General features: G+C 45.3%; 1 protein-coding gene across 3 annotated transcripts; it reads right to left on the reverse strand.

The window, feature by feature from the left end:
- Window positions 1–9511: 9511 nt before the first annotated feature.
- LOC136834463 (oocyte zinc finger protein XlCOF6-like) lies at window positions 9512–58383 on the reverse strand. Of its 3 annotated transcripts, none has more exons than XM_067097064.1 (4): window positions 58248–58383; window positions 34352–35841; window positions 33874–34002; window positions 9512–10523 (listed from the first exon to the last, which is right to left on the reverse strand). In XM_067097064.1, the coding sequence occupies exons 2-3, from the start codon at window positions 35631–35633 to the stop codon at window positions 33941–33943; spliced, it is 1344 nt and encodes a 447-aa protein (XP_066953165.1). In that variant the 5' UTR covers window positions 35634–35841; window positions 58248–58383; the 3' UTR covers window positions 9512–10523; window positions 33874–33940. The 3 variants fall into 3 exon arrangements, with proteins under 3 accessions (XP_066953165.1, XP_066953166.1, XP_066953168.1); XM_067097065.1 differs by having other exon boundaries at window positions 33865–34002; window positions 58248–58376; XM_067097067.1 differs by having other exon boundaries at window positions 10050–10523; window positions 33843–34002; window positions 58248–58376.
- Window positions 58384–60628: the final 2245 nt, after the last annotated feature.

Below are 60628 nucleotides of genomic sequence, written 5' to 3' on the forward strand. Positions count from 1 at the left end.
TTATTTTACCCATAACTTCTGACATCCTTCTCCCCAAACACTTCACACAGGAAGTTCAGATTTAGGAGGGGTGAATTGGACAGTTGTTATGCAATGAGGCCATCGAGCCGTGGGCAATTTGAGCCTCAACCAGTTCACTTGGCTGGATATTGTTTCTCTGGCCACACTAACCCAACATCCTCATTTAATGTTATAATCAGCTAACTTTAACAGTTGGTGAGATACATTCCAAATAATGATAATCTTCATGATAAAACGAATTATTTGTTAAAGTGGAAACCCACCCAGCCTCCCCACATCTTAGTGGGTGGCCATGAAGAATTCTGACAAGAATTGTAAACATTCCAATGCCACCTAGTGGGAAACAGTTGATTACAGAGACAGTCCTAATGGGTCAGCCAAGCATTGTTTTTTTTTTTTCGTATGCCGATCACACCTAATGCCGCAAAGGTATGTAATTTTTTTTTAACCTGTTGTGTGACAACAGTGCTGTATAGTATATGCTTATAAACAATTCAGAATACATTACAGTACTGTACACATAATGAAAACCAAACTGTACAATACTGTTTCTGAATAAATGTATAAAATATTAACATTGAAATTCTCTCTCTCTCTTACCCATTTGCATTGCCAGAACTGTTTACGTGGGCCATACTTGAAAAATCTTTTTTTTTTTTTATTAACCTTTAGGGAGAAAGAGAAATGTGCTGATACACAGCATCATGATGCATACATGAATGTATATGTACATGTACTATACACGTAAAGGGCATCACCGACTTATAGCGACACCAACTCACGGCACTTTTTCGGAGCGGTTGAAGCCGTTTTACAGCGCCGTAACTTGATGTTTCAAGTTACGGCGCTAACGGCAGAAATAGGCACCAAGTTAACGGTGCTTGCAGCGCTGTAACTTGATGCAACATCAAGTTATGGCGCCGTAAGCCCCAGTAACGGAGAAACAAACACTGACTTAGGGCGGGAAATCAACTTAGAGCGCAGCGCTGGAACGGATCCCCCATTGTAAGTCGAGGGCCTATTGTACATGTACGTCAACACATGCTTTTTTGGATACTGAAAGTAGCTACTATTTTGTACTGGATTTTGTTACCTGCACATTAAAATCTAATAAACATTTCATTCAAATCTTATTCAAGATGTAATACAGCAATATTGTTATTCGGTGTGGCATAAGAGATTCACGCCTTCCAAAACACCTCTGAAATATGTATTGCACCTTATTTACTGAAAATACTGATTGATGCAATTATTGTATATTACATTACACATTTATTGAAAATACTGATTGATGCAGTTATTGTATATTACATTCCATTAAAGGATAATAACTTTATTATGTACTGTATATCAAGTTTTCACTCTTTGAATGTGAGCAATTTACAGAAACAAGGTGACACATGCTGTGTTCTCTGAAGTATGAAAATCAGTCCGTGAGTGCTGGCAAAAAGTGAGAGAGATGCAAAACTGCAATTGGCATCACCTTTGAAGGCTAAAGAGAGAGATTACACTTCACATTTGCCAAAATTGATAAGCTTTTAAAACCTGCAGAGTGAAAGAGAGAGAGAGAGAGACTTGCAGATATCACGTACAGTAGCTTTTAAACGGTTACAACTGAATGAGCAGCACGCAAGATCTAAATGTAATGCCTAATCATTTTGTTGTCTCTTTGACTTACATGGGTATGAAGTAACGGTTGTCCCAACGCATGTAATTTAATGGTTAGAAATGAATGAAAGTGAACAGGAACTAAAGCAATACCTAGTCTTCTCTTTGTGTTGTATGTACGGGCAATATCTTTTAAGTACTTTACTATGCAATTAAATTTACATTGTAATGATTTCAGTTGATTTGTTGATCACAAGTAAATTACTCTTGTGCAACCAGTGATATCAGTACTGTAGTATCTGGTTGCTACCTTTCTATTGCATTGTGCATGATCATACAATTACAAGTTAATGTCCCATAATAAAGTGTGATTGATATAATTGTGTTTAAAATTAAACATATTGCATCAAGTGTTTACCCCCAACAACCAGTGATATATGATTGCTTAAGTTGAAGGTGATTATAAGGGGTTTTGATCAGTGAAGGATTCATAAAGTTTTGTATGCCGTACCAAATAAGCAGCAATAAAGAATAACCCAGAGCAAGTGTTTACTGTAACTGACTTCAGTATGATGCATGTGTGTACTTAAACACATACATGATGTATATATACACATGCAAAAACACACACACATAAAAAGTTTTGATGCAACACGACTGGACAGTTTATACTCGCGTTATTTCGTAATGCGTTCAACTTTTTTAGTTCACTGGCATTGCAACTTGAGAAAAGCTTGTACTTAATACTAAATAAATAATTTTGTTCATAAATTTAAGTCATAAATTCATTGTAACTTTTGAGTCATCCATCAGAGGGGGAAATGGAAGAGTGTCTCAATGGGAGGACAGACACAGGCAGCCAACAAGAGATCAAAACTTCTATGACGCAGTCATGACACTCGGCCACTCAAAAGTAATAAAAGAAATGACGTGTACAGTAATGACATTTTTTATTTTTAGCCAACAACAGTCGTGAAAGGTCCCGAAGAGATAGTCTCGCCCAGCCCTCCCCACTGGCTCTCTGGCCCCCACCCCACCCCCACCCCCACCCCATAAGCACATAGTTACAAAAGCTCCCATGCAGGCGAGGGGGCCCCAACCAAGCAACCCCAAAGTGCTTACCCCAACCCCCAAGTGCTTACCCCAGACTAACACCCTAACAATACCCCTTTCTCATTAATGTTGCATTTCTTGGCCTGCTTAGGGTTCCCAACTATACAGGAGGCTTTCTACTCATTGTTATTTATTGTATATATATATATATATATACATACAGTTAAACCCCTGTATTCGCGTTCTCATGGTTTGTGGACTCACGCATTTATGGTTTCTCTGTGGAACATATCTAGCCATTTTCTCAGAAAATGCGCCCATTCGCTGCATTTTTCACTGAGAAATATTCACTAATTACTGTATTTTCATATAATTTTCATGAATAAATGCACTTTTTGTGATAAAACTCTAAAATGCTTAGGTATAAGCATTTTTACAGGGTTTTTCTTAGTTTAAGCTATCAAAATGGGCAGTTCTAAGTGTTTTTAGAGGGGTTTTAAGCATTCATGATTTGACCTATTCATGGGTGTGGGGGACTCATTCCCCGTGAATACGGGGTTCACTGTATATATATATATATATTATTATATATATATATATATATATATATATATATATATATATATATATATATATATATATATATATATATATATATATATATATATATATAGGTGCTCAGTCCTTGCAAATGTGGATTAATGAGGGATTACTCATGTGCTAGGAATGTGAGAAAGCATTTATGTATAAAAATAATTTTAGGGTACATCCACAATACAACTTAACTAATATCACAAACTGGTTGAAAACAAGTTAACAACTGTAAGTAAAGAATGAATCTGTGGTAAATGCCAAACCATGAAATATGCAGTAATTAAAAATCTATATGACTTCCAGAAGCAATACAAGTCTTGCAGGATAGTTCAACATAGTAGGAAGTCTCTCTCTCTCAAAAAAAAAAAAAAAGTCAGCCCTCACTAAATACAGGTTAAATATAAACTGCAGTCAAAACTACCATACACCACAAAGTCCTTTCTTGGACATTTATTTCATAAGTCCCCACTTAGCCCCATTAACTATAGAAGCCAGTGACTTATGCATGTCTCGACATACGTCGGTTCGATCTTGGGATGCTAAGAATTCTTAACTTTTCTTTCATTTTTATAATTTTGTTAATGTTAAGTGCTGTGTTTATAGCAATTACCATTTTTATCAGTTTATCTTGTGCATTTAGATTGTGTGTAAGTGGACCCCCCACCTTTTTTTGCACTCACTTTTTCACACTTCACTTAGTTGTGGATTTTTGTGGAACATCTCTTCCAATTTTATGCAGGAACTTGCACCAATTCACAAATTTTTCTGCGGACTGCATTCCTAAAATTAAAACATTCACTTTTTTCATAGAGTAACACTTGTGTATTCACTAATTACAGTATTTTTTCATTGAAGGATATGCATCTGAAAGAGAGAGAGGACTGAGGTGTTTACATCGAAGTCCAAGCACAATATTAATGGATTCTGTAAGTGAAAAAACATTTGTTCCTATATAAAAACCATCATTCTTTACAATAGGAAATGTGCTTCAGCGCAGCTGGTGACCGGTTGTTTTAACTTTAAACAGGGTGGTTAAGTCCCGCCCACCCAGTTAGTGCTCATTCACTCGTTTTGGCCGTTGGCTATATTTCAGCATATTGTTGATAATGCTATATGTATGTAACGTGTTATATATGCAAATAAAACTCCTTGTTTTACTTTTGAGTTTACGCATTCAGTATTCTTACATAGTCGTTCAGGCTGATATACGCAAACTTGACTACTATTATAGCGTATGGTGTGTCAAACTGGTTTTAGCTTAAACTGGTTTCTCACCTTGCTTTCGTGTTTTGCTGTGTGACATTCGTAAGTTCTCTTGGGGAGAATTTCATTCCTTCGCTGCATGAAGGAAGGTATGTATGCTGAAAATTTCTTTGACATTTGTAATGTTTTAGTTTTTTCAGATGTTGCAAAGCTTGAGTGCATGAGTGTAAGGGTTCTCTCGCCGGCAGTATTGCCCTGTATGTTGCCGATCGCCCATTTTGATTCGTCTACAGGCAGGAAGCAGCTGTTGCTCAGGTTCCCACGGGACCTGTGCTCGACTCTGGGAGAGTTGAGAGAGTTCACTGTGTGTGCGCGCACGCGCTCACTCCTCCTTCCCATTCCCGCTCAGGAATAGTGCAAGTGTCTCTGGACAGCAATGGTCTTGTTTAGAAGTCGAAGAAGAGAAACGATATTGTCATGTTGGCTTTCATTTACTTGGTGCTCTCCCACTTCTTTGGACTTGGGAACCATGTCGCGGGCCTCTCCAAGACCCTGCAACACGGGAGCACCAGGTGTGCGAGTCTCGAGTGGGACTCACATCACCTGGTGCTCCTGTGTTGCAGGGTCTTGGAGAGGCCCGTGACATCTCTCAAAACCTCAAGTTACCTTTAGGAGCATCATGGAGTTACCCCCAACGGACATGTGTAATCATCCTTCTGCTTGAATGTAGTTTGGTGGGACCACACTCCTGCTCGTAATACCTGCGTAGCCGACAGGTTCTTCCAGAATTCAGGGATGGGGCGATGCCCTAACTTTGTGAGCTCTCACTTGGACCGAACTTCCATCTACCTCGATAGACGAAGAGTATGCCTGCTTGACTATATCATGGAGCCAGAAAGAAATCATATTTTTGGACACCTCTTTCTTGGTCGAGTTGGTGCTAACGAGGAGGCGTCGACACTCAGGTCTGAGCTGCCAAGTTCTCTTAAGGTAGTACCACAGAAATCTAACTGGATTTATTAGTGTCTCGTCCTGATCATTACCTACAAAGTTCTCTAGGTAGGGGATCACAAAAGACTCAAATTTGACGCCAGGGACCGATGGATTCTGAGTCTTCACTACATATTCTGGAACAAACAAGCATAACAGATCCCCATCCCCTCGAGAGCTTAACATGAAGCTTGCCTATTCTCTTTGTTGAAGCCAGGACAAGCCAGAAAGGTCTTGAAGGTGAGATCCCTATTTGACAGCTATCTCAGCAGCTTGTGCACATGAGTCAGGCTTCTCAGGGTGAGAGTCACGTCTCGCTCAGGGGGCCTGAGTTCTCTGGGTGGGCAAAACTGTGTGAAGCTTCTCAGAACCATGGAGATCTCCTACGAAGATGACAGATCTAACCCCCATCAACCGAAGGACTTTGCCAAGAGTAGCTCTATAACCCTTAATGACCAAAATCGAGAGAAGCTTCTCTCATTGAAGAAGACGAAAAAGTCCACTACCTGCTGAAGAAAAGCTCTGACCCGAGAGATAGCCCATCAACAACACCAACTATGTAAGACGGGCCAGTTTCCTTGGTACACAGCCGCTGAGGATTTTCGCAGGTATCCAGACATCTCCCTCACTGTGCGTCGAGAAAACCCTCTTTCTTGCAGGAGACGCTGGATGGTCTCCAGGCATGAAGTGCCAGTGCTTGCACTGCCTAGTGATACCTCTCAACATGGACCTGGCACAGAAGGTCATGCCACAGGCGCAGTAGTAGAAGGTGAAAAAGTCCATGATGAACAATCGAGACCGGGAACCAGGGAGTCCAAATCCAAAAGACGTTCCCTGTCGAAGATATCCAGAAAATCCAGGAGAAAAACCGTTAAATACAATCCAGGTCTTCACCAGAAGTCCAAAACACAGAGAGAAGTCAGGCAACAGGATGAAAACCTCGCACTGCAGAAGGAAACAACCTTCCAGCAGCGCGACCAAAAAGCAACTGACGAAAATGGGACGTGTCGGCGCACACCTGTGTCAGCGGTGCCAACCGTTTGTTATGGTAGCTCAAGTGACAAGATTTTACCTGCAGCGTTGCTAACGCTGGCAGTTAAAATTCCCACTAGTGAGATGGGTAATTGAAAGTTGTTCGGGCTAGGGGATTAAGGGCGAATTCAGGTGTTCAGGGAGTGTATTGCAATATATATATATATTTACGTCAGTGCACCTCATGCGGTGCACTGTAGGCATTACCTTAGGTTCTTTGCAGCATGCCCTTGGCCCCTAGTTGCAACCCCTTTCATTCCTTTTACTGTACCTCTCTTCATATTCTCTTTCTTCCATCTTACTTTCCACTCTCTCCTTACAGTTGATTCATAGTGCAACTGCTTTGAGGTTTTCCTCCTGTTACACCTTTCAAACCTTTTACTGTCAGTTTCCGTTTCGACTGAATGACCTCTCAGGTCCCAGTGCTTGGCTTCTGGCCTAAATTCTGTATTCAATTCAGACAGTCATGTACAGTATATACCTCTTCATCAGCCTCCTGAATTTTGTTTTGTAACGAAGGAGAAAAACTGTGGGTTTCCTGACTTGACCTTAATGGTGCTAAATACAGTGAAAATGTATAAAAAAAACTTTCTCATTACTAATCACTTTCCCAATGTAATGATGTTCTAATGTATAATGTCCTAAAAGGTTTAACTGGGATTAAAATAAAGTTTTCATGGAATGGCATATACAACTTAGGCCAAAGACCAAGCACTGGGACCTATTATCAGGTCATCGGCACTGAAAGGGGTATTGAGGAATAAAAAGGTTTGAAAGGCGTAACAGAAAGGAAAAATAACTTTTTGCAGTTGCACTGTGAAACAGTTGTCAGGAGAGGACTGAGGAGAGCAAGATTAGAAGAAAGTGAATGTGAATGGAGGCACAGTAAAAGGAACGAAAGGGGTCACTGCAGCCGGGAGTCGTGGAAGGGACGCTGCAATGACGGCACTACCCCCTACAGTAGATACAATAGGAGGCTGGAGACAAATGAAGATTTGGGAGAGATGAAGGAATTTCACAGGGGCTCCTTGTGTCATACAGCATTAGAGGCAATGATGACAATATGTTAAATAATGATACAACAGTCACAAGTTACGTTCAAATCACACCTGTAAGAAAGTGAGTCTTGCAGATAAGTAGGCACTTATGTATTATTGATTAAGTTCACAGGTATTATATACATGATGATGACAAAAAATGTTCTAATTATATACATGTATATGTACCAGATGAAGTCTACAGTCGCCAACGTCTCGGGAAACGTGAAATGATACGTGTATTGCTTGTTTGTACGGTACGCAAATTTTGTACTCGTGTTTCTTCCAGCTATCTGAGGTTTTTAGGTTTGCTGACCTATTACGGAAGGCAAAACCTAACCCCAGGATATGCAACAATGTTGTTACAAGGGTAGGAAACAGTATATGGACATGCTTTTTGTTCTCTGTTAAACAAAGCCCCTTTTAATATGGAAACAATAATCTGATGTTACTGTGTTCATTCGCCTACAGAAAGTAAACAATTGGTATCTTTTACCTAACATGAAATAAACAGTTTCTTGCATTAACCTGCAAAAGTAAACAATTTCTTGCATTTACCTACACAAAGTACACAATTTTGCCTTCAATTTCCTGCAAGCAATGAAGAGAGGGGTCTCCACTGGCCTACAATAAACAAACAATTGCCTCCTTTCCACTACAAACACTACTTTTTTTTTTTATTTACCTAAAATTGACAAACAAACAAAATTACCATCAAAGTACCTTGATCATTTGAGGGTCCCTTGATGGCAAATGACATTGACCAAGACAAAATTCAACTCGTCAATTTGACTTTTTTTAATCTTTCTCAATTTTAAAGTATAAAAAAATTCAAAAGTATTGAGCTTCAAAATAACACAATAAACACTAAACTACTTTAATTCATTTTCAAATGTGAATTAAAAGAATATTGCTGTGACTTGATGAAAAAATATTTGTTACTCATAAGTGATCAATCTGTGCGTCTGATTTATCAGACGTTTCCAGATTCTCAAAGAACTTCAATGAAAGATTTAGGTTCTCAAATGAAGTGAAAACTGGAGAGGGTAGAGTTGTAGACAGCTAATGAGGCAGAAACTGAAAGGAAGTGACGACTCATACTGTAGCCCTCTCATACAAGTAGAGAAAAAAAGAATAATGAAAAGGTCCTCCATTTCTGTCCCCAATAAACAGAAGTGTTGAAGAAAATACTGAGCCTTCTCATGGAAAAGGGCCTAGAGAAAGAAATAAAAATAATAAACAGGTCCTCCATTTCATTCGCAAACAATAAACAGAAGTGTTGTTTTTTACCTGCTAAGACAGCCTTCCTTTAAAAGGGCCTCCCTTTTAGAGAATGGCTTTCCTTGTAAAGAAGGGCCTTCCTTTTAGAGAATGGCTTTCTTTTAAGAGAAGGATCTTCCTTTTAGAAAAAGGCCTTTGTTTAGAGAAGGGCCTTCCTTTTAGAGAAGGGCCTTCCTTTTAGAGAAGGACCTTTCTTTTAGAGAAGGGCCTTTCTTTTAGAGAAGGAACTTCCTTTTAGAGAATGGTCTTCCTTTTAGAGAAGGGCCTTTCTTTTAGAGAAGGAACTTCCTTTTAGAGAAGGGCCTTCCTTTTAGAGAATGGTCTTTCTTTTAGAGAAGGACCTTTCTTTTAGAGAAGGAACTTCCTTTTAGAGAAGGGCCTTCCTTTTAGAGAATGGTCTTTCTTTTAGAGAATGATCTTTCTTTTAGAGAAGGACCTTCCTTTCAGAGAAGGGCCTTTCTTTTAGAGAATGGTCTTTCTTTTAGAGAAGGACCTTTCTTTTAGAGAAGGACCTTCCTTTTAAAGGACTTTCCTTGTCAACACCACTTAATATCTTTCATGCAAAGAGGTCAACTAGATACAAAATACACAACAGTATATAAACAATTTTAATGTATAACTGCTTTTTCAAAGGTTCCCCTCATTGTTCCTGTACTTCCTAACCTTATTAAGATATACTGTACTTCAACTTTATTAAGATATACTGTACTCATTTGAATGCAAAAGGAACCTTCTTACTAGAACTGGCATTGTTAGAACTGTCCATCCTGTGAAGACTACTGGCGTTTGATATGTCTCCACACCGTTAGTTTCCACTTCGGCACTTAACAACAACTCGCCATTCTCCTGATTCACCCCGTTCTGAATGGTCCTCTCCTCGTTCGAACAGATGGAGGGAGCGAACAAGTCCTCCTCAACGCTGTTTGGCTCTGGCAAGGAAGCTGGCAAGAGAGGATTACTGTCTGTTTCGAATGATAATGACCCACTGTCATCAACTGATATACCGCGAATGGGTATGGCCTGGCTAACTGTGCAGATTACTTCCAAGTTACTTTCAGGCTAACCAACACTGCCATTGCTCACATTACTGACCCCAAAGTTCAAGTCCAAAACAACGCTTTCAACACTAGGTGCATCTGGAATAACACTGCATGATTCACCATCCCATCACTTGACCCATTCACTATGTTCAGCTGAGTGACCCGTTCCCCTCGATTTCCAGACGCTACTGTTAAGACTCCACCATCTCAGACGTGATCATGACGCGCTCGTTCCTCCTCCTGGCATCCTTGTGGGATTAGGAATAGGTCCCATTCTCCAGATCACAGTCACTGTTGCTCAGCTCCATATGCGAACGCTTCTCCAGCCTCTGTCTGTCATCGCTACTGGACCGGCTCCTTGCCGACCAGAGGTGCCTCTTCCTCTCACTGTTTAAGCCATTTGTCTCAACAGAGCTCTGTGGCAGAGATTAAGAGACAAAGCCTGCACCTGGCCATCCTAATCGCTGTCGTTATTAGGGTCCTGGTCATCCGACTCCAGGTCGGAATCAACCAGCATGATTGTGTCAGGTGCTATGTACCTCCTGAAGGTGTCTTCGCATCCCAATGCTGCTGTTGGACAGAGTGGCGTTTGGAAGCCTCTGCAATTCGCCATTCACCTGCCTATTCATCGCTGTTCCTCTGGCTCTTCAGGTGGTACAGGTACCTGGAATAGGCGAGAATCAGTGCCTGTCTCAGATGATGATAATAATAAAAATAATAATAATAATAATAATAATAATAATAATAATTAATAAACTTTACTAAACAAACTGGCTCTCTGGATGACACTGAGTATACATTGTAGTTTCTCAAAGAGAATAATATTCTTTGTAGCAGTAGGTAAATCATGTAATAGCTGTCCAAAGTTCATTTATTCACTGAAGTTTTGGTAGATCTCTCTACATTCATCAATAATAATAATAATTAATAATAATAATTTTATTTCAGCACAAGGCCATATACATACAAAGTAGAGACAATAATGTAGTTGCCTCAAAGTATTCCTTTACCCCCTACCCTCGCATTTTATGAAAATGGTATGGTAACACCGCAAAGTGTGTTTACATTTCCTGCGAATGAAAGCCTACGGGTATTTGTCTTGCAACGATGGACATCAATGGTCGAGCTACTGGTATGCCAGTGCTCATATTTTCTGAACACTACTGTAGACAATAATGTTAATGATATACGAATAATAGTTCACATTACACATGAAATGAGTTGTTAAATAAATAGAAAAATAGTATAGAAGAAGTCCCTGGTTATTGGGAACCTCGGTTACCGGCAATCCGGTTTTACGGCGCTTGTCTAGCGATGAATGATAACTGGATTTTCGATGCCAATGATCCCCAGTTATTGACGCCGATAACCAGGTGGTCGGTGCTATTATCGCCGATTTTCGGTTATCGTCACGCCGTCGGGGACGGAACCCACATCAATAACTGGGGACTGCCTGTAGTAACAGAGTAATAAAAATAGCAATGGTAACAATCATATTCAGTAATGATTAATCATGCATCATCAACTTGTTACATTCAGGTGTGGCAGGTGTTTGCTGAAATCCAACTGTACAGTAAACCCCCTGTATTCGCGTTCTCACGATTCGCAGACTCACGTATTCCCGAATTTCCCTGTGGAATATGTCTACCAATTATTCGCAGAAAATTCGCCCATTCATGGTATTTTTCACTGAGAAATATTCACTAATTACTGCATTTTCATCCCATTTTCATGACTAAATAAACTTTTTTGTGATAAAACTATTAAAGTACTCAGGTAAAGCTCGAGTTACGATAATTCACCTTCCGATAATTCGATTTTGCAAGGGGGTAAGCAATTAATGCTGATACGACAATATTATTTATAAACATTTTTAAACTTCGTCCAGGCACAGGCAGCAGCGTAATCAGGCAGTGAGAGAGACCAAATTACAATAGACAAACTTTCCTCCATCTATCCCATCTTCTAGTTAAAAAAGTAAAAGAGAATGATAAAAGTATTGTTTAGTAGCGTTATACTCTTGCGTAAATGCGTACAGCCATAAACAACCTACCGAGAAACTGTTGTTTTGCTTATAACCGAATTAGATAACAACAGCCGTTTACCAAGTATTTCAACCATCGTAAGGTAATAAACAATTACCGTAGGTTATAGCACAAATGACGCAAAGTAGAATAGGACTGATATATTTTTACATTATACCCTTATTTGTTATGGATAAAAGATCGTCAAGGAAATATACTACTAAATTTAGGCTGCAAGTTGTAGCTGAAGCTGAGGAAACAATGTTCGAAGCTGCTAACGACTATACTCGTACTGTAAATTATCGTGCATCGGCAACGTGGATGAAACTCGAATGTAATTAAAATTGGAGAGAAAGTATTTTAATCAAAACTACTGAGAATGAAAGAACACATTACTGTACTGTTTTTTTACGCCGATAAACGATAAATACTTAAAGCTCATATTATGATGAAATCAAGTGAAAATAGCGAACGGAATCTTGAATTTACACAAAACAAATGCCCCCAAACGGCCACCGTCATTCGTCATCTATTAACGTAATAATTTAATTTCACAACGCGAAATAATTTCCTTAAAATAACCTTGCCCAAATAAATAAAGTATCTAGAGATTCGTTTAAGCCACCTAGAAGCAAGAAAAGTGCTCTGAACTGAATTAAATACGGCGAAATAAACATAGCATAAACGATTTCCAAACCAAAACATTGAGACACTATGACCGCAATTTATAATAGGAAAGCAGTATAAGAATATGTACAATATTACTAGATACAGAAAACCCCAGTATTCGCATTCTCATGGTTCGCGGACTCACGCATTCGCGGGTTTCTCTGTGGAACATATCTAGCCATCATTCGTGGAAAATTCGCCCATTCGCGGTATTTTTCACCGAGAAATATTCACTAATTACTGTATTTTCATATAATTTTAATGAATAAATGCACTTTTTGTGATAAATCTATTAAAATACTCAGGTATAAGCATTTTTACAGGGTTTTCCTTGGTTTAAGCTATCAAAATGGGCAGTTCTAAGTGTTTTTAGAGGGGTTTTAAGCATTCGCGGATTTGACATATTCATGGGGGTGGACGGGACGCATCCCCTGCGAATATGGGGGGTTCACTGCATGTACAATATTATTGGATACAGTGAATCAAGGCATAAAGTTTTAAAAGATGTTGATGTTTGTATAATACGATATGTGAATATACTGTAGAGTACAGTATAATGTAGGCAAGGCTACTGTTTATGTGTACATTATACAGGATAAGCTAATTCTTGTTTGTTATTCAATTTCACTTTGCATGAACCTCCAGAATTAGCTATATTAATAATTACTATACCTTGCACAGTGAGCCACGTATTCGCAAGGGATGCGTACTGCACCCCCCACGAATACTTAAAACCCCTCTAAAAACACTTAGAACTGCCCATTTTGATAGTTTACACACAAGAAAAACCCTGTCAAAATTGTTATACCTGAGTATTTTAATAGCTTTATCACAAAAAGTGCATTTATTCATGAAAATTATGTGAAAATACAGTAATTAGTGAATATTTCTCTGTGAAAAATACCACGAATGGGCGAACATGTTCCACAGAGAAACCCGCAAATGCATGAGTCCGCGAATTGTGAGAACGTGAATACGGGGGATTTACTGTATGTATGGGTTTACTGTATGTACAGAGTATACTTTATAGTGTAGGCTAGGCTACCACATATGTATACATGGTACCGAACACCCTAATGTAGGCTAGGCTATGTTTGAGATACGTTTTGGTATTTCTTACACTTTTTCCAACAAAACGATGGTTTTGTATTTTTTTTTTTTTTTTTTTTTTTTTTTTTAGAACCTAACCAGCTAGTCACCATAAGTTTCAGGAATAAATAAACTTTATAAACATTTTTTATTTGTTTTGTTGTGTGTTTGAAATATAATCAAAATAGGATAGCAGTTCTAAGTGTTTTTCAGACAACCCGATGGGTTCCAGTGTATCACTCATATCTTTTATTCGCCATGTTTCACCAGAGTTGCACAACCACCCTGATGGTCACCCTGATGGTTGCACACTGATAAATTCAGTACTTAGATATGATAAGAGAGAAAGAGAGAGACTGAACTTTGGTTGGGTTTATTTTCTGTCAATTTCATTGGTTTTATTAAATAATACTATATAGACCTTTTATAATACCTTGAGAATGACAACAGACACTCGATTAAAGTTGTATAACTTAGAGAGAGAGAGAGAGAAGGGCCAGTAAGTCATGTCGTGACCACTGTCAGTCCGAATGTCATTCCCTTCAGTAGTGGTTTAGTGACTGGAGTTGACAATGGGTCGTTACCAACAAAGAATCAGCAATAAGAGCAGAATTGTAGGATGAGAGACTCTGGCATGTCTTACATATGAATTGCAAGAGAATTGGGAATTTCACTGCCAACAGTTCGACTTTGGTTTCGAAGATGGGGGGAGTCTGGAAACCTCAAGGACAGGCCAAGAGCTGGTGGGCCAGGAAAAACGACCCCAGAAGAAGATACGGCAATTATGGAAGTAGCCACGCAAACCCCACTTACAAATGCAGTTGCCATAAGGGACACTGAACTTGCATGTTTCAGCTGGAAATAAAAGAAATAGGCTCCACGCAGACGGTATCCACCATAGGGCTCCGGCAGTGAAACAAAAGCTGGAGGATCGGCATAAAGCGGCACAGTTGGAAATTGCTCAACGTCATTTGGAAGAGGGGTTAGACTTCTGGGGCAGAGCAATTTTCAGTGATGAAAAGACCTTCTCTTCTAACACTCGTAGTAGTCTGCACTGCTGGAGGCGTGATAACACCAGATACGACGGCCGGAATATTTATCAAGCAGCCATACCATCTGTAACGTTTGGGGGTGGATACACCTGCATGCCACTGGTGAATTGGCTGAGATCAGTGGAAGGCTCAACACTGTACAGCATCTTGAAAATTTGGAGGAGGAGATGGCTCCTTCGGCTCGCACTTATGCTCTTCACTATCCTGAGCAGATCATTTTCTTGCGGGTACATGCATTTTTATTTCAGTATTTCATATATGAACACCCTTTCTTGACAACTGATATGGTACCGACTCATTGCTGATATTGGTCATGAAGTAGTTTCAAATTACTTGATAAGACTTTCGCCTTAGATTTATTGGTTTTATAACTGCAAAAGGATCTTACATCAACACCACTGATCTATATTTCCTGGTGAATCTAAAGGGGCCAAATAAAGCAAGTGAAATTGTTATAAGGTCTCTTTTGTCTCTTCATGAAAAGTAGACCAAGTATTCTTATAAACACAAAACTTCCAAGTCTCCTCCTCATTTGCTACTCAAGGCCTTTTATTAATTATTATTGTGACTCCTTTTATTGGACTAAACAGCATTATTTTGTCATCATTTATATTGAAAATATAAATTTTTCTCCTTCCACCTAGTTCTAACAATATGGTTAATCAATTATATTATTTCTTTTCGGATAACTGTTCCATCCACAGCGAGGATTGTCCGAGCATGGTTTGCTGAACAGCATGACATTGTTCTCCTTCCCTGGGTGAGCAAAGCATGCGACTTGAACTGATCAAAAATGCCTGGGAGAACATTGTCAAAATGTCTGGGGGGAGCATCGTCAACAGCTGGGAGTAGGGTCAGAAACATAACCACCAGTGTCTTTTCCAGCATGTTCTCAACGATTGGGAACTGTTCCGCAGCAACCCACACGTGTATAACTACGTCTCATCAATGCAAAACAGACTGCAAGATGTTATTGAACTTGTATAATGGTGGATGGGGAAAATATTAATGTTTCAAATACAATCTTATTTTAATTATCTTCTTTTTTACAATTCAACATTGTATAAATAGAAATAAAAAGATCTATTTCCATAGTGATTTCACTAAACCTTGACCACAAATGTAAGGAATGTTATGAGAATGGAAACTGGAAAAAAAAAAAAATATAGCTTCAATCAATCCGTATCGCTTGAGTAGTAAAACAACAGGTTAATACGAAGTTGTGATTGTGATTAAACATTGAATATCACAAATGCGTAATACATAGCTTTCAGATATTTGCTATAAATTCATCAATGAATCCTGCTGACTTTAATCAAGAAAATTCAATTATAGAATTATAAAAGGCTTGGGTATTTTATTTTTACCAATGATTATGACCAAGGACCAGCTCGACTGAGGGGGAAATTTAGTAATTCAAGTTAAATGTAAAAAAAAATAAATCTAAACCTGACGACTACTGACAGCAAATCTATCCATCTCTTTATCTCTATGTATCTACCAATCTATGGTGCATCTAGTTGCAAGGTCAAACTACTAATTATTTTATCTATACAAATATTCAGTATTAAAAGTGAAATATCTTACAAAGCACTTAGTTACATTCCCTAGGGTAATTCTGTTGTCAAGTGGATCTTTGACAACCGATAAATTCCCGAACTACCACTGTCATGAACTCATACTTCAATATTCTGCAAATGACCATCACGGAATTTACTTTCATACAAATGAAAATACGACTGATGATTTCTTCCTAATGTTTTCTTAGGTAACATGTGAAGGGAAATTTTAAGTATTGAACGAGATCTAAAAGTACACTGACGAAGACACAACGTTACCGGACTTATCTTCTTATATAACCAAATGTTTATACACATGAATCGATTCCCTGTTGTCATTCTCAAGGTATTTTAAAAGGTCTATATACTATTGTTTAATAATACCAACGAAATTGACAGAAAATAAACCCACCATAGTTCAGTCTCTCTCTCTCTCTCATCATATCTGATTACTGAAGTTATCAATGTGCAACCATATCTACCACTGATATAAAGACCGTCAGGGTGGTTAAGGTGTGTTATGCTTGGATGATATCGAGTTCAGTTACCGCCCAGAGAAATTTCCATCTAGGCAACTCTGGTGAGACGTGGCCCGAATAAAAAGTAAAAAAAAATATGAGTGATACACTGGATATATTTGTTCCTTTATACATCGCGTTGTCTATTGATTTTTCCCCAAGCCTTCCGTACCATAACCTCTCAATTGGCTATCATAATTGCCTTTATGCAATTATATTTATAGGTCTTGAAATTAGCGGCTTATAATCTTGTTACTTTATAAATTGATGGATTATGTAAATCAAAAGCGTATTTCCATTCAAATAATTATGTTCTGAAATTGACCCCAAACATCTACTATGACCTACAGTTGGATTTCAGCAACCGCCTCCCACACCCAAATGTAACGAAGACGATGATGTATGATTAATCAGGACTGAATATGATCTTTACCGATGCTATTTTTATTACTCTGTTACTATACTATTTTTCTATTTATTTAACAACTCAATTCACATGTAATGTGAACTATTATCCGTATGTCATTAACATATTGTCTGCAGTAGTGTTTAGAAAATATAAGCACTGGTATACCACCAGCTTGACCGTTCACATTCCTTGTTACGTGACAAATAGGCTTTTGTTCGCAGAAAATGTAATCACCCATTGTGATGTTGCCGTAACATAAGGGTAGGGCTGGAAAGGAATACTTTGAGGCAACACAATCTAGATACATGCGATAACGTGATAAGAAACGATAATCGGCAATGTCTGCACAGTTGCTGAAGAATTAGAAAAAACAGTATTCATAATAATGGTAACGACAGTAATAATACGGAAAACAGTGAAAAAAAATATATTAAAAGCAATAACAATTAAAATGAGTAAAATTTGCACTGAAGTTTCTTCGGCGCAATCGAGTTTTCTGTGCAGCCACTATAGCTTATAATCGACGCCAAGGTCTAGAGACCTTGATCAAGGCCACCAAAAATAGATCCATCTTTCAGTGGTCTCAGTATAATGCTGTATGAGCCGCGGCCCATGAAACCTTAACCACGGCCTGCTGGTGGCCTGTCCTATATTGCTGCCTGAAGCACAATTATGGCTAAACTTTAACCTTAAATCAAATAAAAATTACTAAGGCTATTGGAGAGTGGATGATCAACATACCAATCTGCAGCCCTCTAGCCTCAGTAGCTTTAAGATCTGAGGGTGGACAGAAAAAAGTGCGGACGGACAGACAAAGCTGGCACAATAGTTTTCTTTTACAGAAAACTAAAACATTGCAGACAATTAATTTCCAGCTAGGAACCTTAGGTGGTTACAGAAGTCAGGTCCAGGAGGCTAAATACGAAAATTGAAAACAGCAAAACTCTAAAACGGTAATAATCACAGTAATAATAAAAAAAGAAAATACTAATAATAATAACAATAATGATAATCACAGATTCTGCAGATGACACTTTATAATTGCATAAATAGAGATTAAGTCATTTACAGAACAGATGCCTCATTATCTCTTCTTTTCCCACAATGGACATCTCCTTACCTCACTGCCCAGGATGCTTTGTACCGTATGAGCGAACTGCCGCTGTCGAGCGATCAGAACGAGTTTTAGATTATCCAGGTTTTCTACGAACATCTGCGTGGTGGAGTGACAGTGAGGAGTGTTTGTGGGGCGTCTCGGAATGTCACTGAGAACAATGGCAATACACCTCATGGCCTCTCGGGTATCGTTCGTCCAAAGGGAGCACCCATATATACTGTACTGTGTTGTACACTGATAAGCACATGCATATACACGTGTACTTGTGTCGATGGCCACGGTAAATGTAACGCCACTTATACCACAGACAATAAAAGTGGAATTTGCTGGCACATAGCCAACGGCAAACAGACCGATCATAGGGAATGTCTCAGCCTTACACACAACTATCGAACTGCTCGCAATGAACTACGCTGAAAATATATATTTACAAAAGGGACAACAAATTATATTACTGCTGCTGTGGCATTTCTATGAAGATGAAGACTGTGGTAGAAGGCATCTAAAGATACTACACAAAATAAGAAAAAAATCAATGATGGCTGAAAAAGTTACGTACGAGGTGATGCAAACCAGTCAGCGAGTAGCCCATGATTCATATGCTTTTGGGGGCATTCTTGTAGATTACCCTGATGGACAAAAGCATACATGAGTGTCAGTAAATTCTCTCTCTCTCTCTCTCTCTCTCTCTCTCTCTCTCTCTCTCTCTCTCTCTCTCTCTCTCTCTCTCTCTCTGTTGTTAGGAGAATATTCCGGCGTGGACTATATTCATATAGATCTTGATTACTTTTAATTAAAACAAATGACTAAATTGCAATTAACAATACTAGGCAGATAATTCTTTACACTAGTATGTTTACTCTGCAATGTTAGGTTACCATATGCAAAATTTTCAAAGACACTACACACCACAACAGCAGTAACAAAAACAAGTATAACCACACGAACCACAACAAAATGGCTGAATATAAGATAGGTCTATAATCCAAACGTCATAAGCTGCATAAACCAACAAAAAAGATAGAGGACATTATAGGTCTACATCATTTTTTATGATCCTGTTATTTCAAAAGGATAAAATGTCCTTACGAAAATTCTCGGCAAATTATATCCAATATGACTTGTACAGCCTATCATACTGTAACTTCAAGTTAAATATTCTAGTTTAGTAGAGTGCGGTCATTGCTTGTCATCCCACCAAATATGTAGACGATTGCAATGAAACTGATTTTGACAATTAAAATGTATTAAAATTTCCTAAACTACCTGCTGAACAGTAGCTCATACCAGAGAGACCTCATCAAACACCAACCACAGCTGAATTGTCTCCAGGCGTGAAGTGACCACCTTCCACAGCCTGGTGATACCTCTCTATGTGCAGCTGGCAAACCAGGTTGTGTGAAGGGGGAATCTCTCTTGGTACCTCAGAAAGTAGAGCTAGCAGGTCTGGATACCACTCGCCATGTGGCCACTTGGGAGCCACCAGGGTCATCCTTAGATTCAGGGCGGTCATGTCTCTGTTGATCACCCGACAATTCAAGCAAAACAGAGGAAAGGTGTAGGCCTCGAGATTGTCCCATGGGTGTTGGAAGGCATCTTCTATCGCTGCCCATGGTTCCGGAAAAATAGAACAGACCTATTGTTAAGAGGTCTCAAAGATTGGATAATCTTTCCACAATGACTGGTTGCAGGGGCCATGTCCCTATCACCTCTCCTTGGGGACTGAGCTTGCCTGCCACTGTGTTCCAGTTCCCTGGCACTGACAGCTCTATCAGAGTATGCTCATACACTTGCTGATGCGTGAGTTGAGGAGAGACTCTCGCTGCTGCCATGTCTATCAGCCTGCCCAGATACTCTACTCTCTGCTTGGGTATGAGACTGGACTTCTTGAAATTGATCAAGACTGTCAGATCGCGACAAAAATCGAGAAGTTGGTCTCTGTCCTGTAGCAACTGTGGGCAAATGCTCGCCAAGTAATCGTCGAGACCCAAAAGACGTATCCCGTGTGAATGCCCAAGCCGATGCCAGGCTGAACACTCAGGTGAACACCTGGGGAGCGGTTGAGAGTCCTAAACAAAGTGCTCTGAACTGGAATACCATCTCCCTGAGGGTAAATCGGAGGAACTTGCGAGAGGACTGGTAGATGGGTATTTTGAAAGTATGCATCCTTAAGTCCACTGAAAGCATGAACTCGGACTCCCTGGTGGCACTGAGTACTGACCATACTGTTTCCATCTTGAACCAAGTCTGGCGAACAAATCGGTTAAGGGGAGAAAGATCTATGACCAGTCTCCAGCCACCCGTCATCTCTACAAGAAAAAGATGGCTGTAAATTCCCGGAAGGCCGATCTGTCACAACTTCTACAGTGCCTTCTTCAGCATCGCTTTCACCTCTTCCCATAGGGCGAGGTTCGTCAGTGACCCAGGAGCGTATGTTTGGAAGTGGACTGGAACGTTGGTGGGGGGTGGTGGGAACTGGAAGGTTTCTGCTCTGTATTGCTGTCATGTTGCCCAGTGGCTCGACAGGAACAACGCCCCCCCCTCAATGGCAGTAGGTGGGGAGGAACACCAACTCTACCGTCCTCTCCCCTTCTTCCTGCCCTTGCCCCCTTTCCCAGGTCAGGCAAGGGGCTGAATGAAGGTCGGGCTGCAGTGTCACACGAAGACCTGGAGGTCTTGGCCACAGTCTGGTGAACAAGCAGATCATTATTTTCAACCCTTCACCTATCCACTGCGGCATCCACTTCTCTAGCGAAGAGGGGAGCAGAACCCAGTACCGGTCCATTCCTGAGTGCCAATTCTGACTCGGAACCGACAAACCTGGTGGCCTGAGTCAGGACAGCGTCTCTCCTCTTGAGCACAAGGTTTGCCCACAAGTTAGTTGTCTGGTGGGCTAGGCAGGAGATGGCTCTACCTCCAGACAATGTCAGCCTCCTGAACATGGCTTCCTCTTCAGAATTACGAGATTCCAAAGAGGAAGAAGTGATCCTGGCCACTGCAAGGGACCAAATATCTATCCAGGAGACCATCTGGAATGCTGCCATGGCAGTCAATTCTATTGCTGCTGCCTCCTGATGAGACAAGTAAACTCCCTCTGCACAGAGGTGGTCCAGCGACAGACCTGGACACGCACCAACCAGGTCCAGATCCGTATCCGGAACATTCGCCGTAAACATTTTTGCCGTAGGAAAACTCGCCTCAGGAATTTTCACCGTAGGAAACTTTGCCGTATAGGATTTTTGCCGTAAAACAATTTCTCCGCTTTTGTTATCAAATATATATATGGCTCGCACTATTGTTACTTCGATTTAAACATTTTAATAAGCGAAGTACCTTGTTATCGAGTACATCTGGAACCTACTACCGTTACATTTTGATTGACGAAGTACTTTGTTATATAATTAAAATACCCAAATTGAATACCTAATTTGAGTTAAACTAAATTTTTCTTTATTCATTCGACAATAATTTTTTGTGCAGCCAACCCATAACAATGGTCTATCAAGTGGAAAGTACATACAAGGGGTGGTGTGAAATTAGTTGACAATCTTATCTTTGTTTACAGAATAGAGAGAAAATACGGTGAAAAAAACATATTGGAAATGTGAAAATAAAGAATGTAAAGCTAGAGTGCATACCTTGTTGGAAACTGATAGTTTATCTTTATGTAAAACATTTGGCGAGCATTGCCATACATCTCATCCATCAAAACCAAAAATGTATGAAGCAAAAACAAAATTGAAATCACTAGCCACTAATTCACAAACTTCTGCACGGTCGTCAATTGCAGAAATTTCATCTAGTTTAGATGATAATGCATTGTCTTTGCTACCGACTTCGATATCGCATTTGTCTCGCAGTATTAGAGGTTAGAGGTATTGGAAAAGCCAAGCTCCCCCGATCCCAACCAAAGAAATGGATATACAATACCTGAAGAATATAGATTTCTTGAAAATGGTGAGAACTTTTTATTCTACGATAGTAGTGAAGATGATCCGGATAGAATTTTAGTGTTTGGCACTCAAGCTGGGGTAGAGGACCTTGCTAATAATAAAGATTGGGCTTGTGATGGCACTTTTAAATGTAGCCCAGATATATATTATCAGTTATTCACGTTACATATAATCATAAGACATACAAGCGTACCACGTCTTTTTGTTTTGCTACCTACTGTAGTAAATCACAGGTAACCTACATCAGACTTTTTAGCGCCTTGAACGTCTTACACCCATCATTAGAGCCCGAGACCTTAATGGTTGATTTCGAGAAAACAATTATCAATGCTTTCTGTGAGATATTTCCAACAGCAAATATAACAGGTTGTTTATTTCTTATGGCTAAGACTATCTATCGCCACACTGTGGATACAGGTTTGAAGTCACGCATTCTTACGGAAGCAGAATTTAACAACAAAATCAAGTGCTTCACTGCATTAGCATTTCTGCCAATGTGTGATGTTATTGATGGTTTTCTTGAACTGACTGACGATGATGATTTGCCCCAAGAATTTGTATCATGTTTTGAAACTCACTATATTGGAGGGGAACGGGGTCGCTACTGAATTGTGGAATGTCTTCGAACGAACCCAGAATGGTATGATCAGAACCAACAACAGCATAGAAGGCTTCCACAGTGCAGTACAGAGCTCCGTGAGTATAGAGACATTAGCGAAAAAGAAAAAGTGTAATTTAGATCGAGGAGATGCAGTACAAATGAAGAAAAAAAAGTTAAGTATATCTTAGCTTTAACCAGACCACTGAACTGATTAACAGCTCTCCTAGGGCTGGCCCGAAGGATTAGACTTATTTTACGTGGCTAAGAACCAATTGGTTACCTAGCAACGGGACCTACAGCTTATTGTGGAATCCGAACTACATTATTATGAGAAATGAATTTCTATCACCAGAAATAAATTCCTCTAATTCTTCATTGGCCGGACGGAGACTCGAACGCTGGGCCAACAGCATGCTAGCTGAGAGCTCTAGCCACCCCTCCAAAGAAGAACTAATACAAATGAAGAAAATATATATTGATAGCAATGCAAGACTTCAGCGGAAAATGCTTCATTACAGTCCAACGCAAAAAACACATTATTTACGAAGCACTGCTTGGAATTTGCACACATTTTAAATTATTTCTTTGTTAACTTGATATATTTTGTCTTTTATTTTTTAATTAAATGTTTACTTTTTAATTTCTTTTCTGATGTTTGTTAAAATACTTATAAAAATGAAGTCCTGTCTATACAATGCATTTACATAGCCCTTTGCTGGCCGAGTCGGTTGAGCTTCAGACTGTCACTCGATGGGCCGGAGTTCAATTCCCGCGACGGCTGATGAAGAGTTAGAGGAATTTATTTCTGGTGATAGAATTTCATTTCTCGCTATAATGTGGTTCGATTCCACAATAAGCTGTAGGTCCCGTTGCTAAGTAACCAATTGGTTCTAGCCACGTAAAATAAGCCTAATCCTTCGGGCCAGCCCTAGGAGAGCTGTTAATCAGCTCAGTGGTCTGGTAAAACTAAGGTATACATAACATCTATCCTTACAAAATAAATCAATGTTTGGAACACAATCAAATAATTCACAAATTGTAACAAATTATGATAACATTTACAAGGAACAAAAAAAAAAAAAGAAACGTGGTGCTTCGTTAATCAAAATGTAAAAATCAGATATACTTGATAACAAGGTACTTCGCTTATTAAAATGTTAAAATCGAAGGAACAATAGTGTTAGCCATATATACTTGATAATAAGATACTTCGCATATTGGACATTACTCCGAAAGGGACCGTTCAAGATAAGGGTATCGAAAAAAAAAAAAATGCGACGAAACTGTCTTATGGCAAAAATCCTATACGGCAAAGTTTCCTACGGCGAAAATTCCTGAGGCGAGTTTTCCTACAGCAAAAATGTTTACGGCGAATGTTCCTACAACCGTCCAGATCAACCTGTTTGGTCATCAAAGGACTCACTGCAGTATTGAAGTATTTCCCCTGGCTAGTGAAAGGCTGAGGAAGTGTCTTGCAAGATCGGCTAAACAGAAATGAATTGTCCTGCTCATACACTAAGAAAATTCACTTGGTCCAAGACACCTTCAGAAAGTTGCGACCATGGCAAGCCCATTGAGACTGTGGTTCCCTTTTGGGGTCTCCAAAAAGCTTCGATGGCTGATGGATGGTCCATGGGGAAAGCCATCGTCTCCCTCAAGATCATTAAACTACTGTATCTAACATACAATCTCCGACAAATTCCTCTGCAACTCAGGGGTGTCCAAGTCCTGGAGCATAGGGCCCTCGAGCCCTTCTAGGTCACGGTCTTCCAGGGTTATTCCCTTTGCAGGAGAGGGATGCTTGCCAGAGCCCTTTGGTGATCTCTCTACCACTTGAGCATACGACCATTCCGGTCCAAGGACCGAACCCAGAATGTATGCTTCCATGAGGGGGATGTGATGGGAGCGTGAATGATTCCAGTCCCAAACCCTAGGCCTGTCCGGCTCCGGGTCCCAGGAAACCTCTAAGAAGGTGGGCCTGCCGGAGGCTGAAGTCCCGGCGGGTGAGTAAGGCCATGGGTGGTCGTCAGCCCACGGTGATAACAGCAGTACAGGTCGGGGAGAGTGGTCCATTTACGCGAACATGGACGGGTGCTGTCCCGAAGATGTGCTACAGTCTTCTTAGAAGGTGGGGCCTCTACAGTAGAGAAGACAGGGTGGGGGACCTCCTCTTGTCTTCCCAGGTGAGTGGGCCAGTAGGCCACCGTCACCATTCAGGGACCCTTACACTGTTCACATAGAGGAACGGGCATGGGGTGAGTGAGCGTCTGCATGCTCTGTACTCTCTCTCTCTCTCTCTCTCTCTCTCTCTCTCTCTCTCTCTCTCTCTCTCTCTCTCTCTCTCTCTCTCTCTGGGCCGGGCCCAAGTCTGTAGACCAGGGACCCTTACCAGCCAAGGAAGGTGAATTTCTGGGACTAGTACCCAGTGCACCAGGGGTCCATGGAACCCCGGGCAGTGGCTGCTCCCTTGCCAGTGGACAGATTGGGAGTTGCTAGTACCACAAATGAGAGATCCCGTAGCCTTTTCCCCGGAAGAAGGCTGGCCGTCAGAAGCCATACAGGACTTCCTACAACGGGAGAGGCAGCCCTCTTCTTCCTCCACTTGCTAGTTTTAGAAGAAGGGAAGGAGGTGACAGCACACTACAAAGATGGAGACAAAGATGACGATGATTATCGATTCCTCTTCGGCTTCTTCTGCTGGTCGCAGCGGGCCTTTGGACATCAGGGTGTGGAGATGGACGTCAACAAGGAAGACAATGCCGAGTGTAACACTAGTAAGCACACTACTGGAGGCATGATAAACTGTATCACTGATGTAGTGATGGCCCTTGAACCAGCAGGACACCGTAACCGTAGACTGCAGCACTGCAGGTACTGTAGTCACAGTTATAGTGGCAGCAGTACAGGCAGTCCCTGGTTATTGGTGGGGTTCCATTCCGATGGCGTGGCGATAAGCAAAAATCGCCAATAACCGAAAATCAGCGACTTTCGATTTTCAGTTATCTGCGCCTCTGATAGGTATGTATCGGCACCAGTACACGATTATCAGCGCTGATAAGCAGAAATCAGCGCATATCGGCGCTGAAAATCGCCGATTTTCATCACTAGACAAGCCCCGAAAAACCAGATCGCCAATAACTGGGGACTGCCTGTACTGGAAGGTCTTTGGAGGTCTTCAAGAGGTAGATCAAACCCTCAACATATGATGCCACTGGGAGGCCTAGGGATGCCCTAAGCCCCTCTGGCTCCACAACACCTGAAAAAACAAGCCAGGTTAAGAGAGGCAATCTCCCTTCCCCCGAGAAGGATAATTTCCCCTTCCAAGCAAACGGAGACCGTCACAGAGAAGTCAAACCGGTCAACGGTTCCTCTACGTTGGCTCTCTACTGACGAAGCAGAAGGAGACATCGCTCCCTTAGGAGTAGCAACAGCAGGTGTAAGTTTGCTGGGGCGAGAAGGAATCTGGGAGAATCCTTGGTGTCATCGGCAGTGTTGCATCCTGATGGCACTGGAGAAACCTACTTGTCTCTCTTCTCCTCAGGAGCAAACTTCACCCACCGTTTGGAAGGCCAGACACGACACTAATTACACGGACTGTTGATGGCAATCGCTTCCTGCATGACACACACAAAGTATGAGGGTTTATCTCTAATGAGGAGAGGAACCAATTACAAGGCGTTTACCAGGACACTTGCCTAAAAACCAAAGGTTTCCTCTCCCCATGCTGTTGCAAGTTAGGGGTTTGCATTATAGATATAAGGTAAACAAACAAACTCATATCACAAAAATAAACACAAAAATAAAATTGGACAGCAGTTGGTCAGAGAGCGCAGCAGATGTCTTGACTCAACAGTGGCCTTACTTGAAACCTAACAGCTGTTCCAGCTCGCATCTGCAAGCATAATCCCTGTGTAAAGACCGAAGATTTGTATTTATGTAGGAACAACGTGTAACAGAAAAATGTCCCTTCCTATATAAAAAGAAAAACCTGCAATTTTAACAGAATAAAGTCCTTTCCTACATAAAAAAACTGCAATTTTAACTGAAAAATTCCCTTCACACAAAAAAAACAGCAGTTTTAACTGAAAAAGTCCCTTCTACATAAAAAAAACTTGCAATTTTAACTGAAAAAGTCCCTTCCTAATGCAAGAAAAGTTTTAACTGAAAGAAAATGAAGTTTTCATAATAAAACTAATATTGTAATACTTACCTGAACACCTGAATTAGCCCTTAATCCCACTAGCCCGAACAACTCTCAATTACCCATCCCACTATAGTGGGAATTTTAACAGCCAGCATTACCAACGCTGCAGGTAAAATCTTGTCACTTGAGCTACCATAACAAACGGTTGGCAACGCTGACACAGGTGTGCGCCGACACGCCCCATTTTTGTCAATTGCTTTATTCAAGGTCAAAATTGATGTGGGGAAGGATATGGAATATCTGTGGTACAGGGTAAGTATTACACATACTTGGTTATGAAAACTTCATATTGCACACTCCCTGAACACCTGAATTAGCCCGACATTTAGAAGAGGAGGATCAATTCTATTGCACGCCCCTCTGACAACCGCAGAGATGGTAGTCACCACCTGGTTCTGCATAAGATATCCATTTAGCCAAACACTCACCATATCAATCAATGGTTTCAATGAAGAGACCTGTTGGAGAGTACTTTGATCGAAGCCAGGTCAGTACTTCCCTGCCAGGGATGCCTATCTAGTTAAACACTCACCTTATCAATCGTGTTGCTTTTGGTGATGAGACATGATGGAAAGTACTTTGATCGCCTGTCACGTCCGCACTGCTCCCGTCCGCTCTAATTCTCCCACATGTGGTTCTTCAGAACCTCATGTATGGAGGAGTACGGTGATCTCCCATGTGGCTATTCATAGCCTCTCATGTATGGAGGGAAATGAAGCAGTGTGCCTAGGCGCTGATCCTCCGATAAGGTCCGACGATGGACGAGTGAAGAAATATCTCGGTGCCGACGAAATAGCTTCAGCCTACTAGAGTACCCTTGACTCGTAGGGAAACTATCAAATACTAAGATACTTAAAACGCATTAAACCTAAGTTCATGTAATTATATTATCACTGTTGCCTAAGAATTCTAAAGACTAAAAGGAATTCTCTATCTGGTTAACCTAAGAATCTCTTCACTATGTGAATACCGTGATCAGCTAAATAAACGCCTCAGATAATAGACTTCACGCCAACGTGGCCTAAGAGAATAACCTCTGCAATTCGCTTTACCACCTCAGCTAAATGAACGCACCTTACATAATGACTCTTGGTGCTACACGCAAAATATTCCGCATATCTCATGATCTCAGAGTCATTGCAGGCTACTGATGTTACTACTACAACTATAAACTGAAGTTTGATGCCCGGCTGCTCACATTCAAACGTTTGTGGACAATGAAGTCTCGCCACAAAGTCAGGCTCAAGAGACTTTCTTCAAAAACCGCGCTTGACAACCAAATACCTCCCATTCACACGCTCGAACATCACTTCAAACACAGGTCTGCGGACCGCGCTCGACTAACCGCTTGACCACGTAAAACCCCAAGAGAAAAACCTCCAATCCCCGCGTTAATACCCTCAGCCAAATGAACGCACTTACATAATAGACTTCGCCGCTAAACGCTGTGAGGCTTAATCTAACATCTCAAGTAAAATGAGAAACACTCGAGACGGACTTCCAAGCAGCTGCTTCCAGAATAGACGGCAGTAAATAATTCCTGGGAAAAGGAAGATGAATTGGACATACTCTGAATACTGTGCGGTCGGGAAAATAGAGAGCTGAAGACGACGAAGAACAACCCTGAGAAGCCCTCCGAACGTAACTAATCACATTCTCTGACGGTGGACGGGAAGGATTCATGGAGAGACAAGTGCAAAGGAAGGAAGGAGTTTCGCAACCCTTGATAAATAGACTTTAATGCTCCCACCGACATAAAGGTATTCCGCTGGATCACTAGTAATGAACACTTGCAGGATAAAGAACTCTAAACGAACGAGGTATGAGTTTCAACTCTCCGACTCTGTCGCCGCCGCAAATTCGAAGAGACAGACAAATATGTATCATTCTCGCACAGGAACCCAACCTAGAAACTGCCTGAAGCTCGCCCAACCCTTTAGCTGAAGCTAAAGCCATAAGAAAAGGCAACTTCTCAGTGTCTTAACGTTATAGTTTCAATAGGTTCAAAGGCAGGGGAAAGCTAGATAAATATTGAAATACTTCCAGTAAGTCCCACTATGGGCGCCCGAATGCATAAAAACAGGACGCTCAATCTTACAAGAACTTAATCAACGCATTCTCTTACTACTTGAACTTCAGAATGCAGACACTAAATATACCGCCAATTGTTGAGCTGTAGTCAGTACTTCATTTAATATGAAACACTCTTATTCGAGGAATAAAGAAAATCCGGCTATTTTGGCTATGGAAGGTCAAGAGATGGAATGACCTTCACGACACTAACTACTATACCATTTCTAGCTGAACCTGGTAAGGCTTACGGGTTGACTTAATCCAAAAGAAAACTATTTAGGCACAGTTTTAGGGAGTCCGGACTGTATAGCGGCTCTCTCTACAGTTGCCCTGCAACTAGGTCCAGCACGCGAGGGTTTGGAAAATAGTAGAAAGAATGTGGTCGTCTGAGAAGAAGAAGTTTCGCATTGGTAGGGACAACGGAACTTCCGTAGGGAGCTCTAGGAGTTCCGGAAACCAAGCGCGTGATGGAAGTAGCTATTAGAGTCCACGCCTTTGGACACTCTCCTGTAATTTCCTATTATCTGATTAATGAGACCGGGATGGAGGACAGGCGCAGACAGCTGCATGTGACTCTAACTGTAACGCCACCTGGTGACTATTGAAATGAGGATACCATTAGAGAAATAACTGAAGACGTATGGTTTAATCGTGTCGCGAATAAGCCGACAGTTGGTGGTCACTTCCGAGAACTCGACATATTACTTCCAGAGTCAAAGTCCACTCTCCCCCCAATACCTGAACGGTTATAAATCCCAGCCGAATCTGCCCGCTTCTGAGACTCGATATTAAATTGGGAAAGAAGACACTTTCGTTCTCGTGACCCTCTCAGGACTATGTGCTATAGTATAGTATTGAGTTCTGTGAGCCTGTTCCCTCCGAGTTCTTCTGATATGATGACGACAATTACTTGTCGCTTAAACATAGTCACTACTCTGTAGCGCACTAAGACTGAGAATAACTGAGGGCTTCTTTTACAGCATTGATTTTCCCGAAGATTTATTGACTATCGTTCCGAGGCCTGATTCCTCCAAGGTTGACTCCCAACCTTGATCTGGGACATCTCTGCACAGATGAATATCAGGAAGAGGGGAAAGGAGTAGACCTTTCCTCTGTCAGGATGCATTTCTGACTACCTGTAAACGATCCAACAGGCAAGCAATCCGCTTCCTGACTATAACAGCGCTTCTCAGCGCAGGGAAGTTCCAGCGATTCCTGAGACATACCTTACGAAGAGAGAACGCGATTCGACACGAGACCCTGAATTAAAAGAGAGAGAGAGAGACATTCTCCCAAGAAGCCTGCTGGTAATGGTCGTTCCCTTCGTTGGACGGAACCCTTCTATCTGTGAAGGACCTGATTGGACTCTCTCTAGGTTGTGAAACCCTCAGAGGAAGAGAGAAAATCCGCTTACCTGAATATGTTAAGAATTCCATAGAATTTCCTGCCTACTAGCTCCTTCTGGAGAGGAGGCCAGTTAAACGATCGTCTAGATACTTCAACACTCTGTATCCTCGACGATGCATAATTGCTGACACCGGAGACATGAGTTAGAAGAACCATGTCTGCCATACTGATACGCTATCATCCTTGAACAAGAATTAGCTGAGTACTAATGGTGTTCTAAGCAATCCTCCATGAACGTCCGATACCGAGGGGGAAGATGGCCATGATAGAAATTTCGACTTTCCTGCTCCAAACGCCAGAGACTAAGCCAAAGCTACTGGTGAGCCAGACCCTCGAGATAAATTCTATTAGGCTGCCAACAGCCACTAATCCGGCGGGACATAGCCGCCAATTTTAGAACCTGCATTGTAATAACTTGAACCACATCCAGAAAGAATGCACAAGAGCCTCAGTATGATTGCGCAACACATACCCCCAAGCACCTGCTTCCCTAAGAGAAGCCCCTACGAGCCGAAACGACGCCGAGACTTAAACAGAATGCCTCAACCGATTGTTGAGGGGCAACCAGACACCTGCCGGTATGATTACTTAACCGTGTAAGTCGTCCTACTTGAGAGAGAAGAGAAGAGTGCTGGTTCATTAGAAGCAACTACGATGCTAAGCTAACATCCGCCTCCTCCAAAGCCTGGCTAACTCCGGGACGAACAAACCAGCCAACACGAAAAAGAGGCAGAGCTGTTTAGTGTCATAAAACCTCAAAATCGGGAGGTCCGGAGCTCTTGTTCGAGGATATGAAGAAGTAACATACTCAAGCCTGTGTCCGTAATCGTACTGCTGGCAAGAGGACATTCTAAGTCCGCCAGAATCTCCTGCGCCTATGGATAAGAATCCTGTTCCGCACATCCGAAACGGGTCTAAGACCGGCTAAAGGAGGAGGCACTGGACGGCTCCGACAACAATGAAGAGCGTCCGCAACCGACCAACCTAACCAGAAATGCTGCACCAAGACCTAATCGGGTACCCAGAGCTGAACTGCATTGTTGGACCAGCCGGAAGAGAAGGCTGGAACCGAGCAAAAACCTGGAGCCGATTCCCCCATTATGACCAAGGGGAACAGTGAGTAGCCACACCAACATTGTTAAATCTTGGGGGAGGATGCGCAAACGAAACCGCTGTAGAGGGACGGAAGAAGATGAAGGACAGAGAATGAAAGAGGTAGAAGCCAGCCTGAGTTACCGCCGCAGAAAATGCAGACGATGAAAGCCGCGAACCACTCGAAGAAGGTACCGCACGCTCTGCCAAAACCGCGGAGCGCAAACCTGAACTGGAATCGACGGAAAACCCTGTGAAATACCTGATACTATCGACAGAGTCGCGACGGTTGAAGCAAGGTTGCGATAATTCGAAGGGATGGAACAAGAGAACCCCATGCCAAAATCATCGAAACAGGGTTTTCGCTTGTCCGGCCCTACCAGAGAAGACTGGTACTAAGGAAGGAAAAGGCGGAGGCATAGGAACACCAGACGATAAAAAGTTACCTGAGAAGAGGAAACCAAAATCGAAGGAAGAGGGAAATGGAAGATGCAGAAGCCGCAGGAAAGACCGGAGCAGAAGAAGAAAGGGTCAAGAGGAGACTGAAAAGGAGTAAATAGAGAATGTGGAGCAGGAGATGAAGGACAGATAACGAAGAGGAAAACTTAGAAATAAAAAGGAACGTAAGGTACACCGACCTGGCCCCCTCAATAATCCTGAAAACATATCCGACATGAATTCTGACACATTGTGTCACATACTCTAAATGTTAGAGAAAACATCTGGAAAAAATATAACCTCGCCATAGGTCTACACTCATTAAAAACTCCCGCCTATCCGCCTTATAACCCGCCACAGCCAAATGCAGGTCCCGCACCATTTAGAATCCGGAAGGACGCATCTATAATCCGCCTTACTAGATGGAGGAGAAAATACAGGAAGGGGGAAATTACAGTAGGAGATTTAGAAATCAGTAGGAAATGAGTTAGAAGCGAAAGCAGAAGGATTCTGCCCCACGTAACTGAAACATTGACTTGAGACTGAGCCAGGTTTCGCGAGAAAGAAGAGATGGAGAAACTCTATCGTATAATAACAAAAGCCACTCGAACCCCGAACTGAACCCGTTCAGAGAACGACACTGCACCGTTAAAACTCTCCCTTCACCAATAAACCTATCCTCTTTATCACACCGCAGATCTTGGATCCTAACATTATCAACATTACATTTATCAATATTACAAGGGGGAATCTTCACTGTTTCCGTTCGCGAGGGGGCCGCAGACCCTACCCACTGGAGGGCTTGCGTTCTGCCATTACCCTCGGCACCCGTCAGGGCTGGTTCTGGAACAGGCAGGGGAGCTGAAAGGAAGAAGAATTAGACATCCTGATACTACTATTATCCCTAACTGAGAAATGTTGAAGACGACTAACTACTGAATTTTCCTTACTAATTGCAATCCTATCCTCTATCTGTTTGACTACCATTGAACTCGCTAAATCCATCAACTGATCTGTAGCAGAAGTCTGAGACACTTGAGGCAACAAGAATCTGACCGACGTCTGCCGCCGTTACTAGCCAAAGACTTCCGATGACGAATGTAATCGTCCCTCTCTTGTGCCTTCCAATGGGAAAATTCATCGCAATGAGTCTGGACATCACATTTAACCTTCCTACATACCTGACGGAAGGTCTATTGTGTCTCAAGGTACTCATCCGTCTTTGCAGGAAGAAGCGATGAGCGCCAGAGTCCACCGTCGTAGGCAGTTGAGGCCGACGTCAAAGCCGATGGCAAGGTAGTAGAAGGTGAAAAGTCCGCGATATAATCGCGACCGGAACCAGCGTAGTCCAATCCAAAAGACGCCCACGCCGAAGATATCCAGAAAATCCAGGAGAAAAACCGCAAATACAATCCAGGCTCCTCTACCACAAGTCCAAAATACAAAGAGAAGTTGGGCAACAGGATTAGGTCCCCGCACCGCAGAAGGAAAAACAAATCCCTTCCAGCAGCAAACAAAAGCAATTGATGAAAATGGGGGTGTTTCGGCGCACACCTGTGCTTTCAAAGTACAACCAGTTTTGTTATGGTGGCAGCTCATGGAGCCAAGATTTACCTGCAGCGCTGGTAACGCTGACTGTTAAAATTCCACTATAGTGGGATGGGTAATTGAGAGTTGTTGGGCTAGTGGGATTAAGGGCTAATTCAGGTGTTCATTGAGTGTATTGCAATATACAGTAGCTTTTAGTCCCTTCATAAAAAACGACAGCAATTCTAAACCTTGATGACTCCACAGGCCTACCCCAAATACCTGTCCTCTCTCCATAGCAATGCCAATGTATTCCTTGTAAGTGTAGACCCTCCGACTCAAGAAGTTCCTACAGGACTTCTTCGTCTGAAGGCTGCCTTTGCTCCCTGGCAAGGACACTCAACTCCACGGCTGAAAAATTAGTCAAATTAATTAAATATTAGAATCAATTAGAAATCCTATACAGGGTACTAATTAAGTAGTAAAAATCCTACAATTAAATTAATTAAACATTTGAAATCCTACAATTAAATTAAATATTAGAATTGAATATTAGACATCCTACAGAGAGAACAAGGGACAAACTAGAATTAAATATCAGAAGCTACATTGCTTTTATTAAGTATTTTCTGAGCAAATCTCTGAATGTTTTCCTTAAAACTGTAAGCAGCATTGCAAGTAATGTAAGTAATGTGGACCTTCAGATGTGACTTCTGTAAGAACAAATTCCCACAGTCAGTTCATCTGAGGGGCTTCTCACCCGTGTGAATCAAGCGATGTCGTTGCAGGCTGTTCCTCGAGGGAAACGTTTTCCCACACTCTTCGCAAGCAAATGGCTTCTCCCCAAGATGGATCTTCATGTGATCCCTGAGATTTGATTCATGGGAGAACGACTTCCCACAGTCCTTGCAGGCGAAGGGCCCCTCCCCCGCGTGGATTGCCCTGTGGTACTCGAGATGTGATTTCTGGGAGAACGACTTCCCACAGTCATCGCACACGATGGGTGTCTCCCCCCTGTGGGTTGCCACATGGTACTTGAGATTTGATATCTGGGAGAACGACTTCCCACAGTCCTTGCAGGCGAAGGGCCCCTCCCCCCTGTGGATTGCCCTGTGGTACTCGAAATATGATTTCTGGGAGAACGACTTCCCACAGTCATCGCACACGATGGGCGCCTCCCCGCTGTGGGTTGCCACATGGCACTTGAGTTTCGATATCTGGGAGAACGACTTCCCACAGTCCTTGCAGGCGAAGGGCCCCTCCCCCGCGTGGATCACCACGTGGCGCTCGAGATGCCATTTCTGGGAGAACGACTTCCCACAGTCACTGCACACGAAGGGCCTCTCCCCTGTGTGGATCGCCACGTGGTGCTTCAGACTCGATATTTGGGAGAACGACTTCCCACAGTCCTTGCAGGCGAAGGGCCTCTCCCCCGTGTGAACTGACACGTGGCGCTTGAGATGCCATTTCTGGGAGAACGACTTCCCACAGTCCTTGCACACGAAGGGCCTCTCCCCCTTGTGGCTCCTCGCGTGCATCTTGAGATATGGCTTCCTGGAGAACGACTTCCCGCAGTCGTCACAAGTGTATGGCCTCTCTCCACTGTGGGCCTTCACGTGTTCTCTGGGGCTGGACTTCTGGGAGAAAGCCTCTCCACACTCGCCGCTGGCATCCGGCCTCTTTACGGTGTGGCTCCAGAAATGTCGTTCCAGGTGGGTCTTCGTGGAAAAGGCTCTCCCGCATTCCCAGCACATGAAGGGATTCTCCTCATCGCCTTCCTTTCTGACAGGCGGCGCATCATCTTCGTCTCCGATCGACGACACGCAATCCTCAGCACCAAGTTTCACACTGCCATCAGACTCATAACACACCTCCACCTCCATCTTCATTTCCGCCTTGATTTCTGCCAGTGAATCCACAGAAAGAGAGGTACAGCCGGCTGGGCCATCGCTGCCAGCTAAACCTCTATTTTCGTGCTTGGCGAGAGACATCGCCGCTGGATCCTCAGTCTTCCTTTTCAAGAGAGATTCCAAGATGCTCATTTTGGACTTTGGTCCTTTGACGTTTGTTTATGAAAACAACTTCTTTCACTTTCTTCTATTGCAATTCACTGCTTCCATCACTTTTATTCACCTATTATCTTATTTCCTCCAATTTCTCCTTTCACCGATGCACAAGTCTGATATCTAGAATTTTATATTTCCTATTTTGGGAACTTATTCGACACCTCACAGGAACTTCCCCTGAAGTCTGAAATATGAGAGGGTACAAGATTATTAGAAAACTTTACACAAAACTGAAGCTCTTAATTTATTGCTCATAACGAACCCATCAATTATACCGAGCCCATATCGCGGTCATGGTTTCCACAGACACACTGATTCCCAAGTCTTCCAGACAGACAGTTGTCCAACCGTAAGCGTCTGTAGACCAACAGTTTATTGGAGCTATTTCAATCATTCTGTCATGTGTCTCACAAGACTCTCCGTTCTGACAGAACCTTGCTGTCGTGAAACCTGCGTTCCTGAAGTACTCACTGCATTAATGTCACACCACTCATACCCGACGAGACCTCAGCCCCGTCACGAGTCTCGGACTTGTTGGCACGGCTGAAGCAGGGGGTGGGGGACAGGACTGAATGGAATATAATATCTAGGCCAAAGGCCAAGAGCTGGGACTTGTGAGGTCATTCAGTACTGAAAGAGAAACTGAGAGGAATAGAAAGGTTTGAAAGGAATAACACAGATTAAAGAGAGTGCGCAAATGACTTCAGGTTACAGAACAAACAGGACGGGAACTGACGTTAACGGATGACAACGAGAACAAAAAGAACAGCAAACTTTAGAGTAATTTGTATTTTTCCTAACATGCAAACCTGAAGGTCTTTGCATAGGATTTGGTTGCAAAGCGAGCTGGAACGGCTGTTAACTTTCAAACAAGGAACGTTAACTGCCGACAGTGGGTGGAAGCCGCGCCCACTCGTCGGTCTGCACTCCAATTTGACTTTTGGCCCAGGTACCAGAATGAGGGGTGGCTGAGGTGGGGCATCAATGTTAAGACCTTCAGGCTTGTATGTTACGAAAAATACAAATTACTTTAAAAATGACAAATTTTTATCAAAGTAATTTGTATTTTCCTAACTATACAAACCTGAGGTCTTTACTTAGGAATATACTTAGTGCATCTGGAGACCGGTTGTTTGACTGTACACAAGGCGGTTAAATATGTAGTTACCTACTGACTACGGGTGGGAGTCCCGCCCACCCAGTTGGAATGCATTCACTTTGCCTTTTGGCCCAGGAAGCAGAATGAGGGGTGGCTTGCGGCTGGCAGTAAAACTGTAAGGACCTCAGGTTTGTGTAGTTAGGAAACATACAAATTACTTTAAAAATTTGTCATTTGCTCCCACACAATATCCAAACCATCGGTCTTTATACAGGAAGACTTACTTCTTGCCCCCGATGTGTTGAACAAAAGCGTGAACAACTGCGTGTTCAACTGTCAGACTTCTGGACCTATCGAATTAATGTGTGTGTGTAGTGACGTTGCTTCGAAAAAGGCTTTGATGAACCTAGAGCATCAGAGACAATAAAACTAGAGATAACCAACAGGTTGTTTTATCGTCAGCCCTCTCCCCTTGCTGGAGAGAGGAAAGGACTTGCATCTATTAATCTACGATTATAGACAGGGTACGCAGTTATGTTAAGGCTCACCTGCACGGCCCACCCATCCAGCATGTGGCGGATGGCTACTTGTCTCTCTGCAAGAGAGGAAAGATAAAAGAGAGAAGGGAGGGGCGACCAGTTCCCCCACCCCTCCCACTCCCGCCACCGAACACCTAAGGTGAGATGCAACCTCTACACTAAGGGAGCTGGGTGAGCTACACAACTTGTTGAGCAGCCACCAAATGACCCATGGAAAAATGGTGTCCAAGGGCCTAAGGGCTATGTCCTGAAGTTAGGAAGACGTGAGTGGACAGCCCAGACCACTTTCTGTTATACCTGTCCTGTAGAACCAACAGGCTCTTCCGGAATGCGAGGACGGACTAATGTCCCTAAACTTACGAGGTACTTGGAACGGACTCCTGGCTACACGTTGGGTGTAGAGTCCACTTGTTGACAGCCTCAAGAAGCTAGAAATCATAATTTTTAAAGTAAATTGTATTTTTTTCTAACTATACAAACCCAAGGTCCTTTACATTAGGAATTACTTTCAGCGTAGGCTGGAAACGGCCGTTGAACTTTTGAACAAGGAGGTTAGGCAGTTGACGCGAGTACCGCCTGCCCGGATGTAAACATCATAATTTTTAAAAGTAAGTTGTATTTTTCTTAACTATACAAACCCGAGGTCCTTCACATTAGGAATTACTGTACTTTCAGCGTAGGCTGGAAACAGCTGTTGAACTTTCGAACAAGGTGGTTACGCAGTTAACTACCGTCCGGGAGGCGGGAGTACCACCTTCCCGGATGTAAACATTCCAATTTGCCTTTCGGCCCAGGTATCAGATTGAGGGGTGTCACGAGGTGGGCATGAAATGTGATGTAAAGGACCTCGGGTTTGTATAGTTAGGAAAAATACAACTTACTTTTAAAAATTGTGATTTGTTCCGACATGATATACAAACCGTCGGTCCTTTACATTAGGAAGACTCACTGGTTGGAGGGAGGAATCTGAGTGAGTCTCTATGAACTGACTGGAGTTCACCACACCTTGCCGTCCCTTCCTGGTCGATAGAGCGAGGAAAGAAAAACTGCCTCTGACAAAATGATCAGGTTGTAAGAAACGCGGGATCAACTGTCAGACTTCTGGGTAACTTTGCATGAAAAAGGAATCGTCAGTAGGCTAGGAAGAACTTGGAGTCAGATGACATTAAGGCAGTCACAAGCATTGGGTTTGTCTTATTGTCAAGGCCTCCTTCCCACCCTTGCAAGGGAGGGAGTGGGGTTGCTTCTACAAACCTGAACGGAAAATAGAACAGGAGCTCCTGTTGGGTGCTTACCTGCATCGACCACCAGATCCAGCATGTAACGGCACGTCCGCTCTCTGCCCATGGGAAGAGAGCCAGGATGGGGAGAAAGAAGAGAGGCCGGCCACTCCACATTCATTCTCCCAGTCACAACCGTACATCTTAGGCGAGATGCAACCTGTCCTGTTGAGCAGCCACCACAGGACCCAAGGAAAAAGTGTACAAGGACTTGTGAGCAACATCCCGGAGGTAGAAGTAGGTGAAGGTGGTCTGTTGGGACCACACACCTGCCTTCAGCACATGCAGAACCAACATGTTCTTCTGGAATGTGAGGTGACGGACCAATGCTGCGGACTTCGTGAGCTCTCGGACGAGGTGTACCGGTGTCGTCTTCTCCAGCAGCAGAATACGCCCTCCTTGTCGTCTCACGAAGCCCGAAAGAGATCGTGTTCTTGGACACTTCTTTCTTGGTCGAGCCAGTACTAACGAAGAGTCGTTGACACTCAGGCTGGAGACGTAGAGTCCTCTTCAGATAGCGCCACAGCACTCTAACAGGACACAGTAGCATCTCGTCTGGTTCATTACCTACAAAGTCCTCTAGGGAGGGGATCATGAAGGACTCGAACTGTGCGTCAGGGACCGAAGGATTCCGAGTCTTCGCCACGAAATCCGGGACGAATTCGAGCATAACTGATCCCCACCACCTCAAGTGTTTAACATCAAAGGAGAGTCCATGTAGTTCGCCAACTCTGTTCGCCGATGCCAGTGCCAGCAGGAAGACACAAGGTCAGATCCCTGTCTGATGACTCTCGTAAAGAATTGTACGGTGAACAAGTCAGGCTCCTTAGAACGAGTCACATCCCACGCAAGGGGCCTCAGATCCCTGGGTGGGCAAGACCTTTCGAAGCTTCTCATCAGTAGGGAGATCTCGAAGGAGGAAAAGATGTCTACTCCTTTCAGCTGCAAGACTAGGCCGAGTGTGGCGCGGTAGCCTTTTACAGCTGAAAGGGAGAGAAGCTTCTCTCGGCGAAGGAAGACGAGGAAGTCCGCGACTTGCTGAATAGTGGCTCTGACCGGAGAGATACCCTGTCCACGACACCAACCACAGAAGATGGACCGCTTCCCCTGGTATACCGCTGCGGAGGATCGTCTGAGGTACTCGCCATCTCTGTTGCTGCGCGATGAGAAAAGCTTCTCGCTCGCAGGCGGTGGATAACCTCCAGCCGTGAAGACAGGGACTGCGTTGCCTGGCGGTACCGCCAGGCCACGTGGGGTTGACACAGCAGGTTGGGCCGGGGGAATGTCTCTCAGCGCTCGGAGAGGAGACATAGTAGGTCGGGATACCAAACAGCCTGTGGCATTTGGGTGCCACCAAAATCATTCTGAGATTTGGGGTGATCATCGCTTGGTTGATCACTCCGTGAATCAGAAAGAACGGAGGAAAGACATTAACATCCAGGTTGTCCCACGGGTGCCGGAACGCGTCCTCCACAGCGACCCATGGGTCTGGCATGACAGCAGAAGACCTGGAGTTTTCTGTTGTGCTGGGTGGCGAACAGGTCGATGACTGGACGCCCCCCACAGGCCCAATAGCCTTTCCGTGCCTTCCGAATGAAGGGACCATTCGGTTCCTATCACCTGACTCTGGCGGCTGGCCGGGCTTGTCTGACACAGCATTCCTCTTGCCTGGAATGTACCTGGCCGACAGCTCCACTGAGTGAGCCACAGCGAAGGTCCTCTTTCACCTCCTCAGAAAGAGCGATGAGAAAGGACTGGGGGTCTCGGGACTGGGACCAATATTCCTTCCGTCTCCATTGTAGAGACCGCAGGTGCAGATGCCCATGAGGTACCAGCTTCTCCAGCGACAACAGGTGACCGATGACGACTTGCCATTGCCGTGCTGGTTGCTCTTGTCATGACAGGAACAGCTGTGCTGCCTGCCTGGACCTGCTGATACGAGAGTCTGAGGGAAAGACTTTGCTGCTACCGTGTCTATCAGCATGCCCAGGTACTTTATCCTCTGCTTGGGGGAGAGATCTGACTTCTCGAGATTCGCCACGATCCCAAGATCATGGCAAAGCTCGCGGAGTCGGTCCCCGTCCTGCAGCAACTGTGAGCAGGAGCTCGCCAGGACTAGCCAATCATCGAGATACCTCAGTAGACATATCCCGTGCGAGTGGGCCCAAGCTGACACGAGAGAGAAGACTCTCGTTAACACCTGGGGAGCGGGTGAGAGCCCGAAGCAAAGTGCCCTGAATTGGAAGACCGTCTCCCCGAGGATAAAGCAAGAGGACAGATGAATGGGTATTTGGAAATATGCATCCTTTAAGTCCACCGTAAGCATGAAGTTGTTCTCCTGATGGAGGCAAGCACGGATCGCAACTGTTTCCATCGTGAACTGAGTCTGGCGAACGAATCAGTTCAGGGGAGAGAGGTCTATGACTGGTCTCCATCCCCCTGAGGCTTTCTCTATGAGGAAGACACAGCTGTAAAAGCCTGGAGACTGGTCCGACACGACTTCCACAGCACCCTTGCTCAGCATGGCTTGTACTTCTTGCTGTAGTGCGGAGTCCTTCGGAGTTCCTTGGACGTATGTGTGGCGACGGACAGGAGACTAGGTGAGGGGAGGCCGAGACTCGAAGGGTAGTAGATATCCCTCCAGAAGGACATCCACTATCCAGGTCTCGGCTCCGTGCTGCTGCCATGTTGCCCAATGGCTCGACAGGCAGCCCCCCACCTCCGGCAGCATTTGGGGGGGAACGCCACCCCTAGCGTTTCCCCTTCTTATTCTTCCCCTTGCCCCCTTTTCCGAATTGGAAAGCAGGCTGAAAAGGGCAGGAAGGTCCACCCTTTCTCGAGGAAGAAGAATGCTGGATCCCTTCGAAGACTGGGACTTCTTAGGGGCCGAGGAAGAGCTAGCCTGACCCAAGGGCCTGGTCACAGTGGAACACAAAGACCCGGAGGTCTTGGCCACTGCCTGGTGAACAAGGCGGTCACTGTCATCGGCCCGATGCTTGTCCACGCAGCATCCACCAACTCTCTTGGGAAGAGAGAAGTAGACCCCAGCAACAGTCCGTTCCACAGGGTCATTTCAAAAACTGTGATTTGTTCCGACACGATATACAAACCCTCGGTCCCTTACGTTAGGAAGACTCACTGGTTGGAGGGAGGAATCTGAGCGAGTCTCCTGAACTGACTGGAGTTCTGCACACCTGGGCTACTCCTCCTGGTCGAAAGAGCGAGGAGGAGTACCCCAGCCTCTGAAATATTGATCGGAGTGTAGGAACTGCGAGATCAAATGTCAGATACTGGACCTTTTCGCATGAGCAGAAGGAAGGGGGAAGGAGGAGGAAGAGAGGCCAGTCACTCTCGGTATCCTTCTCACTTCCAGAACCAACACCTTAGGCGAGATGCTACTCGTCCTTTTGAAGGAGCCGGGTAAGAAAACACAACTTGTTGAGCAGCCACCACAGGGCCAAGGAAAAGTGTTGGTCTATGAGACCACGTCTTGCTTCCAGACCGACAAAAACTTCCGGAATGCAAGGGATGGACCAAGCCATCGGCTTCGTGAGCTCTCGGGTCGAAGGTACCGGTATCGTCGTCGTCAGCTGCCAAGTACCTCCTTCGATCGCTTCATGAGGTCAGGAGGAAGATGTGTCCTTAGACACTTCTTCCTTGGGAGAGACAGTACTAGCGAAAATGTCAACGACATCCAGGTTAGGAGTGTCGAGCCTTTTCAGAAAGTACCACAGCTGCCAAAAGGACAAAGTAACGAATGATCTGGATCATCAATACAAAGTCCAAGGAGGAGGGGAATAAGGACAACTCGAACCCTACAATAGATGCCGAAGGATTCGGAGTCCACCTATGACATCCGAGGAGTCGAGGTATTGATCCCCTTCACCTATTCTTCCATCTCCTACGCCAAGGCCAGAGCAAGATGAGAGATGGTCCTACGAGGGCACATCTCTATCCAACTACTCTCGTAAGGGCGCGTGCAGCGTGGGACGAGAGTCACATGCCACCCAGGGAACAGTTCCCTAGGGCAGCAGGACCGAGGAAGCTTCTCATCCTTAGCTAAATCTTGACTGAGGAGAAGGCTACTTCAGATGGAAGACTAGGTCGCAAGGGCCTACGTTCTTCACAAATGAAAGGGAGGGCCTACGTTCTTCACAAATGAAAGGGAAGGAAGCAATCCTCGGCAGAGAAGACGAGGAAGTCCAGACTTGAAGAGCGACTCTGACCCGAGAAGGAGTTCCGCAACGACACCCACCAGCGAAGACGGCTCCAGTCCCTGGGAGTGTTGCAGAGGACTTCAAGAGATATCCAGCCATAGCCGTTGCCGCTCGGCAAGAAAGCCCATGCTTGCAAGGGAAGCTGGAAGGTTTCCCAGTCCCAAACACACTGGGATGTACTGCCCTAAGAACCACTTCTTGTGTAGCTGCTACAGGAGGTTGGGTCAAGCAGAACTCTTCTCGATGCCTTGGCTATCAGGTCGGGCGAGAGGCGAAGCTTTCCGGCATCTGTCTGTAACTTGGGGTGAGCAATGCTTGAGAACCCCTAGCGAAACAGACAAATACAGACTGAAAAAAGTAGATATCAAGTTTCCCAGAAAGACAGCATGCCTCCCCGTAGCGGCCCCTGGGTCTGGTATGAAGGAGCGAGAAAAAACTACCAACTTGCGCAGGAAGGCCATAGAAAGAGAGTAGGGATTTCTCAGTCGAGCGATCTCTTCGTGAATCTTCGAGTGAGCAGCACGTTCTGTCCCAATCACTCAAACCCGAGGCCAAGCTCGCCTGCCAATACATCCCCACCGGGGATGCATCTGGCCAACTGAGATGTCGAGTGCACTATAGAACACTCGAGTACCTGCAAATGTCGACAGAAGGAAAAACGATTCCCTCTTGTCTGTCGACAAATGCCACTACGAACCATTGAGTGTCGCAAAACTCACTCTGAAATCTCGGAAGGCCAGAAGGCTCCCTTGAGCCCAGGATGGTGATGACAAGGTACTAATCGTCTCGGTCCCACACCTTCAAGACAGAGTCCTACAGGTGTGTGCCTATTCCTCAATCAGTGAATCCGCAAGTCGACACACGATGCGAGGGGAATATGCAAGCGTATTCGAAGGTTCCCTCAATCAAGCATTAGCCTAACTCCTTCCTCATACTTCGAAGAGGAAAGAAGGGCGGAGGAATGAAAGCAGACTTCCATACTCCGCCATGGGGAAGCTTCTGCAAGATGACAGGATACCAAGACATAAAGCTCTAGCCGGGCTGGCATTTCCCGAATCGGGAGCACGGGAGAGGAAGCAGGATGAAAAGAATTGCTGAGACCTAAGGGAAATAGATACTTCTCCTGAAGGAATCCATTCCCGGGTCTCGGCAATGTCGCTGGCACAGCTCCAGAGACTTGACAAGTATCATTTCATCCAGGAATCTGCAGTAGGAGAACTTCTTCCCGGTCGATACTTCTTTCTCTCTTCCCTTCTTCCCTCCTCCCTTATGGGAAAGAGGGTGGAAAGAGACGCAGTTATGCGCACTTTCCTAGAAGGGTAAGAGAGGCTATGTTCTGCAATCTTCTATCGGAGCCTGGGACTTCTTAGGAGTTGAAGGGGGCTGGCTTGAACCCAAGGTCGAGTCGAGATGACTAAGACCCCAAGGTCTCGGCCACTGCCCACAGGACAAGGCAGTGCCCTGGTACGAACCTTGATTACCGAGGCATCTGGCAAATCTCTGCAAGAGAAAGGCAGAGCCAAGTAAGGTTCGTTCCTAAGGGTCGAGCCAACTCGGGACTTATGGAACCAGAGATCCGAATTGGGACAAAGTCCTCTTAGCACCAGAATTGTCCACAGAACTGCAGGCGGCCAGACCCTTTGAGGCAAGAAGAATTTGTATTCTGTCAAGGCAGGGGAGAAGCTTGGTGTTTCGACCTGAATGAACTCCTTCTCCGAAGAAAAGAATTCATCCGGTCGAGAACCCTCTCGGAAGCAAGGACTGCGGTGGCCCCCGACACTCTTGGCCCCTCGGGAACTGCAAAGGCTGTGAGTGAAGAAGATTATTCATTGGGGGAGTCATGGTCCTGTCTTGGGGATCTCGCGGCTATGAAGGGCACGAAGTTCTCCGAAAAATGAGGGCGATTGCAACTTGAAAGACCCTTTCTGCTTTCGAAGCATGAAACTCCTGTGCCTCTGCCCTTGGAGCCATGACAGATCCCACGAAACCCTCTTCGGCTACCTGGTTGCACTATGAGAAAACCGGGGGACTGACACCCAAAGCACACCAGGAGGCCGAACTCTGAAGAGCTCTCTCTGTCCGTCTCGCGCCTCTCGGAACAACCGAGAGGAAAAGAGAACAGGTGAGGAGAAAGAGTACCCCTGCCTGTCCTGCCAGTAAAACCAGCAGGAGAGGCGGACCATGAGCGATAATCAACCGAAGGAGATTACTGCTACACGAGGGAAGAAGAGAGCTTGTACCGTGGCAAAAGCGCTTTCCTGGGAAGAAAAAAAGTTCACTCGAACAGAGCCGAGAACCCGATTCGGAAAAAACCGAGTGGGGCCGAGCTGAGCCGCACCAAGCCGAGCAGATCGCACTGCAGACTGGGAGGTATTCGGTGGACGGGAGGCAGGCAGGGCGAGAAGCGAGCGAATATGAGCCAGTCTGCTACGCAAGCGACCAAGGGCTGGGCGGGGCGAGCAAGCCGAGCCAGTCTCGTAAAAGCGACCAGGGGCCGAGCCAAGCCAAGCCGATCGCACGAACACAATCGGAACTGGACAGGGCGGAACTCGTCTGCCATGGACTATTGCTAGTTTCCCGAAATAACAATTTTTAAAAGTAAATATGATATTTTAATGATAAAATAAAGTTTGTTCATACTTACCTGGCAGATATATATATAGCTGTATTCTCCGAAGTCCGACAGAATTTCAAAAACTCGCGGCACACGCAGTGGGGCCAGGTGGTTAGTACCCATTCCCGCCGCTGGGAGGCGGGTATCAGGAACCATTCCCATATTCTATTCAGATTTTCTAGTGCCACTGTCTCCTGAGAGGAGGTGGGTGGGCACTATGATTATATATATCTGCCAGGTAAGTATGAACAAACTTTATTTTATCATTAAAATATCATTTTGTTCATGAGACTTACCTGTCAGATATATATATAGCTGAATCCCACCATTGGAGGTGGGAAGAGACAGAATAGGATTTAGGAAACAAATAAATGTAGGCGATTGACGCCTTGGTTCCTTATCTGTTAGCATAGCTGACTTCGTGATACTGTCACCCAAGCCTGCTTCTGCTTTACTAGAGTCTCCAGCAAGGTAGTGACCTATATAGCTGGTGAGTTCTAGATGATCTGTCCACAGGGGCGTGACCACAATGGGACTAGATCATAAGACCATACTGTGAGGGCAAAAGGAGCAACGACCAACCACCTGACCGAGCCTATCTAAGTCATTAAACCTAGCATAAGCTAAAGACTGGGACGTCCACCTCCGGTGGCCAACCCAACAACCAGAAAACACAAAATCACGATTAAAAAATACTTCCTAACCTCTAAAGGATAGGATGAGTATCGCTCTCTGCCCCCAACACTGTGTCTGCGGAAACGTATGGTCCTAGCGAATAGCAGTCTTCGTATGTCGTCTTCACGTCCCGCAAGTAATGTGAAGCGAACACCGAATTGTTTCGCCAGAAGGTGGTAACCAGAAGATCGCTAAGGGACATGTTCTTCTGGAAACCCACCGAGGTCGCAATGGCTCTCACTTCGTGAGCCTTGACTTTCAGCAGTCTCATGTCGCTGTCTTGGCAGGTAGAATGAGCCTCCTTGATCGTGCTTCTTAAAAAGAATGCCAGAGCATTCTTGGACATCGGCAAGTCCGGCCTTTTGACAGAACACCACAGATTGTCCGACGGGCCTCGACTTCCTTTCGTCCTGTCTAGGTAGAATTTGAGAGCCCTGACAGGGCACAGGACTCTCTCTGATTCTTGCCCAAGAATTTCTGCCATACCCTTGATCTCAAAACTCTTGGGCCAAGGTAGAAGGATTCTCGTTCTTGGCTAAGAAACATAAGGTTTAGGGAGCAAAACGGCATTATGCCCTCTAAAGCCTATGTGCTTGCTGATGGCTTGAACTTCACTAACTCTCTTCGCCGTCACCAGAGCAGTTAGGAAAATAGCCTTCCTTGTCACATTCTTGAGCGATGCCGAATGAAGAGGCTCGAATGTATCCGACTTCAAAAATTTCAGGACGACATCCAGGTTCCAGGAAGGCGTCCTCGGCTGAGGTACCTTAGCAGTCTCAAAGGACCTCAAGAGATCGTGAAGATCCTTGTTGTTGGCTAAGTCTAGACCTCTATGTCTGACGACTGCCGACAGCACACTTCTATATCCTTTAATTGTCGAGACTGCCAGCTTTTCCTTCTCCCTAAGATGAAGCAGGAAGTCTGCTATCTGCGGCACAGAGGTCGTGGTTGAGGAAATCCCCTTGCTTCTGCACCATTTCCTGAAATTGGCCCACTTAGATTGGTATACCACATTGGAGGAGGGTCTCCTGGTTTGGCGATAGCATTTGCCACTGCTCTTGAAAACCCTCGCTCTCGCCAACTTCGTGATAGTCTGAATGCAGTCAGACTCAGAGCGGGGAGGTTTTTGTGGTACCTTTCGAAGTGGGGCTGCCTGAGCAGATCGACTCTCAGGGGAAGCGTTCTTGGGAAGTCCACCAGGAAGGCCATGACCTCTGTGAACCACTCTGCCGCTGGCCAAAAGGGGGCGATCAACGTCATCCTCGTCCCTTCCGACGCTGCGAACTTCCTGATGACCTCCCTAGAATCTTGAAGGGAGGAAAGGCGTAAAGATCCATTCCTTCCAATCCCAGAGGAGGGCATCTGACTGCTACTGCTCCTGGATCTAGACAGGAGAGCAGTATAGAGGAAGCCTCCTTGTCCTGGACGTCGCAAAGAGATCCACCAAGGGACGTCCCCATAACCTCCACAGTTCCTGACACACCTCCTCGTGGAGGGTCCACTCGGTCGGCAGAAGTTGACGCTGCCGACTGAGAAGGTCCGCGCGGACATTCTCCACTCCTGCCACGAACCTCGTAAGGATCGTGATACCCCGAGCATGGGCCCAAAGCAGGATTTCCTTCGCTAGTACAAACAGGGACCGGGAGCGAGTTCCTCCCTGTTTCTTGAGGTATGCCAGGGCTGTGGTGTTGTCCAAGTTTACCTGTATCACTCGGCCTGAAACTTGGCTCTCGAAGAATTGCAGGGCCAGCAGAATCGCCCCTAACTCTTTGAGATTGATGTGCCAGGACACCTGTTCCCCTCTCCAGGTGCCTGACACTTCCTCCCCCCCTAGTGTTGCTCCCCATCCCTCCCTGGACGCGTCGGAAAACAACACTAGGTCGGGGCTCTGAAGGTGTAGAGAAACCCCTTCTGCCAACCTCGAGGGGTCGAGCCACCACCTCAGGTGATCCTTGACGACGGGAGAGATCCTCAGGGTCTCCTCTAGATCCTCCTTGTCTATCCAGTTTTCCGCCAGGAAAAACTGAGAAGCGGTCTGAGATGCAGTCTTCCCTGGGAAACAAACTTCTCCAGCGAGGAAATGGTCCCCAGCAAACTCATCCATTCCCTCACCGAGCATGTTTCCTTCCCCAGGAAAGATGAAACTTTTCCTAAGCATTGCTGCTGTCGTTCCTGGGACGGAAAAGCTTGAAAAGCCACTGAATCCATCTGAATCCCCAGATACACGATGGACTGCGTCGGGATCAGATGGGACTTTTCTACGTTTACTAGAAGTCCTAGGGACTTCGTCAACTCAAAGTCGATTTCAGGTCCTCCAGACACTTTGACTGCGAAGAGGCTCGAATGAGCCAATCGTCCAGGTAAAGCGAGATTCGTATGCCCGCAAGTGAAGCCATCTCGCCACATTCTTCATGATGATCGTGAAGATCATAAGGGCTGTGCTTAGCCCGAAGCAAAGAGCTCTGAATTGGAACACCCGTCCCCCTAGTACAAACCTCAGGTACTTCCTCGACTGGGGATGTATGGGGACGTGAAAGTAGGCGTCCTGAAGGTCCAGCGAGACCACCCAATCTCCTGGTCTTAATGCTCCTAGAACAGACTGGGACGTCTCCATCGTGAACTTCTCTTTCACCACGAAGCGGTTCAGTCTGCTGACATCTAGGACTGGTCTCCATCCTCCCGACTGCTTCGGAACTAGGAACAGTCGGTTGTAGAATCCTGGGGAGTCCAGCTCCAGGACTTGCTCCACAGCTCTTTTCTCGAGCATTTGCACTAATAGCTCGAAAAGGATCTGTTGCTTCTCTTGATGGTAGGAGGGCGAAAGATCCCTGGGCGACGTGCACAGAGGTGGCGTGTCGAGAAAGGGGATCTTGTATCCTCTCTCGATAACTTGGAGGGACCAGGTGTCCGCCCCTCCTGCTCTTCAGGCTCCCGCAAACGAAAGAAGCCTGCTCCTACAGGTGTCTGGAGGCGCTGTAAGTCACTTCTTGCCCCTAGGTTTAGGTGGGGCTCCGCCTCTGGAAAGACCTCTTCCTCAGTGAGACGATCTCGAGGAAGAAACTCCTCCACGAAAGGGCTTCGGCTTCCTGGAGGTCTGACCCGACGACGACGTCAAAGGGACTGCCGGGCGTCTTGACGAGTGGGCCAAGAGGTCTTGAGTGGCCTTCTCCTTCAAGCTGGTGGCGAGATCCTTGATCAAGGACTGGGGGAAGAGATGGCTCGACAACGGGGAGAACAGCAATTCTGCCCTCTGCGACGGAGAAACTGACTTTGCCGTAAAGTTACAGTACAAGGCCCTCTTCTTCAAGAGACCCGTACAAAAGTGGGAAGCCAGTTCCTCCGAGCCATCCCTGACGGCCTTGTCCATGCAGTTCAACACGCTGGACAGCTCCCCCAGGCTGATCGAGTCGGGACTTCTAATCTTGACGTCTAGAGCCCCCAAACACCAGTCCAGGAAATTGAAGACCTCCATGGTTCGAAACAGTCCCTTCAAATGGTGATCCGTCTCCGACATAGTCCACGACACATTGGCTGCAGACAGGAGGGACCTTCTAGGCGCGTCAACCAAGCTAGCGAAGTCTCCCTGGGACGATGAAGGAACTCTTGAGCCGACGTCCTCTCCGGTCTCGTACCACATACCTGCCTTGCCACTCAGCTTGGACGGAGGCAGGGCAAAAGAAGTCTTGCCTTGGGTCTTCCTTTCCTCCATCCAGATGTTAACCTTCTTGAAGGCCTTCTTCGTCGCCAGAGACGAAGTCATCTTAACAAACCCAGAAGCGCTCTCCTTGTCTTGGACGAAGCTAACTGCGAAGGAGGAGAGAGAGGAGCCGAGGGTTTGAACTTGTCGCCAAACAAGTCCTTGAGAAGACCGGCTAACACCTGGTAGTCCGTAGACGAGGAAGTAGGAGGCTGCTCAAGGTCTGCAGGCTCCAACTCACAAGAGACTTCTCCCTCTTCAATGGGAGAAACCAGAGAGTCTCCCAAGACCTTGGGAGAATGAAGGCCTTGCGGTCCAACACGCAGATGGGATCTTCGCTTCCCCACAGTCTTTGATTGCTCTGAAGCGTCACGTCGAGCAACCAAAGAGGCGTCCTGATGAGCGTCCTGTCGAGCGTCCAGCCGAGAGTCCAGCCGAGCGTCCAGCCGAGTGTCCTGCACGGCAGCGAGAGGAGCGTCCTGACGAGCAGCTACAGAAGCGTCCAGGATAGCTGCTTGCGGGCGTCACGCTGCAGCTGAGCGTCCACGATGGCGATCCAGCGGCGGTGAGCACGACCGGGAGGCGAAGCAGGTGATGGTGAAGACGAAAGAGGCGCAGGAGAGGGGACTTCCTGGACCTCTTGACAGGCAGCCTCGAGTCCTTGCGTCGACGCAGGCTCTGCTTCCCTCTCAGCAAGAGAGAAGCCAACTGACGCTGCATGTCCAGCAGAATCCTCTTGGACGGAGCGGTCTCCTTCGGGGAAGAGCTGATCCTGTGAGAAGACGAGGCGAGGGGACGCCTTCTTCCTCCTCACCGGAGCTAAAACAGCTCTCTCCCTGGTGCGACTAGGGCGCTCAAAAACTTCCTCCTCTGAAGACATCCTGGTCCTCTTCTGTGGCGGGAAAGCGTCGAAACACTCAGAAGAAGACGAAAAAACGCCTTGAAAAAGAGGACGTGAAGCGTCCTCTTCTCTGAAGCTTCTCTTAAGCGGGCAAGAGTCCTTCCGAGAGTTCCACCCCTTGCGCGGGGAGGACGCCTCGGAGGACGAGAAGCAGTCCTTCAGGATACGTGCACGCGCACGATCCTTGGCAGCCTGGGAAGCGTCAACAGGTCCTGCCGAAGGGACGCCAGATCGGTGGGAAGCCCCCGTAACCCTCTTGCGGCTTTCAACTTGCCCTCTCCCTGAGTCCTGGGAGTCCGACAGAGGTCCAGGCCTAGAAGCGTTATGGGGCCGATCTGACGCCCCCTCCACTACACTAGGGGGATCACTACACTTAACTGCACTTTGAAGAGAATTCACTTTCAATTCCAGAGCACGGATGGTGTTCATAATCTCCGTCAGGGCCATACCCTCCGCAGACACAACCTCAGGGCCTGAAGGCAATACCACAGGGTTAGGTGATACTACGTCTACAATAGGGTTATCAGGAGAGGAATTAATACCCTGACTCTTACTAGCACTCCTGGAGGAAGACCTCCTGATCCTATCACGCTCCAACTTGCGTACATAGGCATCATACACCTTCCAGCTTGCATCCGGCAAAGACTCACACTCCTTGCAGCGATCATTTATCAAGCAAACCTGCCCCCTACACCTCATGCATACAGTGTGAGGATCTACGGCCGGTAGCCTCACCTTACACTCATTCACACAACATACTCTGAAGCTAGCAGAACTAGATCCAGACATCATCCAAAGAGCAATCAAAATCAAATTCAAAAACAGTCCACAGAAGCGTATGCCAATCCACAATCCAAAGTCAAAAACCAAAAGTCAAATAGAATACTTAAGTGGAAAATAACGAGTTTACGAAATCCAAAGACGGAGGTACTGAAAACAGATGTTGACAGTACCGGCGACAGAGAAAATCTGAATAGAAAATGGGAATGGTTCCTGATACCCGCCTCCCAGCGGCGGGGGGAATGGGCACATAATGGGAGCGCTCCCATTATGTGCTTATCTGCAATTTTTTAAGGCAAATACAAGCATTGGTTGTCTCATAGTCATGGTCTCCTTCCTCCTTACAAAGGAAGGGTGGGGTTATTTTAACCTGAACTCGATCGCCTCCCCAGTCCAGCTTGTAACGGCATGTCCGCTCCTGCCCGTGGGAAGAGAGCCAGGATGGGGAGAAAGAAGAGAGGCCAGTCACTCAACATTCATTCTCCCAATCACAACCGTACAACATAGGCGAGATGCAACCTGTCCCGTTAGGGAGCTGGATAAGCTACACAACTTGTTGAGCAGCCACCACAGGACCCAAGGAAAAAAGTGTCCAAGATCTTGTGTGCAACATCCCGGAGGTAGAAGGAGGTGAAGGTAGTCTGTTGGGACCACACACCCGCCTTCAGCACCTGTGGTACCAACATATTCTTCCCGAATGCGAGGGATGGACCAAGCCATCGACTTCGTGAGCTCTCAGGTGAAAGGTACCGGTATCGTCGTCGTCAGCTGCCAAGTACCTCCTTTGATCGCTTCACGAAGTCAGGAGGATGTGTCCTTAGACACTTCTTCCTTGGGAGAGACAGTACTAAGAAAACGTTGACGACATCCAGGTTAGGAATGTCAAACCTTTCGGAAAGTACCACAGCTCCCAATAGGACAAAGTAATGAATGATCTGGATCATCGATACAAAGTCCAAGGAGGAGGGGAACAAGAAGGACTCGAACCCGACAGTCAATGCCAATGGATTCGGAGTCCACCTACGTCATCCCAGAAGGAGTCGAGGTATGATCCCCATCCCTGTTCTTCCATCTTCTACACCAAGGCCAGGGTAAGATGAGAGATGGACCTAAGAGGGCATATCTCTATCCGATGACTCTATTAGGGCGAGTGCAGAGCACGGGCAGGAACCCTAAACGAGAGTCGCATGCCACCCAGGAAATAGTTCCCTGGGAGAGCATGACTGAAGAAGCTTCTCGTCCGTAGCTAACTCTCGACTGAGGAGACGAAGGCTACTTCAGATAGAAGACTAGGTCGCAAGGGTCTACGTTCTTCACAAATGAAAGGGAGAGAAGCAGCCCTCGGCGGAGAAGACGAGGAAGTCCAGACTTGACAAGCGACTCTGACCCGAGAAGAAGTTCCGACAACGACACCACCAGCCAAGACGGATCCAGTCCCTGGGACAGTGTTGCAGAGGACTTCAAGGGATATCCAGCTATATCCGTTGCCGCTCGGTGAGAAAGCCTGTGCTTGCAAGGAAAGCTGGAAAGTCTCCCAGTCCTGAACACACAGGGATGTACTGCCTCAAGAACCGCTTCTTGTGTAGCTGCACAGGAGGATGGGTCAAGCGGAATTCTTCTCGATGCCTTGGCAATCAGGTCGGATGAAGGCGAAGTCTTCAAGTATTTGTCTGTAACTTGGGGTGACCAATGTTTGTGAACCCCTAGCGAAACGGACAAATACGGACGGAAAAAATGTCGATATCGAGTTTTCACCAAAAGACAGCATGCCTCAACAAAGCGGCCCCTGGTCTGGTATGAAGGAGCGAGAAAACACTGCCGACTTGTGTGCAGGAGGCAACAGAAGGACGGTAGGGATTTCTCAGTCCAGCAGTCTCTGCATGAATCTTCGTGAAGAAAGAGTGAGCAGCATGTTCTGTCCCGATCACTCAAACCTGAGGCCAGGCTTGCCTACCAATACATCCCCACCAGGAATGCATCTGGTTAATTGAGCTGTCGAGTGTGCAATAGAACAACACTCGAGTACCTGCAAGCGTCGAGATGAAACAGGGGGAAAAAACGATTGCCTTTTGTTTGTCGACAAATGCCACTACTGTGGTTTTGTTGTTCAACGAAACCAGTGAGGGCTGCAAAACCCATCCTGAATTCTCGGACGGCCAAAAGGCTGCCCTGACCCCAGGACGGTGACGAGAAGGTACTAATCGTCTCGGTCACACAAATTCAAGACAAGGTCTTACCAGTGTGCGCCTATTCCTCAATCTGTGAATCCGTAAGTAGACACAAGATGTGAGGGGAATATGCAAGCATATTCGAAGGTTCCTTCAATCAAGCATTAGCCTAACTCTTTCCTCATACCTCGAAGAGGAAAGAACGGGGAAAAGGAAGCAGACTTCCATTTTCCATCATGGGGAAGCTTCTGCAAGATGACAGGGTACCGAGGCAATTAGCTCTAGCCGGCTGGCATTTCCCGAATCAGGAGCACGGGAGAGGTGGAGGGACGAAAGTTCGATGGAAAGAATTGCCGAGACCTAAGGGAAATAGATACTTCTCCTGAAGGGATTCATTCCCAGGTCTCGGCAATGTCGCTGCCAGTTCCAGAGACTCGATAAGTATCCTTTAGTCCAGGCATCAGCAGTTGCAATCTTCTTCTGAAGCCTAGGACTTCTTAGCTAAGGAGTTGAGGGGGGTCTGGCTTGAACTCAAGGTCGAGTTGAGATGACTAAGACCCAAAGTTCTTGGCCATTGTCCAAAGGACAAGTCAGTGCCCTGGTGGGAACCTTGATTACCGGGGTATCTGGCAAATCTCTGAAAGAGAAAGGCAGAACCAAGTAAAGGTTCGTTCCCAAGGGTCGAGCCAACTCAGGACTTACGAAACCGGAGATCCAAATTGGGACAAAGTCCTTCTTCTTAGCACCAGAATTGCCCAAAAAACTGCAGTCGGCAAGACCCTCCGAGGCAAGAAGAATTCATACTCTGTCGAGGCAGGGGTGGAAGCTTGGTGTCTCGACATGAATTAACTCCTTCGAAGAAAAGAATTCATCAGGTCGAGAACGCTCTCGGAAGCCAGGACTGCGGCGGTCCCTGACACTCTCGGCCCCTCGGAAACTGCAAGGGTTGCGAGTGATGAAGGTTATTCATTGGAGGAGCCGCGGTCCTGTCGCGGGGATCCTCGCGCCGATGAATTGGCGCGAAGTTCCCCTAGAACACGGGGGCGATCGTAACTTGAAGAGGAAGACCCTCGCTGTTTCCGATGCGTGAAACTCCTGTACCTCTTCCCTTGGAGGGAGACCTTGACAGATCCCATGAAACCCTCCTCGGCTACCTGGTTATAATACGAGAGAATCGGGGGACCGATACCCAAAGCACGCAAGGCAGCCGAACACGAAAGAAAATTTTGTCAGTGCTCTCTCTGTCTGTCTCGCGCCTCTCGGAACAACCGAGAGGAGAAGAGAACAGGTGAGGAGAAAAGAGTATCCCTACCTGTCCTGCCAGTATGATAAGCAGGAGAGGCGGACCGTGAGCAATAATCAACCGAAGGAGATTACTGCCACACGGGGAAAGAAGAGCACTTGTGCCGTGGCAAAGCGCTTTCCTGGGTAGAGCAAAAAAGTTCACTCGAACATAGCCGAGAACCCGAATCGGAAAAAACCGAGTAGGGCCGAGCCAATCAAGCGAACGCGATCCAGCTGGTCGGTATGCGGCGGACTGGGAGGCAGGCGGGCGAGCGAGCGAGTCGAAGTCGAGCGAGCCGAGCCAGTCTGGCAAGCCAAGTCGAGCCGAGCCAGTCTCGTAAGTGCGACCGTGGGCCGAACCAGTCTTAGACGGAGACTTCCAAGACTGGCAACGAGGGCATGGCCTCGAGAGGCCGCGCTCTCGCGGCCCCCGAAACGCAAGATCCCACAAGAGAATGCGAATTGGTCAACGAGAGAAACTTGTCTCCCGGAAGAGAGTCAGTCCCTTAGAAGTCCCGCAAGACTCCCAAAGTGAATCTCTTCCCTGCTTCTTCGGGTGTTCGAACCGAGAGGATCGAGACACCAGGCTGGGAACCCGACCGAGCACTGGCAAACACTCGGGGGCCGCTTGCAGTGCTGGAAGGAAGAGGAACCAAGACACCTGGGTGCCTCGGCCCTTTCTCTCGCACTGCTCCCGAACTGGGCCCAGGAAAATCTCTCCAGACCAGATCGGGATACTCGATTTTCCATAGAATCTCGAGCACTCGAAGCGGCTCGCGAACGAGCGCCCGAAGCAGCCCCCATCTTAGAGGCGGAACCTCTAAGACTCGGGAACGGGATCGCAAACTGAGGTCTGCGCGCCCGCGGCTTCCGAAACACAAAACCCACGGCTATGCCAATCAGTTTCCTAACCCGAAGGTCGGGAAGAGCCAACGAGAGACCCACTGCCTCCTCGGAAGGAAGCAGTCCCTAGACGTCCAAGGGCATCAAGGGCAAGAAGCAGCATTCCTTTCCTTCGGCCGATGGAGGTCTGTCCGATTCTCGGGACCCCCTTGGACCTCGGGAGAGGAAGGGAAGACGCAGCAGAAGACGAAATCGAAGATAAGATGAAGAAGACAGCGGCTACTTCCACAGGACGGCTTCCTTCACCTCCACTCCGACATCTTCTACAGGATGGTGGACACGAAACATCGTAACCTCCAAGGTAGTCTGGCAGGAACACAATGGACGCAGCCAGGACACCACCACCAGGAGAAGCATGATCAGGACACCCGATGCAGGAGCTACGGCAGCAATTCGGAAGGCAGGAGCTACTGCAACGGCCAGGAACATCACCTCAACAGTACCACTTCCTACATCTTCACGCCGACATCTTCTACAGGATGGCGGAATCGTAACCTCTGGGGCAGCTGGCAGGAACGCACGGAGGCGGCCCGGGCAAGACCGCCAGAAGCGGCAGGAATGATCAGGACAGCCGATGCAGGAGTTACGGCAAAGGTTCGGCGAGCAGGAGCTGTGCAACGGCCAGGAACGTTACTTCCACAAGGTGACTTCCTTCCCTTTCACGCCAACATCTTCTACAGGATGGCTGACATCGTAACCTCCAGGGCAGCTGGCAGGAACACAACAGGCGGCCCGGGCACGATCACTAGGAGAAGAAGCGGGCACGATCAGGACATTCGATGCAGGAGCTACGTTAGCGGTTCGGAAGGCAGGAGCTACTGCAACGGACAGAATGTCATTTGAAAGTCACCAGAGGTGACAGGAGGCGATCAGGGCGGCTGCGGCAGGAGACCAGGAGAGCAGCCCAGAGACTGTCGTCAAGTTGACAAGAGCATAACACAGGGAACAGCAGGAGCAGATGGACTACAGATACGCAGGAAGCATTGCAACAGCATATATGAAAACCAGCAATGACAGCGATCGATCTACATCAGCGGGAACAGAGTCAGAGCGATCTCGACGTGGAAATATGTCATCTAATCAGGTATTGTGGTCGATCCTGAAGCAACACTGAATGAATGTCGGGACTGCTTCATGCAAGATATTCTTGATATATCCAGCCAACTACTGCTGTGTCTGCGATGCTCACTGTCAACCTGAAAGAAAAACAAAGATGATTAGTAGAGGAGGCTCCTCCGCTACAAGGGAAACAGCCCTACGCAGCGGGAGGAGGTACCTAGGCGAGGTCGCTCGATTGCTCCCCCTCCCCGGTCTTCGCCCGACGAGCGGCGAAGAGGGCAAAGGAGAGATCTACTAAGGGGAGAAGGAAGAACCTACGGGAAGAGAAAAAAAGGACAGAGGGAGGCCACCAAGGGGCGCCGTGGAAGCGGAACTTATTGACGACGCCCGTAATCTCTCACTCGGCCCGCAAATCTCTAAGCACAGGCAGCGAGCAACACTCGGCATAAGTAGGATGAAATTAGTGATGCCCCTTACACACGGAGGGCGGAAGCCCAAGAAGGGAACTAACTCTTACGTCCCGATGGATGTAGGGGAGTGAAGATATTGCGTCCCAAACTACATCTCCGAAAGTACAGGGGCGCCTCCAGTATTTACGTAAAGGGCCGCTGGAGAGAAGCATTACCACTTGGTCACGCTACTCCAGTTACGCCCTTGGCCGTCAAACCCCAAGACACAGCAGGGAACGACGGCTTACGCAAGGTTATCACAAATCGTGGGTTTTTTATATATAAAAAAAAATACAGAAAGATCCCAACGGGATAACGAGAGCTTAACGACAGTCAGGCAGAGAGAACGAAAACGCGTCAGCAATGCATGACGGCTGAAAGCAAGCAGGAATCCTTACGTCCGGGCAGGCGGGGATCCCCGCCCCCCGGACAGTAGTTAACTGCCTAACCACCTCGTTTGAAGTTCAACGGCCGTTTCCAGCCCACGCCTTAAAGTAATCCCCTAATGTAAAGGACCGACGGTTTGTACATCGTGTCGGAACAAGCGAGTTTCCTTCACCGGGGGGCTGGGCGGCTCCGCCCCGCCCCCCCCAGCTAAGCAGCAAAGTTAAGTAAGTTCGTATTAGTATTAGATGATAAGTTTCCTCAGCCGATCCCCTTCTTTAACATGAGCTAATGCCTTGCCAATAGGCGGAACCATTCCTTAAACGAGTACCTGGCTGTTTGACCTTAACTTCAATAACTTCAATAACTTCTTTAACCTTAAACGTTATTTAAATCATGAAAATAACGGAAATAACGCTTTAATTAAGCCGAACGATTTTACATTCGCCATCGTATCCAAAGGGTCGAGGCGGGAAAATGTCTCTCTTATTTCAACCATATTTAACTTTAAATATCAATTTTCACACGATTTCTAACTCACCAATTCAACCTCGATCCTTGATTTACATCGGCCGACCTTTAAATCGATCATTCAGTCAATATTTCCAGTAGAAATTGACTGGTTTTTGTGACTGGTTCCGTTCCGGCGAAACTTCAAAACAACTGTTTGTTTACATGAGGCCAATTTCCACCGAAGAAGGGATTTTAGGTCATTTTATATATATATATATAAAGTTAATATATATAATTTTTGAGTCATTTCTAGATTAATTTTTGCGTTTTTTAATATTTTATATATATATAAAGTTAATATATATAATTATATTAAGTTATTGTAATATAAAATTGCTTATTTTTACTTGTAAAGGTAATTAATAAAGCATTTTCGGCTACGTACATATTTTCTACCGTTCTCAATAAGGCCAATTTTGCACCGAAGGTGATTAGGCCCTTTGTTTGAGTCATTTCTAGATTAATTTTTACGTTTTTAACATTTTATATATATAAAAAGTTGACAAATATAATTATATTAAATTATTGTAATATAAAATGGCTTATTTTTACTTGTAAAGGTAATTAATAAAGCATTTTTGGCTGCGTACATATTTTCTACCGTTCTCAATAATTTAGGTATTTATATGAGTCTCTGGGCCAATTTCCACCGAAGGTGATTAGGCCCTTTGTTTGAGTCATTTCTAGATTAATTATTACCTTTTTAAACATTTTATATATATAAAAAGTTAATAAATATAATTATATTAAATTATTGTAACATAAAATTGCTTATTTTTACTTTTAAAGGTAATTAATAAAGCATTTTTGGCTACGTACATATTTTCTACCGTTCTCAATAATTTAAGTATTTATAAAAGCGTATCGCAAAAATAGCTATTTATTTGAGTCATTCTTCAGTAAAAAAAAAATTGCGTTTTAAACCATTTTAATATAAATGTATTAAATATAATTTAAATATATCTTAATCTAAAATCTATTAAGCACTGACTTATTTTCTGCCGTACTTGATGAGTTTGAAACAGTGAGAGTGTCTCCTGATTTATTGATGTTGCTGTTTCAGATTTAGCTGGCCCTGTGCCAGCACGGGCTCTTGCTCCTAGAGCAGCCCGTAATTAGCTGCTTATAAAGCGGGATGCGGATAGACTGTCGCTCGATGGGCCGGAGTTCAATTCCCGCAGCCGGCTGATGAAGAGTTAGAGGAATTTATTTCTGGTGATAGAAATTCATTTCTCGCTATAATGTGGTTCGGATTCCACAATAAACTGTAGGTCCCGTTGCTAAGTAACCAATTGGTTCTTAGCCACGTAAAACAAGTCTAATCCTTCGGGCCAGCCCTAGGAGAGCTGTTAATCAGCTCAGTGGTCTGGTAAAACTAAGGTATACTTACTTTTTTTTAGTGCCTTTAAACTATGTATGTGTTTGTTCACTCGTTGTCAATCGTGTACCTTGTATTTCTTCGTTCGCAGGCATCAGTATTATATCCATATTGGAATTCCGTCTGTTTTCATATTGTAAATTGTACTTGCTCGCTGTATATTATTGTTAATTATTATCGACCTCAGGTCACACACAATCTCATTGTCTTTCGCGGCACGGCGCCGGTCTGCCGCCATATAAACTGCCTGGATCTCGATTTGCACCTCTTACAGGATTAGTAAGAATCCATCAAATAGCAACAGAACAAAACTACGGACGTGTAGCTATTTTTCAGTCGAAAACACATCTACAGAAAATAGTGGACAACACATTCAAGCTGGACTCAAATAAACATTATCAACAGACAGTAGGAAGGAATAAAGGGAATATGAATGGCAGTACAGTAAAAGAATAAAAGGGGTTATAGCAGCTAGGACCCTAAGGGATGGACGCCGCAAAGAATCTTATTAAGTAATGACTACAGTGCACCGCGAGAGGTCCTCTGGCGGGACTACCCTGTGGGAAATTTGTATCGCTCAGTGGGAGACACTCTGAATGACAAGGGTCATTCCTTCCACTGAATGTTCTCTGGTAATAAGGTAAATTGTAAAGGACGGCTGTCAAGCACACAGTTCTCCCGTGCACGTAACGTCTTTTCAGACCTGTGCCAGAAAGTCCTAAGGATTAATCAATTGCTTTGCAAATCTAAGTAAATAAATTCAGCTACAAGTAAATTTACAACATCCTCCCAGGGGAGTTAACACAAAACACACAGTTTTGTGTTCAATTAAATAGATTCATCATTAATCGACTGCTGCAAGAATCGCCTCCAGTTAGTGGCGGCTCTTTTTTGGTCTCGTTTCTTCTGCTTGATAGCTATAGCAACTGCAGTATACAGTAAAACCCCTGTATTCGCGTTCTCATGATCGACAGACTCACGCATCGCGTGGGTTTCTCTGTGGAACATATCTAGCCATCATTCGCGGAAAA

Source organism: Macrobrachium rosenbergii, chromosome 53, assembly GCF_040412425.1.
Source record: "Macrobrachium rosenbergii isolate ZJJX-2024 chromosome 53, ASM4041242v1, whole genome shotgun sequence".
Taxonomy (NCBI): domain Eukaryota; kingdom Metazoa; phylum Arthropoda; class Malacostraca; order Decapoda; family Palaemonidae; genus Macrobrachium; species Macrobrachium rosenbergii.

Coding starts and splice junctions, on each gene's coding strand:
- LOC136834463 (XM_067097064.1), bottom strand. CDS start 35,633: ATGAGCATCTTGGAATCTCTCTTGAAAAGGAAGACTGAGGATCCAGCG. Junction 34,003..34,351: donor ACATCGCTTGATTCACACGG/GTGAGAAGCCCC, acceptor CTAATTTTTCAG/CCGTGGAGTTGAGTGTCCTT.